This window comes from Sycon ciliatum, chromosome 1 (genome assembly GCF_964019385.1).
Source record: "Sycon ciliatum chromosome 1, ocSycCili1.1, whole genome shotgun sequence".
NCBI lineage: Eukaryota > Metazoa > Porifera > Calcarea > Leucosolenida > Sycettidae > Sycon > Sycon ciliatum.
This window is the reverse complement of record NC_088643.1, coordinates 2,939,213-3,006,103: the sequence shown is the minus strand read 5'-3', so window position 1 is coordinate 3,006,103 and position 66,891 is coordinate 2,939,213. Positions and strand designations below refer to the sequence as shown.

The 66,891-nt window shown below is 47.0% G+C and overlaps 2 long non-coding RNA genes across 2 annotated transcripts in view; both read left to right on the top strand.

Moving 5' to 3' along the window:
• The first annotated feature begins 26,902 nt into the window (after window positions 1-26,902).
• On the top strand, window positions 26,903-54,935 carry LOC135806794 (uncharacterized). Its single transcript, XR_010551278.1, has 3 exons — window positions 26,903-26,948; window positions 41,254-41,366; window positions 54,890-54,935. It is a non-coding gene; the product is annotated as an uncharacterized LOC135806794 (long non-coding RNA).
• Window positions 54,936-65,454: 10,519 nt separating this feature from the next.
• The window catches only part of LOC135806793 (uncharacterized), a 4,088-nt gene continuing 2,651 nt past the window's right edge, over window positions 65,455-66,891 (top strand). The window contains exons 1-2 of the long non-coding RNA XR_010551277.1: window positions 65,455-65,494; window positions 66,864-66,891. The exon at window positions 66,864-66,891 is cut by the window's right edge and continues 5 nt beyond it. This is a non-coding gene — a long non-coding RNA (uncharacterized LOC135806793). The remainder of the gene's footprint in view (window positions 65,495-66,863) is intronic.

Below are 66,891 nucleotides of genomic sequence, written 5' to 3'. Positions count from 1 at the left end.
CTCTCTTCTCTCTCTATGCGGTCTGCTCTGTCTCTCTTCTCTGCTCTCTCTCTCTGCTCTCTCTCTCTCTCTCTCTCTCTCTCTCTCTCTCTCTCTCTCTCTCTCTCTCTCTCTCTCTCTCTCTCTCTCTCTCTCTCTCTCTCTCTCTCTCTCTCTCTCTCTCTCTCTCTCTCTCTCTCTCTCTCTCTCTCTCTCTCTCTCTCTCTCTCTCTCTCTCTCTCTCTCTCTCTCTCTCTCTCTCTTCTCTCTCTCTCTCTCTCTTCTCTCTCTCTCTCTCTCTCTCTCTCTCTCTCTCTCTCTCTCTCTCTCTCTCTCTCTCTCTCTCTCTCTCGTTGCTGCTGATCGTGATAGGTATAGGCACTACTGTAAATATACAAAATTTCAGCGCTGCTAAATTTCGGCACTTCACGATTTTTGACATTTCGGCGGCGATTTATTTTCGGCGTGGGGTAGAGGGCATGGTATAGTGCGACAGATGCTGTGAAAAATTTCATCAGCGTTTTAATTTAGGCGTTTTGGGTCGGTGCCGAATATAGCCGAAATTAAATAGCTGCCGAAAATTTGTATATTTACAGTATTAGGCAGCTTGTTAATCAGTGTAGTTAGGTTTTTTATTTATTTAAACAATCGACGAGGAGACAATAGTCGTAAAATGGCAATAAATAAGATAAATTGTGCACTCATAACAACAGCAAAAATGAAGAAAGTCAAGTTCCATAACGTTTTCTTGTGACTGTCATCAGTGGAACGCCGTCACATAAAAATGTAATAACTAAAACACACACTTATATACATGTAGCTAATATGGTTTCAGGTAGAAATACAGCAGCTAACAAGTACAAAAAGCGAAGTTTGCACCTTTGCAATGTGTGAATATGGTGTATGTGAGAAAGGTAGTGGCAGATGAATGTGATACTGTGTGAATGAATGTAATGGTGCGTGTGTATTACTTGAAGAGTGTGAGTGATACAACGTTTTCTTTCTGTTTACATAGCACAGGGTCACGAGTACGAATATACACAGCTTCCAACACCTGCAATTGCTTGAAGAAACGTGCGCAACGAATAACACTAAACCAGGAATCGTCAAACACCTTACGACATTCTGGACTGGACACCAAATGCTTGTACACTGCAGACTTCCTCTTGTCAACATCAAACTCCTCCTCATCACTACTCTCACCCTCCACCTCCATTCCAATGCCGCCGTCCATCCCATCGCACTCGTATTCGTCGTCATCAGTCTCCATCTCCTCGCGACACCGCTTCCCTCTCCTTGATTCGTTCTGTGCCGTGCCTGTGCTTCCTCCTGCGTCTCCTTGCCTTGTGTTCTCCACTTGTTTCAGTCGTGCCTCTGCTAGTCTCTTGCTTCTCCTCGGTTCTGCTCTGTTTTCAAGTTGTTCCCCTTCCGCTCTTACCGTTGTAGCAACATGGTTTGTCGAGGAGCGACCGTCCGGCGGCCTCCCTTGCCGTGGTCCGGTTTCCGAGGGGGGAACCAGATTAGTCTGCTCGTTCTCCATGGAAGTAGTCGGTGTTTCTGTTTCCGAATTGTGAGCCGTGCTAGGTGTAGAAATAGGCAGCGGATGTTTTCGTGGTCTCCCACCCTTCGGCCTGCTTAACCTGGCAGCCTGGGACAACAATGATAATGGGACGTGCTGCTTGATGCGTTCGGACAAGTGTTGAAGCGTCCTGCCAACATACCGACTACCACATTGTCGGCATTCAAATTGATAAATGAGATGGCTCAAATGGTGGGTTGGCAGGACGTCCTTCAACACTGTGAACGAACGCACCGTTGTAAAGACAGTAACTACATTCACTGCATAGTATGTCTTTTGCACGATTGATTTCACTGCACAACTGACTTTTGTTGATTCAGAGCCTTTCCAAGGCAGGCATCAAGGCAGGTATCACATTCATCTGCCACTACCTTTCTCACATACACTATATTATTCACACATTGCAAAGGTGCAAACTTCGCTTTTTGTACTTGTTAGCTGCTGTATTTCTACCTGAAACCATATTAGCTACATGTATATAAGTGTGTGTTTTAGTTATTACATTTTTATGTGACGGCGTTCCACTGATGACAGTCACAAGAAAACGTTATGGAACTTGACTTTCTTCATTTTTGCTGTTGTTATGAGTGCACAATTTATCTTATTTATTGCCATTTTTTATTTTTAGAATTGCGATCAACAGAACAAGCTGAACCGACATTTCACAAAGGCTTTTATTGTTTTCAAAAAACGAGTGGATACGAAGGCAGTGAAGAACATGGAAGAAAGAAAAAATGTGATATGGAAAAAAATGATGAACAAAAAATTTTGTACTTCGAACTAGTTTTCGCACAACACTCCTCAGGAAGCTACGTTGTACTAATGAAAAACAATCCAGAAAGATACTAATAAAGAGAAATGGAGTGAGAAGAAACAACACCTATGAAAATGATAATCCTAGCACTAAGGTAATAACAGGAACAACTGCGAAAGCACTTAACGAACTTGTAAGGACTAAGTACTAGTATACTGTGACCCAAGATATGACACCATGGCCAACCAGAGCCAAACCGACAGAACAAGCTGCCACTAAAACAATTTCAAACGAATAATGCTGTCCTTCTGGACACACAGATTAGGCTTATGAATACGTTGACAAACAGCTTCTAACACACTCAACTGCAACTTATAACCATGACGAGCACGGCACAAAACAGAAAAAGAAGAATCAGAATACACCTTGCAACAATCAGGACGAGATGCAAGATGCTTATACACTGATGACTTCCTACTAGCAACACACGCTCGCACCCACTCTTACTCACACAATCATTCTCGCTCTCACACTCACCGGAATCACTGGACTCACTGGCCGAATCCTCCTCAACGACGTCCTGCCTCGGAGCAATCAGGTCCCGTCTCCTCCCATCCCTCGTCTCACGTTTCTGTTGTGTATTACGTTGGCTCGGTACTTCCGTACTGAAATAGGTCATGGTGTAATTAGCAGTTGTTCTTCTGGGTCTCGTTGATATTTATTTTATTTTTATTAAGGCGATAAATAGTATAAGCGAAGCGAACATTACGAAATGATCAATGAGAATACATGATTGTATGTTAAAATTGATGTTCCTTGAAGAAAATGTCACAAAACTGAAGCTCTTCACCTAGCATTCACACACGTATTCATTCGCATACACCTACACCTCACAGTTCCTCACTCTATCACATTCACCTGCTTCCACGCCTTCATTTCACTCACCTTTTGTAGTAGCTCACACCGTTCGAACCCTCTCAGATCTTTTATTCTTCTTTCTTTTGTCTTCTCTCCCACTTTAGTGTTTTTTCACACCTCACCTTGTATACTTCCCACTATCCTATAGACATCTAAGTAGTTTGTTTCTCCGCATAGCTTCTATTGTGAGAGGATTTTTCCCTGCTGACATTCTCAAGAAAATCGATTAGGAACATCGATTTTAACATACATGTATTTTCATTGATCATTAATTTTCGTAATGTCCGCTTCGCTTATTCCGTAAAATCCCGCCAGAGCGCCCCTACCTCCTCGACGCTTCAGGTGAGGAGGGGCGGATGGGCGAGTCCTACTTGCTGCATTCAGTGCTACATGGAAAAGTACTCACCCTACGAAAACTGTTCGTGCATCTCGTACACCGACCAAAGGTCAAGAGCCACGAGTCGTACAGACCCGTCAAAACGCGGGTTTGTGCGATCCCTGGTCAAGAGGGTGGGCACTGACTGTTGCGTACACTTCCAAAGGGGTTGAGCACCCGTCTGGAGTACAGTACGGCATCACAGACTGCGACCGAGATACGAGAAATCACGTCCCTGACAAGAAGTCAGGGAGGGGCGGATAGGAGAGACAGGGCGCTCTGGCGGGATTTTACGGTACTATTTATCGCCTTAAAAAGTTATTGTCTCCTCGCCGCCTATATATTTTACTTTTTTTATTATGAAGAAAGGAAAAGGACAAAATGTTATGAGTTATGACAAACTGTCCACCAACGTAACCAGATCTTATACAGTCAGCGAGTGCGACAAAATGGCACAAAACTGACAAGGAGTACTGAGACATTCGGTTAGTCCCGATTGTTTGAGTGTGTACGATGATTCCCACTTCTCTGTACTGTGTCGTGCCCGTTATGGCCAGCAGTTGATGGTCCTTGAAGCTGTTTGTATTCGTACACATAAGCCCGATTTGTGTAAGCAAACATGTTGGTACGTCACCAAGCACATGCTCATGACGTAAATGATTAAAATATGTTAACACAGAAGGCGCATGCTCTGTTCCCAACAAACTCTCACGCGCTCATTGTTCTCCGAAGTCCACTGTTCCTGACTTCAGTTCTTGCTTTGTCCGCATTGGCAGTGGATTTCTTTCTCAACCTCAATCTCAAGGTTTACCACAGCTCACGGAGATGCCCCGTGCACGTAAGCAGTCGGCACCCGGGCCCAGGCGTTCCAGTCGCAGGCGCGCCTCGTCGTCCCCGTATGCCGACACTCCAAATCGAGCCCCTGCGGACCATGCGGCCGATCGTTCCGGCAATGCCCGTGCGGAGCAGGACGATATCCCGTCCGCCGTTCCCCAGCCGGCCAGCTTACTCACACCTGGCCTAAATCCACGTTCCGTTACGGCGGCCATGTCGACGGCCCTGCACCCCCTGCTGGCTCGAGTCGAGCGCCTTGAGGAGCGAATTTCAGCTCGCCAGGATCCGGACGGCCATGCTCAGGCGGCGGTCCCCTCGGTGGCAGATGTGGTCCAAACCGCGTCCAACACCGTCACTCATCACCCGCCGCAGGTCGACTCCGGCCCCATGGACATTTCACTCATGCAACCCGCGCTGCCTCCGATCGCAGCGCCCATGGCGAACACTCGTGAGTCCAGCTCTATTGTTCCCACGGTCCCGCGTAAGTTGCTTGACAAAATCACACGCGGCGAATATATTGAGCTGGAGGATCTCCTCCCGGAGAATGTGGGCGCAGGGTCCGAGCCCTTGGAGCTCAGTACCGCCAACGGAGAGGGCCGGCGTGTGTCCCTCAATTTATGTGTGACTAAGAAGCGCTCCATTGTCGACTTCACTGGCTGGCTGGAAGCCTACACAATCTACATGGTCTGCGCACTGAAACATGTGCCATTCCGAGCACTGGAGCTGGTGACGTACCAGCACATTATCTGTACTGCCAACCAGCAGTTTGCGCCCCCAGCTGTACTGGGGTAGGACCGTGCCTTGTATCTTGTATCTTTACAATTAGTTTGTTCTAAGTTCATCCTGTTCCAAATATAACATGTTTTAAAACTCTGTTTGGTTTGGTTTAGTTGCAGGGGTTTCTGCTCAAAGAATTTCTGATGTCGCCTCTATTGTTTAATTTCTCCCACTGGCACCATGGCCATGTTGAGGTAGACAAACGACAATCGAAAACTTGCTCCAGATTCGTCATACTTATCTCCATGGTGCTACACTTGTTAACATGTACTGTACAGGCAGAAAATTTCGTCGGTGAATAATTTCGTCCAACTCCAAAGAAAGGGAGTTCGTCCGGCTGTAAATTTCGTCCATGGATCATTAGAGTGTATTGAAAGGCTGGACAAATCGACATTCGTCCGCCATTTAATTTAGTCCAAAAGCTCTTTGGACGAAAAAGACGAAATTAAGTTCCAGACGAATATTTGTGCTTATACAGTATGTGTAATTGTGTGCTTAAATGCATACAACAAAGATTGTTACCTACCAAATACGCACCAGCGTCTTGTTCGGCAAACACGAGTCCAATGAATCCAGTCAAGTCCACTCCAGGGGCAGGGTTGCTCAGGATTCGACCAATCAATCACTACAGATCGAGTGAATACTGTGGATCTGGATCTAGATCCGACCAAACGATCACGGCCTAATTCTTCCCATCATAATCTGTTTGATTTGGTTTGCTTGCAGAGGTTTCAGCTCAAAGAATTTTGATGTGACATCTCTTGCTATTTTCTCAGCCACTCAAATCTTCTATCTGGTATTCCTGGTTTGTGCTCTATTTCAACCTGCAGAGACCTGGCCAAAAATAGAATCGCAGAGCTACCCACTGGCAAACCAGTATTTCGCCATATGAAAAGTTTGACACAGCTGTGAGTTGTACACGGTTTTCTTGGGGAATGTAAACTGGCAAATTGTGCATTCTAGTTGTGCATAGGCTGGAAATTTGCCTAGGGGCCACCGTACAAACCATTCCTCTAGAAACATGCCACCTGAGTAATGTGCTACTTCAGTATGTTAATAGAATATGATATTAGTTGAGGGAATGGAAAAGTCTGGAGAAAAGAATGACTGTCACCACCAGGACTCGAACCAGAGAACTTCCCTTGAGGCCTGCAATGCTCTATCCATTGAGCTATGGTCGGCAGCTGTCATCCAAGCAGAGACTGCTCAACATTTATCTTCAGACTTCGAAACTCACTCATAGAATGCCGGTGATACTATCAGTACATGTAGAGTCATTGCTACGAGGTGATTGAATGGTCAGCAGGATTATTTCTATGCTGTTACAATGCGGAATTCCATTTCAAAACACAGTGCAGCCATTTCATAACATTAACACGGAAAACACTATACCATCTGACATGGGCGTCGGAAGGTATTCTAGTGTAGTACGTTCAGACATTGGAATTAAAATTTACTTGCATGTGGGGAGGGGTTGCTGAGCCGACATTTTTGGAAATTTAGAGCCCAGATCAGTGTATTTTATTGATTTACAGGGTACCTGGGGCAAAACATGCTATGGTCAATATCGTAGTAACCGTACCGTGTCCGACACCCCTGCATGATGATCATCACCGCAAGTAGTCTCATGTCTCACAGTTCATCGCCTTTGCCACATTCACTGTATTATTTACTACCATACCAATTTAAATAAACCAGTGCACAGAACAGAACAACAAGGACAATCAAGGCTTGTTTGCTGCGACTTGAAGTTTCATGCTCTCTCAATCATCTGGCAACAGATGTTTGCCTGATGATTGCGAGAGCATGAAACTTCAAGTCGCTGCAAAAAAGCCTTGATTGTCCTTGTTGTTCTGTTCTGCATTACGCTCTGCCTCCGCGGTGTTGAGCACTGTCAGCACACTGGGTACACCCTCCGGCAAACCAGTGCACACGTAATGTCAACAACAAATTTGGTATTCATTTGAACAGCTAATGTTTCTAGTGTGTTCGGGTTCACTTTTCGTACTCGCAAACTGCATCCATTTACACATTAGGTAGTTACACATTGTACATCCGTGCTCGCTAGGAGAAACTGACAAATGCAAAACATAATTATACATGTACTTGTATAAATGTACTCAGATGGAGAGCCAAGGTTTAATTTATACAAAAGAGACCAAGGAACTACAAGTTACGCTATACTGTCCACTAACACCACCAGTTACTAAACAATCATCTCACGTGATAACATTGCACGACACTGACCGACGGTACTGACGTTCTACAACTAACTGGCTAACAGCTCTAGCACATCTTGGATGCGCCCTCCAACAGCCTTCCAACTTGGAAGGTTCTAAGTTATAGTAGTTCCTTGGTCTTTCTCTTTTGTATACATGTAGAATGATGTATTTTACCAAGAGTACGTACCCTCCAAGAATGTGCAACTGCCTGCACAATCTCTATACAGAGCTGCGACGGCAAAACTTCACATCACGTTATAATGGTTTAGAAGGATACGCTGGAAAGCAGTTCAAAGTGATCACGAGAGAGTTGTACCTAGAAGCTACCTATCCCATAGTACGGTGCGGAATCCCTGTTTCAGCCAATCAGCAGCCTTGCTGACCGGGAAACAATAGCCAATACAATACCACGCCGGATGGTATTGGCTATAATTACCTGGGTTCACTTTACCGTACCTACCGTGCACCCTGCATTGGCATGCACCGACCCACTCTCGATTCGATGCAATGCATCTTGTCACTGGAGTCCTTTCGGATAGAAACCCAGTGACAAAATGCACTACACAGAACCGTGAGAGGGTGGGAGCGTGGGAAACTTCAGTAAGCATGCAGATTCCTCACATACAACACCACATGACACAGCAAGCCAGGGGCACCAGAATTGCATGACTACATGGGACTTTCACTAAAGACCTACGCCCACCGCTGTGACTGGAAGCTTCCGCTGTACCTCCCGATCTCACACTGGCTGGGTCACCATCACCCTCATACGCCCTGGCGATGAGCTTGTTCATCTCCTTGAGCTTTTCGTCAACCTCGGTCCGGAGCGCATCCTCTTGCCGTCTGGCACTGCGCTCCTCACGCTCCTCGCAGTCGGAGCCATGTTCTATCAACTTCTCGCCTTCCAGTCCTAACCGAAGTCCATTGGCGATAAAGTTGGCTTCTAAATTACATAGTTCCTCTGCCATGCTCGCTTGTATCCTGGTGTGGTCACCAAATGTTATAAACCCTCTCATTCTCTAAATTGTCAGGAAAGAACGACCACACAGCACGAGGACAACTATTGACTGTTGAGCAGTATATTGTCGCCGATCGAATATAAAAACTATGCCTAAGACCGGCAACTATGTATAGCATGAACAGGGCGTATATCAAAAGCATACACATGACATATAATGACACCGTATACAGTAATACTGAAATCGCACATAACCAAGCTCATCCGTGAATGGTCCAGAGCAGCCGGCGTTGGAGGAGCCGCCCATGTTTTGGCGATAGATATAGCAGGCGCGTTTGATAAAGTCTGCCATGCTAGCCTGCTGCACAAGGCTTCTGCGTACGGTCTAGACGGCCCCTTCTTGGATGGCTGGAAAGCTACCTGCATAACTGGCGCCTGCAGGCAGTTGTGGGCGGCCAAGAGTCCTCCCTGCACCATATCCAAGCAGGGGTACCACAAGGTAACATCCTTGGACCTACGTTATTCCTCCCATACGTAAATGACTGTGAGGACACATTGCCTGCTGGTGCTGAGCTTGTCACCTATGCAGATGACACGACACTGTAACAGTGCATCTCTGCCACCGCCAGCATATCTGACTCTGCAGCAAAACTCCAGGAAGCAGTGAACAATGAAAATCAATCACAGACAGGAAGCTGTCTCTGTGCACGTTTATATTATAACATCAGGAGGATGGTACGACGGCAAATTTGAAGCTGAGAGATGACAGTAATCTGACTGCATCCGGTAGGACATTCCAAAGGGAAGCAGAGATCGTCCGGCGCGGGTTCGTGTAGCTGGCAGACGGAGCCCCAGGGCGAGATCCAGGCGCGTCCTACGATCCGCGCAGCGTACGAAGACCTCCTGGTGGGATGGACTCGCACTGGCGCGTATTCACCGCCAGACAAAGACCAGGACCTTCTGCTGATGTACTTCTCCAATCCTGAACACTTTCATGCTCTCCAGGAGATCACTGGCACGGGAGCACCCTGGCCGGCCATAAACTGCTCCTGCCCCACAGTTTTGTGCTATTTGGAGCCGATCGGTCTGGGCATGAGTGAGTCCTGGGCTAAATGCAACGGACCCATGCAGGAGATCCGGCATGATAGCTGCCTTGAAGAACAGCCGCGACACGGCTAGCAAGTGTTAGTGACTTTCGTGTCCGCCACAGAGTTCCAATTTTCTTATTGGCTTTCGTGATGCTAGCATTGACCTGGGGCTGCCATGACATGCGTACATCCATGATGATGCAAAGGTAGCAGGCACTGGTGACGCTTGGCACGGGTGTGCCATAGCACTTTACCACAACGTCAGGACTCTGGCCATGGAATCCTGCAAAGACAAGGAGCTGACTCTTGGTGGCGTTGAGGATGAGACCACGGGAGGCTAGCCAGCAGGCTAGGCTAGAGATGGCTGTTGTGAGCTCAGACGAAACGAGGTCAGCGCTGCGGTGCCTGGAAGTCAAGGCGGTATCGTCTGCAAACTGGATTGACATAGTCGGGGAGGTAACCGTCGGTACGTCTCTAGTGTATATGCTGAAGAGCAGCGGCGCCAGGACCGAACCCTGCGGAACACCGCAGGTGCATGTAACAACCCTGCCGAGTCTGGTACCAGTGCACACTTCCTGTTGACGACTTGACAGGATGTCATAAGTGAGATGGCCTTTCCCACTTGTGAACTGTGGGTTTGCAACAAGTGGAGTCCGAACAGGCTACTGCCTTTTTACTGGAAACCCTAGGTGACGTTTTACCATGTTAATGAAGAGAGCAAGAGAGTGGGGCGGTCGACAGTCAGCTAGAAGAGAGTTCCATCTGCCTGCCGCCAGAAAAGAAATAGAGCGCATGCCATACTGCGTATAAACAAGTGGGAGAACTAAGGCTCTCTGTGCCTTGCCCCGGGTGCATGCCTGGTGAACAAGTGCAGTTGCCCAAAGCTGGTACAAAGACTGAAGAAGAGGACTAGCAAGATGCGTGTGTGTGGTGTGTGTGTCTGTGTGTATGACAGATAATCTGCAAACCACTGAAATACAGTGCCCCATAACCCAACATTAGCCAGCTCAGGGACAAACTGCTGATGTTGAACGCGGTCAAATGCCTTCCTCATGTCTGCAAACACTATGGCACATCGTTGACCATCGCCCCCCCCCCCCCCCATACGCCATAATGAAGTCATTAGAGAGGTTCTGGAGTACGATTTTTCGTGCCAAAATCCGTAGAGGCGCTATGGATTTTTTATAGGTCGTTTTCGAGCAGTGAAATGTTCCAGAGTACGGAACTTATTTCTTTGCCTTTATTGAGTAAGGCCACACTTTGTTTTTTTCTATGTTTCTCGTCGGCAAATTTTAACAAAAGGTACGCGGGCGGGCGGAAAAAAAACAAAAGCCAAGGAAAAAACAAGAACAATTTCTACTGAAAACTGTATGCATTGTACAATCATGTACATGTAGTCCCATACATGATTGCACTACATTATCACATCAGCCCACGAATATCAGGCAAACTGCAACAATGTCAATGAGAGCATAAAGTTTGATTACGAGATGGCGAAGAGAACATACATTTATCTGCTATCACATCAACAAACGTTTCCCACTCGTCATTAATTTTTGGTTTTGTTACTTCAACGTTCTTGTGTCCGCTTATCAAACTCTTGTCTCCGCTTATCAAACTCTTGTCTCCGCTTATCAAACTCTTGTCTCCATGCTGCTCATCTTTTCCTTGCCATGCGTCTATTGCTTGGATTTTCTGCCTACGACATCGTTCCACAGACGCCAGTTGCCGCGGAACTCGTCCGACTTACTGTTCCTGGGACACACGAGGCTCAGCTCAGCCAGTGAACGACTGAAAGCTTCGTCATGACAGCCTTCATCGCAGAGAACGGACGAGGAGCGCTCCTTTGCTGCATGCTGTGGTGCAAACGTTTACGATTATTGATTGACGCATCTAGCTGCTGCAGCATGTGCAGCGTACATACATGTACACATGTACGTAGTATGAACTTGTTTTTTCTTCCGGAATTTCTGAAAACCTACGCGGGCGATGACGAGAAACATAGAAAAAACAAAGTGTGGCCTAAGTTACGATCACAAACACGTCACATTCCCGAGCTATGCCTTTTCACTTTGAAAATTTGTACCGAAATCAAAACTTCCCGCGGAAAATCGATATTTCTCGTACCAAATTTGTACGCGAAAAATCTTTCTGCACCCGATGACGCAAAATCATACGAAACATGGTTCGTATGAAAGCCAGTCCACACAGATTCTCCGTGCCGAAAAATCGTATGGAGCACACCTCGAAAAAATCCGTAGCGCCCACACGAATTTTGGAACGGAAAATCGTACCCCGGAACCTCTCTAATTCCTCGAACTGATGCCAATTGTAGGCTTTTCAAGACCTGCTTAGAAACAGTTGACTATATTGTCAGTGCCTGCCCAGTTCTTGCTTGGACCAGTTACATTGAACGTCATGACCGGATAGTGAAGTATTTGCACTTCGAAATGGATAGAGCACGGGATCTACCCACGATTCGACCACCAGGTAAAGGCACTGGTCAAAAGTGATCGGTATCGGCTCTATTGGGAGTATTTGGTCCCAACTGACCTTAAACTATCAGCAAACAGGCCCGATCTACTCCTTGTTGATGACAAGGAGTGCACCGCATACATCATCGATGTCAGCGTCCCTGGTGAGAATGACATTAATAAGAAAATGGCTGAAAAGCGCTCGAAATATTATGACTTGAAGCGGGAGATTTCCAGAATTTGGTCCCTCACCCAGGTTGACGTGGTCCCTGTGGTTGTCGGTGCCCTGGGAGGCTTGGTGAGAGTGACTCCTCAATGCCTTCGGACTGTGCAGGGAGGAGACCTGGCTATTGTGCAACAGGAGGCTATCCAAGGTTCGGTTAAAATTTTAAGAACTGTCTTTAGCATGTAGATGCACATCTGCTGCGTTTCACGTTCAATAGCCAAGAGACTTGAATAACGACTGATAAAGACTGATATTTCCTTTGTTACTCTCTTCATTGGTTGATGTACTTTGCCTGTCGCTGCAAATTCTTTATTATTCTTTTGATGTTGGAGGTCGGATTGAGTTTCTTTCCTTTCTTCCTCTTCCTTCCCCTATTTCTTGTCCCTTTGGTTTTAGCTTTTTATTTTTTCACTTTCTTTTTGCTGTCCCACCCATGGAAATATTCAGTCCCGGTGGGTCTGGCTTATCCCCTTCGAAAGAAGTGAATAAAGGAGACATAATACTGATGTAAACTGAGCTCCAGACTTTGTATGTTCTCTGCCCTCATTTTGCCTATCCTGTTGTATAACTGCGGACTGTGGGCCCTGACACAGCAACTCAGTAATCGGCTGGACGCATGGCACCGCAGAAAATTGCGGTACCTGCTTGGTGTGGTGTACCCTCACCACATGTCGAATGCCAAGGTGTACGCCTCAACGCGACAAGGCCCAGTCAGCACTACCTGTCGCAGACGTCGGCTGCTCTGGCTGGGCCATGTTGTTCGCGAAGGACGTAACTCAGCGTCCTACCAAGCACTGGAGATGGCAATTAATACCCGGGACATCAAGCGCCCACGTGGCCGACCCCATCTCAGATGGATTGACAATATTAAAAGTGATCTAAAGCACGCCAATATTGATATTTCTGACTGTTTTGAACTGGCTCTAGACAAGAAAGAATGGCTGATGCTTGTGGAAAATGTGCTGCGCTTGCGTAGTTGTTCTTACTGCGATACGTTCTAACAATAATGAGATGCCTTTTGTCGGCTCTTCTGCCTGGATTTCGTTGACAGATGCGTTAAGCCCATGGATCCTTCCATGAGTGACATGCGAACTGTAACTATTATTATTAATACTGATGGTACATGCGCCTTTCTCCCTCCCTCTCTCTCTACCTTACTTTTTCCCCATTATTATTCCGTGCTGCTTACCTTTGGCTATGATAAGTCCGATGAGCTAGTGTACTCCCTCCAATTATTTATTTATTTTCAGTTTGGAGTCACGGGAATAAAGATCCATAATAATAATAATGTGGAAATTTGGAAACATTCTGTAGCATCTAAATTGATTCTGAGTGTAATCATGGATGGGTAGGTGCTGCCATTCAAGTGCTGTCTAGCTACTTAGCAGTTCTGTCGCATCCCTGGTTCTCAGTGACCGGACCTCAAAATCACTACGAGCGGCGACTGAATATACGTGTGGCCTCATGACAAGCACAGCACAACCCAAGGGCCAAGACATGGAGAAAAGAAAGAATAAATTGGGACGTGGGGAGCCCGCTCACCCACGTCAGAGTACAATGTGCGTATATAAAGGGTCACGCTGGGGAGCCCGCTCACCCAATGTGCCATTGCTCAGCGGCTTCTTATGGGTAAGTTCTGCGGTGTTCTTCGCTCTTCTTGCGTGATACCCTTGACCTGGCGCGGTGACAGTTTTTGGCTCTTGCCCCCATCTTGGCTCTGCACTCTTTGCACTTAGCTCTGTTTGTCTTGGCTCTTTGCACAAAGCTCCAAGGCATCGTGTATACCTGTAGAGCGTCGCAGTAACGTGGTTTTGCACAAAGCCTGGAGTCACATTTCCAGGAAGTGAATCACTTCCAGGAAACGTACAACGCGAGAACCTACCTGACCAGGTTCCGGCGTTGGGTCACATGATGTGCCATGCCAAGAAGGCATGTCATCTATGTGGGAAAGCGTGTGTCGCTCAACCTACATGCTAAGCACGTGGGACAAGACAATGGCCAGACAACGTTGTACTAAAAGGGTGTGACAGCTCAGCACAGACCTGCTCAATTGACAATAGGTAGATCCTGCTGTCACAGGACTATCAGGCAGCAGTTGTCACATCAAGGGGCGTGACAGTTCTTTTTTTTTGTCTTGCAATATGGCTGCAGCTAACCCTGCACTAGTTAGGAGTGATGTGAGGTGTGAGAAAGAACACATTAGTCAGTATTGTGCTAGCTGTTACACCTTCTGACTACACAACATCTTGCTTATAACTGTTAGTGCTGGACACCAACTACAGATAACATGTACTGACATTTTGGTTCTTTCTTTTTAAATAACATCCTTGGTTCTCCACCCTAGTCTTACTGACAAAAGTGTGAGAAGAAAGATGAGCACTCAGCTCTATGACGAAATGAGTATTGTATTTGTTCTATACTTGCCATCATGTGTGTGCTTCCCATTTCAGGTACCTTGAAAAAAATTTAATAAGCTCTCTGCCGTCCGGGATATTTGATGGGCTCCATAATCTTATCGATTTGTAAGTTTGTCATTTCAGACAGCTGCTAGGGTTTTGTACTTGAAGTACTTGTATTTGCATCTAAAGTATGTACATGTATAGTCCTCTCTGAGTTAAGTCCTCTCTGTGCACTAAGTGCTTAAAATTCACTGGCGCTAGCCACTGCATCCATGACGTCTGCAACTGGCCACTGGTTGGAGTCACGTGGCTTCTCGGCCGCAGCTGCTGCTACCATCTCCTCCTCTGTAACGTAGCCATTGCCGTCACGATCCAAGATCAATAGTAGTCTACGTCTAGCCTGGATAGGGGTTATGCATTACAACATCACATACACCCACACACCCATAGACACCTATACACACCCATACACCCATACACCCATACACAGACATAAACCCATACACAGACATGCACAGACATACACCCATAGATATACCACAGATTTACCCCAATTTACTACATATGTTGGGTTCATGCATTATTCATTTGGCCTGGGTAGCTACTTGCGCGTCCATGTTTGCCATAGCTACCCAGGCCCTATATATTGCGTTGCTGCTCCCTCAACTCGTGTCCAATGTCGTTACCAACCTACTTGTTCCCGTTGTCCGTTGTCCTAATTCACGTTCAACATTGGCGCCCAACGTGGGGCTCGAACCCACGACCCTGAGATTAAGAGTCTCATGCTCTACCGACTGAGCTAATTCACGTTCAAAATTGGCGCCCGGCTTTTGCCGAAGCCCGCGACCCTGGGATTCTCGTGCTCTACCGCCTGGCATTCGTCTCGTCGTCAGTCTCGTCTCTCCTACGCCAACCTCGTCTCGTCTCTGTCCGATTAACCTCGTCTCGTCTATGTCAACCTCGTCTCGTCTATGTCAACCTCGTCTTGTTCAAGCCATGCAGGTCAGCTACCTTTCTCTCTTTTTTTTTTCTATGCGTTCCTTCTTCGTCAAATTTATTTTCGGTATATTTATTTCGTGAATTTATTTGTAGTGTGTGTGTGCCCGTGTGTTCATAAAATATTACCAAATTAGAGGTCCGATCATGGTGAGCCATGCTCTAATTTTTGATGTTTAGCAGAAGTGTAACTACGCTATTTTTAGCCATGCAGACAGTACCAGTAGGTTCCTCGTCACATCTAGTTTCTTATCTTTAGACTTAGAGAAGTACAGGAACAATAACTGTAATGCATGATACTAGTAAACACTTTTGTGAGATCCGTGCGCGAGTGCAATATGTGTGTGCGTGTGTTTTTTTCTCCCTCAGTCATTTTTTTGTCTTTTTCTCTCTTTTTTCTTTCTTTCTTTTTTTCTCTCCGGAAGGACGCAGCATTCTTTTTCATGGAGGGGTGGTATGTTGGGTTCATGCATTATTCCTTTGGCCTGGGTAGCTACTTGCGCGTCCATGTTTGCCATAGCTACCCAGGCCATATATTGCGTTGCTGCTCCCTCAACTCGTGTCTCTTCAAATAATCGCTCTCTTGAGTCGAGCTCTCAATAATCACCATGTAATCGTTTCGTTCGTCTTGTTCTCTTGTCCCGTTTCTAATAAAATGTCGTTACCAACCTAGTTGTTCCCGTTGTCCGTTGTCCTAATTCACATCTTTGTCCTACAGGGTCTTAAAACATAACCAACTAACAACCCTACCTCAAGGGCTTTTTGATGACTTGCCAGCCGCATATTTGTAAGTGTTTGTAGAGTAGAGTGTGACATGAGTTTGAAATATTATTACTAGTATTACTGTAGTATTATTGTAGAAAGGAAAAGGACATATTGATACGAGTTAAGAGTAACTCTGCGTTACTGTAACTGGATACTACATAGTCAGAAAGTGCAATAACTAGGCGCAAAACTGACAGAGTACTGAGGCATTCGACGTCCTTTTCCTTTCTACATTTATTTATGGCTCAACATCCGAGTTTCAAATTGCACACCTGATGAGCCGTCACGAATCATACGGCGAAACGTACGTCGTGTGAAACAACTTGTTTTGTAGTCAACTAGTCCGTCACAATGTCATGCATGAGAGTACTGTAGGAGTTTGGCTTTCGGCTTGCACGATTCGTTTTCGCAAAGCTTCCCCTTTCTTTACTTTTCTTTGATATTTATGACCCGCCCAAGTTGGGTGGTGTGCTGCTTTGCTGCTTTGAATTGTAGTTAGACCGCTTCTATCAAATATCGTACTGGTCTCGCCATCGTCCAGTAACAATCGACATTCTTTGTTTCGTTGGGACTGTTGCTTTTGCTCGTTTTCGTTGCGCTTGCCTTCCCCTCTTTGGTCTTTCCATAACCTTGAACCTTCCAAGTAGGAAGGCTGTCGGTTAGCGCTACAGAGATGTGTTGAAGCTAGGTGTCAGGACGTCGAATGTCTCATTACTTGTCGATGCCTCTTGCGCAAGATATATGTAAAGGCTATTGTCATGCCGGATATCATATATGGTGCCTGCTGCTTCTCTGCAGCCCTCCGCTTGACCCAACTTCAGCGTCTGCAAGCCATGCAAAACGGGGCGGTCCGATGCATTGATGGCAGCCCGCCATGTTCCGCGATGCAGCCCCTCCAACTCGATTTACCGCGTCACTGAACTTGTTAAACAAAAGCTCCTGATCTTCATCTGGCGTTGTCTAAATGACTCCACTAGCCTTGCTCTAGCCCAGCTTCTCAAACCAGCAGCATGCAGCGGCAGAAGTACGCGCCATCAGCATGCCAATGGTCTGCTCAGCCAGCCAGCTCGCAGTCAGTGTGGCCAAGCGAGATTCGCCACCGCAGGAGCATTGCTGTGGAACAGTTTGCCTAGAGAGGTGCGCACCGTATCCAGATTGCAAGATTTTAAGCTAGCCTGCCTTCCTTATGTATGCCTGAAATAGGTTGTGTTTCGTCAGGTTTTGACATGTTCCTTTCTTCTCAGTATTCTCGCTCGCATAGTACTCCACTTCTATGATAATATTGCCTGTGCTGTTGCTCATTAGGATTTTGGCAAATTCTGTCCTTCGCTTTCATATAACTGGGCCAGGAACCCGTTTGAACTTGCGAAGTAAAATAAAATCAATCAATCAATCATGTGCAGCACGGATTAATTCATAAAACCATTTCAACACTTAGTCACAGAGGGTATGCGCCTTAACCTGCAATAGTGCTCAAATGCCCGGAATGGGCAGAGCGTAGTACGCAAGAGGTACACAAAATGAAGTACAGGTCGTCCCCCGTTAATACGAGTCCAATTAGTACATAAACCCCGTTAGTACATAAGAAATCTCAAGTCCTGGACGAAACGTGGTCACTTCCATACAAATTTTGTCGGTTAGTACATAATTCGTTAGTACATAAACCCTGTTAGTACATAACATTTCTCCGTACCCGCATGCCACCTACCTCAATAGTACATAATTTGTTGGTCTTTTGGCCTTCCAGCGGAGGCACATCGTGTTCTAGTTTCTACTTGTGGAGCTCAGAAATCAGAGCGCACATCACAAACCGACAAAGCTCTGTTTTTTCCCGAGTGACTACCGCAGTACCGGCACGCCTGCTGGGCATGTATCATGTGAACTGTAGAATCTTCGCTGACTGTGACCGTTATAACATAATTTTTATGTTAGATCGAGGGAATCAAGAATATCTCCCTGACTAGTCATGGTCGCAAGAAACACTCAGAAAAGTTGAAAAAAGTGAAAATGTCTGGTACACAAGCAAGTTATGTACACTTTCGTTTAGTACATAAACCCCGTGAATACATAACATTTGTCAAGTCCCAGAGATTATGTATTAACGAGGGACGACCTGTATATAGGGCTGTTTTTTGGTTGTAACTCAGAGTTTCATGGCAAAAACCAATCATCAGACAACATAAGGAGATTAGAAAAACGCAGGTATATGAAGGCAAGCAGAGGAGATAGAATAATTCAGTGCAGACGATATGATAATCATTCAACACCTCCCAGAGGCAGTACGCTCTGACGTGCCAGAATCAACATCTCAGGTGCTGGGTGAAACATGAACAGGCACACTCATCCACCCTAACACTTAGTCACAATTTCGTCATGTGTCTTTTTCTGCTCCGCAGAAATTTGGAATACAACAAGCTGAATTACCTACCTTATACAATTCGTGAATACACAAAGTTGCATAAGTATTACACGGATAACCAAATGTAAGTATTTTCATAAGTTTCAAAGAGTGGAGCAGGGAAAGTATTTTTCACGTGCTGTGTTCATAGCAACATGAGTTTGGGCAAAACGTCAATACAGTACTTGAATTGGCACTGCACCCTAGACTTCAAAACTTCAATTTTATAATTGTAGGCAACCAGACTAAGCACGCGGAAAGAATAAACAACCAGCCATTGTGTCTCTCAGACTCTTCATCTGTAAAACCAGCTCAACAGCAGCATATGGCCAAGAGCATTACGCAATGCATTATTACCATGACTGTGCACATCAGTACTACAGCCGTGATGTACAATGCATGACTACCACTATAATGTTTTACAAATTTCAAGGTCTTCACCACCAACGTCAGGTCTCAAACATTTCCATACCTAAATTTTGTGCTTTCTCATTATGTGAAAAGACATGCAGCCAGAATCAATGAAACATACAGATAAATATCTCCACAATGGTGCTTACAACGAAGGGATAAACAAAGCGAAGAAATAACAGGTAAAGTGCGGATGTAGAAGGTGAGAAGTGATAGTAGGAGAGGCATCCACACTGCGAAGAAAACACTCGATGGAAGCTAGCAAATCCAAGGAAGCTATATCCCCCCCCCCATCTCTCTCTCTCTCTCTCTCTCTCTTTCTCCCCTCTCTCTCTCTCTCTCCCCTCTCTCTCTCTCCCTCTCTCTCTCTCTCTCTCTCTCTCTCTCTCTCTCCCCTCTCTCTCTCTCTCTCTCTCTCTCTCTCTCTCTATTTCTCTCTCTCTATTTCTCTCTCTCTCTGTCTCTCTCTCTCTCACTCTCTCTCTCTCTCTCTCTGTCTCTCTCTCTCTCTGTCTCTCTCTCTCCCTCTCTCTCTCTCTCTCTCTCTCTCTCTCTCTCTCTCTCTCTCTCTCTCTCTCTCTCTCTCTCTCTCTCTCTCTCTCTCTCTCTCTCTCTCTCTCTCTCCCTCTCTCTCTCGCAATATGCAAGGTAGTTTAAGTCCTCTCTGCACACAAATTTCTCAGTGCCCGAAAGAGCAGAGCTTCCTAACGAGTAAGGTGAAACAACATTTTATTCCCGAAGCCAGGCAAAAGACTTTACTTAAGGAGCGATGGTCTGGCGCTAGCCAGGGTCCACAGTGCGAACCACGGTAAGTGCCATGCCTGGTGCACTATCCTTACATGTCCTGTACTGAACTGTCAAAGAAAAATGGCCACATATTCAAATAGGGTTTTTCAACGGCAGGATCATAGCATGAAGCAACTTGGTAGGATGTGTTTGTGGAGCATATTGAGGGAATGCATACAGGGCGTTATTGCGGGTTCGAATATATGCTAAGCGCTGTTGCTGTTGTTGCGGCTGAGCCGCTGTGTTTCCTTCTCACATATGGATATGCGTGACCCGGTGCATATGTGACCAGTTTCTGTCAGTTCCTGAGCACTTCTGGAACCTGGGCTAGTTTATTTTTGTGATTTTATTTTGTCTCCCAGCCTTTATGTTATTGGGTCTAGTTCCCGCTTCATATGCATAGTAAAATAAACATAAACGCACAAACAAACAAAGGGTCAATGTCTCTAACGACCCAATATTACCGGACATTACCAAACTGTCAAGCAACTCAGGTTAACGATCATTGACAGATGCATGACCACGTATTGTTTATTCTTTATTTTATTGAAAACCACAAACCTTCAGACATGTGAATGTGCACATGATATACAGTGTACATACGTATGTATCGAGAAGGCAGCACGGAAACGGCAGTGGTGGTGAGGCCTGGGCAGCTCGTCCGACCATGGGTCTCGGAGTCAACACTGGGCAGACGCACCGGGAGGGAGGGAGGGGGGGGGGTAGCTTAGGAGATAAGGAATGGAGCCAGCGCGATCATAGTATGTAATGCATATGCAGAAGTAATATGTAAATCTTAAACAATAGTGCGGTGGACCTTTGCAGAGGAAAGGCATCATGGACATGATCTACATGTATAACTTATAAGTGAGCAAGGGCACATCCTACACACACATATGCGCATGTTCAAATGGGTAGGGCTGCAACGAATATTCTCATAAACGAACGAATACTCACCCATAAGGAACGAATAACGAATATTCTCTCGGAATGCTGAATTATTTCTAAGGGTGAAACCATTGGAACGAAATCGATTTTTTTGTAAACAAATCGAATATTCTATACCAAAAGAATCTTAGAAAGAGTTTGGCTAGTCCCCGGTTGTTCTAGACCAAGTAGGTGTCTAGTGGAGTCATGTGCACTACTCTGGTGAGTCATAGTCCCCTTTCTCAACACATCACTCAAACCGTTCAAGAATTACTACGATAGATCGACACAAGAGCAGAATGTGCGTACGTGTCAAAACGAACAAATATTCTAAAGGGGAAAATATTCCTTCCATCGGGTTCCAAACGAATATCAATCGAATATTCGAATATTCGAATATTCCTTGCAACCCTACAAATAGGAGATCCTTCTGATAGGCGTTCGCCGGCATTGGGTAATCCTGAAATAAAGATATTTAAAATTAATATTGCCAACCACACAACAAGCCGAACTGTTTGGGAGCTATTACGAGTTGTATTACCAGGAGACATACATTATTCAGCCATGGCCATTCGGCCATTCAGCCATGGCCATTATTCGGCCATGTAGTGAGGGAAGGCGAAGAATCGTCCTCTTTCCAAGCCCTCCTAATGTCGATCAACACAACAGACATACGACGACCCCGAGGACGGCCACGTCTGAGATGGATCGACGTTGTCAAGAAAGACTTACAATGCATTAATCTGTCGCTTCTGGATGCTGTGCAATCTGCTTCTGATAGAGCTGCTTGGCTCGAAATTGTTAACAGATGCGTTGACCTCATGCAATGAGTGAAATGCGAACTGTCATTATTATTATTATACATTATTCAATATTCTGGTCCAATGCCAGAGCTAGTATTGCAAGCACCGCTGTGCGTTAGAATGGCCAATGCCGACACCAACTCGTGCAACAATTGCCCGGCGGAAAGGATGATAGGCAACAATTGCCGCATACAATATTCAATATTCTGGTCCAATGCCAGAGCTAATATTGCAAGCACCGCTGTGCGTTAGGATGGCCAATGCCGACACTAACTGGGGCAACAATTGCCCGGCGAGAAGGATGCACTTGTGAGCGAATATAGGTGCACTTGGCTCAATGCCAGCCTGACTCACGATCCCTACTGTTCTCCCAAAAATACAACATGACCCAAACAGGATTTATCGGCATTATTATTAACAGCAATTGATGCGAGTGCCGTCCAATGTGGATGCCCATTAGCATAGTGGGCAATGCGCTCAAAGTACAGGATCTGGAGCAATGCTGCTGGCACTGATCAGTCCCTGCGTGTGGCTTCCCCTGGCTCAGGGCGACAAGCGTTCGGAGCGCTGCAGCGAAGCGCATGTCATGCTGGAGCTGTCCGCCAGGCTCTGGCGGATGAGGTCCATGGTTGCATCGTCAACTGCTGGAGGGTGGACTGTGCTGGGTGTGTCAGCGCTGCGTCGGTAGATGGGCTGAGAGTCCGGAAGCGCTGTCCTCAAAGACGAGTAAGAGAATTATCAGGATCAACAAAAAGACATTTCCCAACCACATATCACCACCAACCGCTAAGTGTGGCAGTGTCTCCAGCGGAGGTGGAAACAGCGATGAAACGACTCAAAAACGGAAAGGCTTGTGGGCCGGACAAAGTCCCTGGAGAATTACTGAAGTATGGAACATCACAGCTATCCATCGTAGCGGCAGACATCATCAACCAAAGCGTAGCAGAGGGTGCCGACATGTCATCGTTCATCGGACTTGGCACACTGATTCCTTTACAAAAACCAAAAAAACCTAGAGGACCCGTGACTAGCCTGCGTCCCATTGTCCTCCTGAACACCATCCGAAAAGTTTTCTCCCTTGTAGTGCTCTGCCGAATCGCAAAGGACGTTGCTCGTTATGTTGGTCCAACTCAATCTGGCTTCAGACAAGGCCGAAGTACAACAGATGTGGTATGGACACAGCGATGGATTGCGGCCAAGGCGACTCGATACAACTGGGAATGCCACATGCTGGGGATTGACATGTCCCGTGCGTTCGACACGACCGATCGCACCAAACTGTTAGACGTCATGGCATTAGTGACTGGCCCCGATGAAGTGCGCATGATCCAGCACCTACTGTTCCACACACAAATATCAGTGAAAGTAGGAAAGGCAACTGCCAATCCGTTTCTCAGCACCATCGGCACCCCCCAGGGAGATGGCTTGAGCCCTGTTCTTTTTATTTGTTACCTGGAGGCAGCACTGCGCCAAGTGAGAGCAAACCTTCCCGAACGCCCTTTCGCCGACCGTCACATACCCGGAGAAACAGGTTACGCCGATGATGTGACATTGTACTCAACCAGTGAGGAGTGGCTGAAGCGAAGCCTCCCCATCATTAGCGCAGAACTCGGGGATTGGTCCCTTACAGTAAACGAGACCAAGACCGAATTCTTGCATCTGACATCAACTTCAGACTCCTGGCGGTCCAGCAGGCAGCTAGGGTCCCTCATTGGCGACAGTGAGGACCTGGAGCGGAGGAAAGACCTCGCTTCGAGTGCATACGGCAGGATGTATAGCCTCTGGCTGAGGCGTGGGAAGGTCAGTGAGCAGAGGCGCATCCGCCTGTATAATGCCCTGGTTCTGCCCGTTCTTTTGTATAACTGCGGCGCATGGGGGCTCACGGCAGCACAAGCAGAATCGCTTAACGTTTTCCACCGGAAGCAGCTCCGACGGCTCATTGGCATAGTCTACCCAGCCAGGATATCAAATACTGAGCTGTATGAGAGGTGCAACACGGAACCACTATCTGACATCGTGGACAGGAGAAGATGGCAGCTAACCGGCCATATTCTCCGTATGGACAGGGATGCGCCGCCATGGATCGCGCTGACGGGCTATTTTGCGGGAGATGCCAAGGCTGGGCGTGGACGTCCAAGGACATCCATTGCGACGCGCACAAGCGACTTACAGAGGAGGAACATCGACTTGAAGCGCAGCAGTCAGCTGGGGAATGTGAGGGCCATCGCTCTGGACAAGCCTACATGGAGAAATCTGGCCGACAATCCATGATCTGGCGTCACAGGTCATCAGTGCGCCGTGTTAATAATTACCTTGATAATGGAATTTGATCATAGGAGATAGGACAGAAGCGGAACGTATAATTATACCCACATAATTATATTATTACGCGTGCTGTGGTATTATTATTATTATTATTATTATTATTATTATTATTATCACCACCAACAGCGACTATAATCGAGGGGAAAGGATGTCCAATGACTCCCATTTTTCTCAATTTTCGTTGGTGTTGGCCACCTTGGCATCCGTCCCTGTCACTCCTGTTTCGATAGAATGTCTCATGACGATATTATTATACTGATGAGCTTCCTAGGAGGGCGATTGCAGTGAGATGAATTTTGAATAGATAAGCACAATTTGTGAATATTCGTATCACCTATGTAGCCAAGATGTGGTCGATTCAAATGCCGTTTGCCGTTGCAACACTCGGAGAACTAGTACCTGTACCTTACCAATGTGTTTCTACAGGTCTGTGAGTGACATTCCTGGGTGTAGACCGTTATTTTACTCAATGTTACATAACAGTACACCTACTTTCATGGCCTCAAAAACGCCCTTGCTGCAGGATAACATGTTGTACCCTTAGAGATAGCCGATCAAGCCAGATTTTTGGTGAGGGACCCACAGAAGACCAAACTTCAACTTGATAGCAACAGTTGACACATTATTATCCCAGAAGGTAGAGAAAAATAGAATATTTACAACCACGTTACATAATTGCAGATGACCTCGTACCCAGGCCCTTCATCTGGCCGCCCTCCTTGATCTCGCTCTCTTGTCGCTCTCTTCCACAATGTAGTCGTTCCGTTCGTCTTTGTCTGAGTCTCTTCGTTTCTCTAATTAATGTCGTCCCATCTAAATGTTCCCGTTGTCTGCCGTGTCTTGGAGAGTATGACTTTTGCCCTCTCAACAAATTAATAAGGATGGCTCTTCAGGTGGGCAAGAATGGACTTGGATGGAGAACCAAGGATTCATTATTAATTATATTTAATTCCCGTAGCTATGCAGAAGACGTTACTTCAGTGACGTCTGGCGCTAGCCAGGGTCCACACAGCTTTAATTTGGTGTTTGTGTGTTTGTTTGTTTGTGTGTTTGTGTGTTTGTGTCACGCCTGGCGCTATCCGTACGGCAAAAAAGCATAGGATGTTATAAATTTTTCAATTCTCCTATTTTTTTTTCAGGCATATCCTGGGATTCGAACCCGCACTATCGCCCTACATGCATTCCCCCATACACTTCGCTTTCATACCCATTCTTCCAAGTTGCTTCACGGTATTATCTTGCGTTTGAAAGCTCTATTTGAATATTGCGGGCAGCTGTATGTGGCCAGCTGTGCTTGATGGTACGGTACGGTACGGGAGACGGTGTCGTATTACCCTCGATCGTACCTGTCCCGTACCTATCCCCTACCGTGCCGTGCCATCAAAAAGACGGCTGGCCACAATGCATCAAATAGGGCTTTCAAATGCAAGATCACAATGTGAAACAACTTGGAAGAATGAGTATGTATGCGAAGTGTATCGGGGGATGCATGCAGGGCGTGCGATAGTGCGGGTTCGCATCCTAGGTTATGTCTTAAAAAAAAGGAATTTTTTAAAGAATTTATAACATCCCTGTACTTTTTTTTGTCTAGGTCATCAAGGCAAAAAAGCATAGCGTAGGGTCCTGAGCTTCCAAGCTCTCTCGTCCTTGGCTCTCCATCTGTGATCAATTTATAGAAATTTCCTGGGTGCTTTCGTTCTTTTCCATAAATTCATACAAAACAAATCGATCACTTCAAGAAGCAAGAATGAAAGGCGAGTAATATGTGACCAGAACCTTACATTTACTCAGCAGGTGAACAAGGAAAAAGTATTAGAACACATCCAGGGGCATTTCTAAGACACTCAGCATTACCAGTGCAAAGACGACACATTCCCTACGTGTTTTGTGCTCTTTCAACTTGTTTCCTCGTTTCCCTCGAAATAATAAATCCAACTTGAAAAAGGTCCAAAAACACGTAGAGATTTTTTTAGAGTCAGGTTGAGAGCCAAGGAATAATTTATAAGAAGAAAAGAGGACCAAAGAGCTGCATATTACGCTATAATTATCCACTAACACCACCAGTTACTTTACAATCAGCTCATGCGATGAACTGTTGTTGTTGTTAAACAGTTATTATTGTTGTTATTGTAGCTGCTGCTGCTGCTGCTGCTGCTGCTGCTACGGCAGCTACTGTCGTGGTTGTAGTTACAGTCCCTCTCGTTGTCAGGAAATGTTTGCTTGCGCTACTCTTCATCCAGTTAAATTCTTATTATGACTTTGTATTCTTTCTTCCATGTTCTTCAATGACTTTGTATGTTATAATTTTCTTGAGCTCTGGTTCTCCCCTTCGTTATAACTTTTAAAGTGCAGTTTAGCACGTATCAACGTAGGATTTCCTTTCTTCGGTTTGCTTTTAGCATTTTATCGTTCCACATGTACCTTCGGTCTCAGGTACTCTCATATTTGCGAAATTGTTAATTTTGCTCCTGAATTCTCCTCCCTGTTGCTTTGCTACCGTCCTCCTCCTTCCGCCACCCTTTTTCTTAATGAACCCCATTATCACATTCGCTTCCATGAAATTGGGCTTGTAGCCCGTGTGCACTTACGAATTCAACAAAAACTATACATGCAACTAGATGTGCTAGAGGTTAGTAGAGCTAATTGCCAGTTTGGTGTAGTATGTCAGTCCAGTTGGTCAATGTCGTGCAATGTGATCGCACGAGCTGATTGTAAAGTAACTGGTGGTGTTAGTGGATAATTATAGCGTAACCTGTAGCTCTTTGGTCCTTTTCTTCATTTTATATAGAGATTTTTGTTTCACTATTTCCTCCAGTCACGAAGCTGCGCTGATAATACTACTCTGCTTCGTGTACATTCTTGAACTTCTCCCTGTTTCGTTATACTTGTCCTATAGATGGCTGGGAGATAATAGTCTGAAGGTGATTCCGTCTTCACTTGGATCTCGTGACAAGTAAGAAGCTGAACTATATCATCAATATTTGAATATTTGAATGTTGTATGTGAGGTTTCAGTTTTACAATTGGACAACATTATCAAAGACAATTATTACAGAAGTTAGGAAGCGAGTTCATCACTTTGTTGACTTCCTCCGCACTTACTGATTCAAACCGACGCGTTGGGGCCGGCTCGCCGGTGTGCTCACACTTAAAGGAGAAGTTAAGGCAAAAATTAAAATTTCACCAGTTGTAGTCTTCGGGGTGCTGAGTCGAATGGTCGTGGTCCGAGGAAGCTGAGACGCTCCCTTCCTACTTGAATCCCAATCGAACTCGCGGACTTCCACCGAAACTGGGTGACTGCGCCCTACTAGATGGGGATTTGTATGCAAAATGTCACTAAAAGCGCCATTTCGTTCTTATAAAAGCATGGATGACCGCGATTGGCCCATATGTTGTAGTCTTTTGGACGCTGAGTCGATTAGTATTGGTCTGAAAAGGCTGCGATGCAGCGTTCCTCCTTTATTCCCAATCGAACGTGGTTGAACAAGCGGTCACGTGCTCCTGCGTACACCAGTCACCTGGCAGTGACCTGGTCGCCGTGCCTGCAGGGTACAACTTACTAGCCTGTTTGACCTTTTTTGGGTGCAGTCCTGTCACTCGAGTTGAACTCGAGTTGAACCTTGGTGTGAAAGTTGTCGCCTGCTGGCGTGGTGACCAGGTGATTTGGGCACCCTGGTGCACGTGACCGCTTCTTCAACCATGTTCGATTGGGAATAAAGGAGGAACGCTGCATCGCAGCCTTTTCGGACCAAAACCAGGCGACTCAGCATCCAAAAGACTACAACATATGGGCCAATCGCGGTCATCCGTGCTTTTATAAGAACGAAATGGCGCTTTTAGTGACATTTTGCATACAAATCCCCATCTAGTAGGGCGCGGTCACCCAGTTTCGGTGGAAGTGCGCGAGTTCGATTGGGATTCAAGTAGGAAGGGAGCGTCTCAGCTTCCTCGGACTACGACCATTCGACTCAGCACCCCGAAGACTACAACTGGTGAAATTTTAATTTTTGCCTTAACTTCCCCTTTAAGGGCCGATTCCCACTACGGTACCGTGAGTGCCGTGCCGTGAGTACCCATGGTGATTTGCTCACGCGAGGGGCAGTTTTGGCGCGAGTTCATTCCGTGGCTCCTGCCGTACCGCGCCGTGGACATTCCGGTGCCGAGGGTCTCTGGGGGGTGGAAATGGCATGCCGTGGTATTCCGTGAGGTCGAATGCAGTGAGTAGTAGGTATTTTACTACTCCCTGAAAGGAAGTTTTTTCTTTCTTTTGTATTTGTGGTACGAAGTTTTTTCTTGGCTTTTGGCTTTTCGATTGGTTGATTCTTGAGCTTTCTCCAGTCATCTCCCCCGCTATTTTCCCTCAGGACCAAAGTCAGAAATTGATAAAAATGGTGATCCGGCCTGCCGACGGAATGCACGGAATGATTGTGCGCAGGTGTAAATCACTCTCAGCTTCAAGCTCGTACCGTGGGGTACACGTGACCTACCCAAATCGTCGGCACGGCACTCACGGTACCGTAGTGGGAATCGGCCCTAAGCGTAACCCATTTCAGCGCGGTTGACACCAGCGCCCCTCTTATGAGCACTCCCCACTTCACACAGGACTCAATTCGGCATGACCCGAATCGAATGCCTCCTATTACAGCGTGACTCAAATAGCTTCAACTGGGCACCATTGCCCGTTTTGCCTTGCGAAGTAAAATAAAAATCAACAACAACAACAATGGAGGCGGGTAAGTTGACCGACTCTTCATCGTAGATTTTTTTTGATTCCCACCTTCCAACCCGGCAAATATTTAAATTTTGATGAAAACTATTCAAAGCCTCTCAATTATTTTGTATTATACCTACCTTAATATACACCCCCATTCATCACACAGATCCCCGGCCAGTGTATATTCAATGTATTTGCTCAAGAATGAAATAAATACTGTTAATATAAACCACTGCAGAGAAATAAATACTGTTAATAACTTAATATATGTTGGACTCAGTAGAGCGTCCAGCCCCTATATGATGTCCAACCCCTATATAGAGTCCATTGGTCCATAATCCACTGTACAGAGTCCAAACTTGGAATCAACTGTGAGCTCAAAGTTTCGATGGACATCACTCCCTGTATAGAGTCCAGCCAATTGGCTTCACCCCTATATAGAGTCCATTGGTCCAAAATCAACTGTACGGAGTCCAAACTTTAAAATCAACTATAAAGAGTCTTTATGTGGACAACACCCCCTGTATAAAGTCCAGCCAATTAGGCATCCCCTATCGAGTTCGAAAATAGACATAGGACCTGCTGTAAGCAGTGAATATTAACCAGAAAACGGCCTCTCCCTTTAATCCTTTACATCATTCACTTCTCAAGATAAAAAATATGTATTGAGGCGCCACTGCAGCCACTTCATTACATGAAAAACCCTACAAACACCATCTTCAAATCAAGTGGTCTCTTCGCAGACGCTGCAAATTACAATATCTCAATCATGTAGTGTTGCCAAATTATTGTGCACGCACACAAACATGCACACACCCACACAACGCCAAGAAAATACCTAGAAAAAAACCAAGAATCGAAAGGGAATAATGGAGAGCCCAGGATCATTTGTTTTCAAAATTATTGTGCGCGCGCGCACACACACACACACACACACACACACACACACACACACACACACACACACAAACTTATACAACGCCAAGAAAACACCAAGAAAAGAGTAGAGACACAATACACATGCAACTCCAACAGCCATGCAAACGTCCACCCATTTACATGTAAAGTCAAGAGGGATAACAAATAATTATACGAAACGAATGCGTACGGGGACGGGTACACGCACGTTTACATACACGTAGTAGTGTAAGAGAGTAACATAGTGCAGTGGTCAGCATAATACTAGCACATGCTGAGAGTGCAATAGCAAGCTTCACCATTGCTCATGGCCATGCAAATGTTCAGCAGCACTCAGTTCCGCAAGCTTCTGAAGATCAGCACACCTGCAACAAATAGATAGCACAAGGATACGCTTATTACCGTAATGATGCATGGGAGCACACAACTTCCAAGTTCTCAACGAATGTGATGCTCAATGAAAATCAATCCACTCAAAGACCTGTGAACAGGTGATGGTGGGGACAATAATCTATTACTATATTAGTAATACGAGGAATAAGATCGTTTGCGCACACTCAAGACGCACAGACACACCAACATACATGTAGTGTACACAGTGTTTCACTTCACTGCAACTAAATTGAAATGAGATGATTTGAACAATCTGTACAGCGTTGCTGTCAGTCAGTCTTCCCCAAGATGGAAATGCAATGATTTGTTGTCACGAGGCAGTTTCACTGACACAATGTCATGTTCGTGACATCAAAACGGTTACTTCAGAGAATACGAGTATTAGCTTGAGAAGCTTTTTCTTGTCATTGGCATACAAGCAATCCTCCTAGTCCTACTACTACTAGTACACTGGCACTGCGTTTGTGGATCCCATTGTATTTGACATCATACTACAGGAAGAGTGTCGTGGAGTTCACATAATTATCACAGGGATAAACTTGAATACATTTCTCATGAAATAAAATAATAATCCGCGATATTCATGTTAAAACAAAATGGCGTCATGATTTATTGAAAGTGGTATAGTTGGTGGTACGAGTGTTCAAAACCATTTGAACTTCATACTGTTCGTCTTCTTTTTGACATGCTCTCTTTCCATCGTCCTTAGCTTTTGTTTGTTGAGAACTGTTTTGGCTTTCTCCTATACCTCTGGGGGATGCCAAGTGATGGTTTTGAGAGGGTGGTGATGGCTGTGAGCGAGAGTTTGCCGATCGGCGTCGTCCTCGGTATAGCGATGAAAATACTAGTTACTGCGCACCTGGCAGATATCACAACACGTCGGAGCGTCCAGGAGCAAAGGAATCTTGGGTTTTCACTGGAATCCAGTTCCTCCAGCATCGTGTAGCCCACCGTCGGTGAATGGCGGTCCAGAAAGGTCGAACCTGGTCTTCTGCAGCATCTCGCAGTCCTGCGAGGCACACTGAATACGCCTGTCATGTATTCTACAAATAAAAATCACGAAGTAGTGGACTTTACAGTGATGAGTCTATCCTGTATGCTGCAAAAGACGCAGGAAATGTGACTGGTGTCTGTACACTCAGTGACTGGACGCCAACACCCCAGTCTTCTCCTGCAGGATCTGTTTGACATTGACATTATGCAGTAGGTCGGCATTGACCTGGTTTGGCAGCTATCGTAATAGTATCTGCCTGGTTGGATGTAGCAGGTTGGTGTTTGCTCGTCGTCCAGTTCGGAATTTTCTTGTAACTCACGGTGGAGTACGCGCAGGGTTTGTGATCATCCCTGTTCACTTCAATATTATCAAACACAACGTTCTCTTTGTCACTCATCTTATCCTGAGTACTGAATTTGCTGACAATATTGCACCACACTTGTCACAACCTACCGCCACTGCTGGCGGTGGCGACGGGTTCGTCAATGGCGGTGACCAGGCTGACTGACTAGCTTCGAGACAGCGGCCTCGTTGTCAACCTCGCGGCAGCCTAAAGGTTGATTTTATCGATCCAGCCTCAGCGCCATGTTGACGATGCCCTAGTGACTGTGTGCCATGGATTGCCTTGCCATCAGCGGTCATTGCCGTCCACCTTGGTGCAGCCCTCAACAACTGGCTCAGCCCATGGGAGTCTCAAGTGGACAAAGTTGTTGCCAAAGTAGCTCAGAAGATTGGTGCATCGTGGTGTAGGTGAGCACATAACTAGGACTTCCCAGCGCCTATTTGTCCAGGCTGCGATACTATGTGACATGCTGTACTGCACATTCTTTTCAGCACTGCAAGTCGGCAGCTGGACCGACTGCAGGGGCCGCGCACATGCAGGCCGCCTGTTGCCAGTGCAGCATTCTGGAACGTTCCTTCCTTCTGAGATCCGTGGAATAATAACTTTCTTTGCTTCAAAGCAAGTTGCTTACCTTTCTGTTGTGCTCCCAGTGTCCTTACAACAATAACCTACAGCAATGTTTTATTTTCCTTTCCATTCCCCAACCAATGAATACTACGATGTCGATTCTATTTCTGAATACTTTAGTGTGTGCCCGCGCACGCACGTGTGTGTGTGTGTGTGTATACCTCACTCGCCACTCGAAGTTCTGTTCCCCATCACTGGAACACTGCCTGTTCTTTCAGGACCTGCCATCATCTGCGGATGGGCATTCAATGATTGTATTGTGTGTGTGTTTCATTCAGAATCAGATCCGCTATTGTTGCTATAAGAGAAAATCTGTGGGTTCACATCCAGTGCATTTGTAGATTTGCGTGATTTTCTCGCCACGGGCGCATACATGGGACATTGTGTGTGTGTGTGTGTGTGTGTGTGCGTCTGTGTGTATGGGGATATTGCCTGTATCGGCTTTTGGTACTAATGTTCAGGTCTGTGCTTGCATGTGTGAACATGAAATTGTTCGGTTCTGTGCATGCTATTGCTATGTTGTATATTATTGCATGTATGTGTGCATTTCCACGAACAGTGTAGATGAGCGTGGAGAGTGCATTCATCCCTCATCAACCACTTCCCCTTGGGCTTACGAGAGTTTTTTCTGCGTACCTCTCATTTTTGTTTGTTTCTCTCTGATACTGTATTGATGCCGGTACCTGTAACTCGATGTGTTCCTCTATCTGCAGTCGCCTTTAACCTTCGGTCAAGTTAACGTTTATTGTGCTCTATTTATCGTGCGAATCAAAATAAACAATAATAACACAAGTCATGCTAGAGTGACGACATGTGCGTGTAGTAGGGTTGATGCGATGGGACGTTATAATTAGGTGGAACAGAACACACATTGGGCAGATTGATTGGGCATCATTGATTGTGCTCAGTCTAAACAGTGAACATAATAATTATCTCCAGTGACAGACTGTAGCGGCTAGCCTCCAATAGGTAGCTGGCACTAGTCGCTACTGCTTGTTTGACAGGAGCCGCCAGAACCCCTGTTGTGTCATGATAGATGCACATGCCCTATTCTGGGGCATACTGAGGTACTTTGATTTTGTTGACTGCATGTAGACAGCATCCAATAGTAGTACTCGTAGACCTTGGCTCTTTGTAGGTCAACCACCATCGCATGGATCGATCGGTGACTATGCACTTGGAGGTTGGAATAGCCCGCGCTGAACAGATCTTGCCATGGCCCAGGGAGTGAACTCGCTTACTCGACTATCCCGGTTTTAGTTAACCAGCATGAGTGGTGCAATTTGTCCATACCATGTTGCGAGCTCACAGTTGTTTGGGCAGGTTTTGAGCTGCACCACGAAACAAAGCGAAATAACGGCGTGACTGTAGAGCAAGGAAGCGGCGAGACGGCACTTCCAGGACGAGACAAGCAGTAGAGATGTGTTCACAGCACGAGCAACCTCTCAAACCCTGCCGGTACTCCACAGTTACAAGAAAATGTCGGACTGGACGACGCGCCAATGCAAACCTGCTACATCCACCCAGGCAGATAGCTGCCAAACCGGGCCAATGTCGACCCACTGCATACCGGTATGTCAATGTCAAACAGATCCTGCAGGAGAAGACTGGGATGATATTGGCGTCCAGTGTACGGACACCAGTCACATTTCCTGCGTCTTTTGCAGCATACAGGATAGACTCATCACTGTAAAGTCCACTACTTCGTGATTTTTATTTGTAGAATACATGACAGGCGTATTCAGTGTGCCTCGCAGGACTGCGAGATGCTGCAAAAGACCAGGTTCGACCTTTCTGGACCGCCATTCACCGACGGTGGGCTACACGATGCTGGAGGAACTGGATTCCAGTGAAAACCCAAGATTCCTTTGCTCCTGGACGCTCCGACGTGTTGTGATATCTGCCAGGTGCGCAGTAACTAGTATTTTCATCGCTATACCGAGGACGACGCCGATCGGCAAACTCTCGCTCACAGCCATCACCACCCTCTCAAAACCATCACTTGGCATCCCCCAGAGGTATAGGAGAAAGCCAAAACAGTTCTCAACAAACAAAAGCTAAGGACGATGGAAAGAGAGCATGTCAAAAAGAAGACGAACAGTATGAAGTTCAAACGGTTTTGAACACTCGTACCACCAACTATACCACTTTCAATAAATCGTGACGCCATTTTGTTTTAACACGCATACGGTCCATTGATGATAGCTAGACGATCATATATGCATATACGATTGATGCAAAGTCCTTGCAGTCCTTGAGGACTATTACGAAGTGGTTGATTACTTTTAGGGCATTCATTCAAGCAACATCAAACAAACGCGATACGCTCCTTGAAAATGGAAAAAAAAATCAAGCATAACGACAGAACAGCAGACCAATCGAAACGAGTAAAAGCTTCCTTACCTCAGTCATCGTCCTGCCATGTAGTTGGACAGCCTTTTGACACGGTGGTACAGGCAGCTCTTGTCCAGTCAAACAGGGGTATCCTTGTGGCGTCGAACGAAAGAGAGTGTCAGTGTATCTGACTCGTCAGATTGCAACTGTGCTGAACTTTTCTCTTCCTCCGCTTTCTGCTTTCATCCCTCGCTCTGATGAAACCGTTCAAACGTCTTACTGGCAGCAATGGCCAGCCAAACAGGGGATCCTTGTGGCGTCGAACGAAAGAGAGCGTCAGTGTACCTGACTCGTCAGATTTGAACTGTGCTGAACTTTTCTCGTTCTGCAATTTCTGCTTTCATCCCGCGCACTGATGAAACGTCTTCAGAGAACCACAAGACGCTTTCCAGATTTGATTTTGAACGTCTCCTTATCCTCCTTGGTTAGCTCGAGACAGATTACTGTCAGCAACTGCACAGCAGAATTGGCAGCCATGGCTGAAGTGAAGAAAGGAATGCGCTGCCACGAGGCAAGCAAAACTGAAAATGTGTTCTCTTTCGGGCACAACACACAGGACGGCGTGACTGGATAAACTGGACTCCTGGACTGTGAATAGGGGACTTGTGGAAAAAGTGTACTCCTTATAGGGGATTGCGCGGCAGGATGAAGCTGATCAAAACTGAGTGGACTCCTGGACTCTGTATAGTGGATTTTGGACCAATGGACTCTATATAGGGTGCTGGACATCATATAGTGCATGGACTCTATACTGAGTCCTACATATATACTCCTTTTTAGGATTCAAAGAAGAGGGACTAAGGTTGCGTTTGGTTGGGCATTTTCAGAATGTAAATGACAACCATTCTGGAATGGGAATCGGCAAGAATCACCTGACCAAACTAACGCGCCAGAATCAATTAGGAATCACTTGACATAACAATTCCATGATGTCGTTGAGGAACGGCGGCTGTCTTTTCTTTTACCCGACTCTAGTTTCCTTGAGAGAGTCATGGTACTTCTGGGTGCATGATACGAGGCACTTGAACCTGTTGCTACATTGTTTGGCTCGTGGCAGCCATTATCATTTTTGATTCCGGAATGAGAATGCTCATTCCAGCATGTGAGGTGGAATGATCATTCTCCAAAAAGAATCATTCTCAGCGATTCCCATTCTGGAATCATGTGGAATGTGACCAACCTAACGCACTTTTTTGACCAACCAAACGGGCGAGAATGATTCCGAGTGATTCCAAATGATTCCCATTTGGGAATGTGACCAACCAAACGTAACCTTAGGCTGCATTCGATTGTAGAAACTGGATCCCGATCTCCGCCGACCAGATCACTTCGATCGGACGGATACAATCGAATGTGCACAACCGATAATCCGTTTCAAGGCCTTAGCGACCGCGTTGCTACAGCTCATCCCGTAGTATCTGTACGAATTGGGGTAAACTCTTGACCTAGTGTACGCATTATTGGGAGTTTTGAGTAGATATGAGTCGTATCATGGAAATGAATCCGTCGAATCCGTCTCTGGGAGGTGGGTTGCTTGGATCCGAATCCGTGCTCTCGGGATCCGGATTCGTGCAATCGAACATGCACAAATTTGGCGAATCCAGGTCCGGGGCTGATGGATTCGTACAATCGAACATACCCTTAGAAATTTTCTCTCCACTTGAAAAAGAAAATTGAAAGAAAGAAGACAAAGGAAGAGAACAAGCGGGATTCGAACCCACAACAGTATGCATCTCAAGCAACCCCTTATACCACCCAGCCAGTGTGCTGCAGATGCTGAACCCTGTTGTTCTTACAATCTTGTACCCAAAATAGGCAACATCCTATGTACACTATAGTACAAATGCTATACTAAAAAGGTTAGTATAGCATTGTGTGATGGATGGGGTGTATATTGAGGTAGGTATAAGTCGGATATACCCTTCGCTGGACTGTATATGGAAAATATAGGCCATCATACAAACCTCGGCCTGCGGCCTCGGTTTGTATTTGGTGTATATTTTCCATATACACTCCAGCTCAGGGTATATCCTATACATACTTACAAGCTCAGTGCAGCACTAATCACCGCAGGGAACCCGACCCTCCACCATCACCAACTCACGAAGCATGTGAACCGGACGGTGGCGGGCCGACCGAGCACCCCGGACACACAATACAGTGGAACGTAGCAGTGCGAAAGACACCCGACAGCGATAGTATCCCATCAACGACGAATAGCTACCTCCCGAAGATTGAGATGTGAGCAGGCAAAGGCGCCTGAGGAAGGTCGTGGATGCCGGCGCATCCAGCTCTTCATCGTAGACGTGTGTTTGTGTGCGTGTGCGCATGTGTTTGTGTGCGTGTGCGCATGTGTTTGTGTGCGTGTGCGCAGGTGTTTGTGTGTGAATGTGACTGAGAGTGTGTTTGTGTATATGCATTCGATTGCCTGCTACTGGGCGTGTGTGGCAATGTGTGGTGTGCCTGCTCTCCTATCCTACATATTATTTATTTCTAATTTGCTCTGTTGTGCTCCTGCTCATTTTTTCTCACTTCGTATTTTTTCTGTTTGGCGCGCATGAGCAGTGCTGAAACCGAGACCCTTGGTCGGTTGAGCTGCTCTTGCCCCGCCTCCACTTCTTCGGCTGCCATCCCTATGTGTATCCCTGTGCGTTTTTGCCGGCGTTTGCACCATGATGGTTTGTGGCTATTTTGTAAAAAAATAAATAAAATGATGTTACGTATGCCCGTACTCTCGGTTCGACAGCGGTGTTTCATACGTTTCACAGAGCGTTGTACATCAACTCGTTCATTTGTAGGTGGATGGTTGCGATCTTTGTAGTTACATTTGCATCAATGTCCTCTCCATCATCGAGAATAGCAGCCGTCGACTCCAACCGCCCTTTAAAACCCGACACAAGACAGCGACACGAAATACGACCCTCCGCCTTCCACTTTTCCATCTGGTACGCAAATCCATTCTAGATTACTGCGCGTCCTCTGCGTTGAGTCACCGTCAAAAACGCCGACTCTATGTCTTCAATGTTCTCAGCAGCCATATTCGACGAATTGAGATCGAGATGTTGGAAATGAGCCGAAATGAGCCGGTTATATTGGGTCTTGTGTGAAATGTTTGCGCTATATTAGGACAAACCTGAAATAGGCGGTGCTATGTTAGGACAAGGGTGAATTGGGGCGCGCTGAAGTAAGAGTGCTGAAAAGATGGTCAGCTGATATTGGTGGTGCTGAACTGGGTGTCAATCGGCTCGCCACCATACGCCGTCATATTTGGAGGAAACTTCCATACAGTAAGGAAAGATCTTCTAACTTCTTGGCTACTTCCTAGTCAAAAGATACTATCATGAAAGTGCGCATGAGCAGTGTTTCATTATGCTTTGATGGTTTTGTCGTACCAGTTGCCCCTGACAGCGGGTTTGCTGGTTTTCTCGTACAGGTTACCCCAGACAGCGGGCTTTGATGGCAAATCAAAGCCCGCTCCGCAAAGCGACTGACTGGTCGTAACCTAGCAAAGGGAACGTGGGTCGTTTGAAATGCTAATACAACCCTCAAACCGAGGAGAAAGCTACTGGCCCATCTACATCCCTGTCCCCCTAGGCATTCTTCTGACATGGTGCCCACGGAGACCCAACACTCAGATGACAGATAACAAAATTACGAAATGGCCGACCTCCGCATGCACTGTGTCAACCAGTGTCTAGGTAAATCAATGCAAACTCGACCACTTCCTGGGCAAACTCTCCTTTACGCCGAGCCTTGGCGTACTGGGCGCTTGCTGAACATCTGCGAGAGGCCTATCCACACCAACCCCTTTTCCGGTCAGAAGAGACATCTGCCGGTGGCAGCCCTTGATCCAACAGTGGAATGGGCTTGAAGTCGATTGCTGACGCTGTGTCCAGTTACACCAAGCAGTCCAACAGCTGCCTCATCACCATAGCAAGCGCCGGATACAGCAAGTGGGCTCCTGCGCCTGGGCCAATGCGAGAGGTAGCCGACTTGGCAGCCAAGGCAATCGCCCCGTAAACACTGCACACCTGCACAGAGATGGCGCAACAACTTTGAACAAGGCCAGGATCTGTCCAAGGTACTGGTGTGTCGCTGAACGCAAGGAGGTGCGAAAGAGCCCGTCATGTTCGCATACAGCTCGCACTGCTGCACATCTGCACACATTTGCCGAACTCAGCTGTCCACGATTTGAGATAGTAAAGCAACTAGCCTTGCTAAGATTGTGCTGCTCATCTTGGCTGGCAAAACAATAATGATTTCATTACTTGCCCAATTTTATTCAATGTCCATCACATATGCAAGAGGGGGCACTATTTGTGCAATGCTGGTACATTTACGCCATCCAGTATACTAGTAAACTATATTATGTTAGGCCCACAAGTAATTAGTTCACATTCACTAGTTCATGCATTATTCATTTAGCGTAGCCTCACTGGCCATGTGCTGAGGATGAGTGAGCAGTCACCCCCTTGCCTTGCGATGTCCTGCTATTTTCAAGCGGGGTCATGTGGACGAAGGGGCCGTCCCGCGGCTACTCTCCCTACCACCATCATGAAGGACCTGGCAGGGCACGACATTCCTTCGAAGAATGCCAGCGACCTAGAAGGAGCACGAGCATTTGCTGCAGACAAGTCGAAATGGAGATCAGACATTGTTTATGGATGAGTTTTTTGTTGACTGGAGACAGAAGCGGACTTGGCTTAATTTCAGTGTATTCTCATGCATTGTTCTTTGCCCTTTGTACGCGTGCTGTGGTATTATTATTATTATCAAAAAGCTTACGTGGAGATAAAAATGTAATCAACGCAATAAATAGAGTAAGCTGCGCACTCAGTACAAACACCATTAGCAAAACTTGTTTTCATGTAAATAACTTTATTTTATTATTCCCGTAGCTATGCAGAAGACGTTACTTCAGTAACGTCTGGCGCTAGCCAGGGTCCACACAGCTTTAATTTGGTGTTTGTTTGTTTGTTTGTTTGTTTGTTTGTTTGTGTCACGCCTGGCGCTATCCCGTATCTGTCCCGTACTGTACCGTACCAGCAAAGACAGCTGGCCACAATATTTTTGTGTTGTGCCATCGACATGCCTGGCGCTATCCCGTACCTGTCCCGTACCATCAAGAGTACGGTACCATCAAGAGAATAAGACATTAGTATATATGCGAAGTGTATCGGGGGAATGCATTCAGTGCAGTAACATTTTGTGTGGATTTGTGTGCGAGGCCGAGATCCCATTAGCAGGCTGGCTGGGCCGCCTGTCGACCTGCCCGGGAATCGCATGTAGGCGGATAGCATAATAACTATAACGTATAATTATACAGTCATGTAGATGTATAGCAGGGAGTCATATTATGTAAACGACTCCCTGCTGTATGGGGAGATTTTCTGGAAAGAAATACGAAGTAGGGAGACGAGTAAATGCAATCAGAATGGATGTTGGTTGCCGCCAGTATAATAATAATAAGAAGATAAACGCCCGTGATCGGCAGAGTCAGCGCCGGTCCCAGGAAACGTCATCAGGACAGACATCCCGTCGACTGCAGAACGCCCGTGATCGGCAAAGTCAGCGCCGGTCCCATAGCTATGCAGAAGACGTTACTTCAGTATCTCATTGAAACGTTTTGGCAATACAATGATGAAGCTAATCAAAGGAAAAAGCATTTTCATCAGTTCTAACAACATGCACGATGAGCTAGGCAACAAAGCATAGCGCAGGGCCCTGAGCTTCCAAGCTCTCTCGTTATTATTATTATTATTATTATTATTATTATTCATTTGGCCTGGGTAACTACTTGCGTGCCCATGTTTACCATAGCTACCCAGGCCCTTTATATTGCGTTTCTTCTCTCTTCAACTCACTCTCTTCAATAAGCTCTCTTCAAAATAATCTCCCTCTTCAATAATCACTATGTAGTCGTTTCGTTCGTACTGGTCTTAGTCTAGTCTCTAATAAATGTCGTTCCACCAACCTACCTGTTCCCATTGTTAGTTGTTTTAGTGAGCAAGAAACCTCTCTTGTTCGGACTCAACATATAGAAGGCAAAGAAAAACAGAGCTTAACTTTTAAATTTACCGGAAAACTATCACGACTCAACAGAAAAGGCAGCAAGAACTGTTATTTTGATCCTGAAGCCACCAGTGCAATGACATCGACAAGAAAATTAAAAAAAAACATGATTCCGTTTCCAATATGATCCACTATGATTCCTTTTCCACCACATGCATATGGTGGTTCAAGCGCGCTGTGCCTTTGCTGGCCTTTTTACTTCTTTTTTAGAGTCTTTGCAAGGATAAATGGTTACGAAAAACAAAATTTAACGGTGTGTTGTCCCATTTGCGTGTTCAGAAAGTGTGCATGTGTGTGTGTATGGAACCGATCTTTAATTCTAGTTGTCTTCTTGCGCGTAACATGGGCACTGCACCTTGTGCGTGGACTATCGCCTACAATCATTATGATTATCACATGCCAGATTTGGTTTACCAACACTCCATGAAACCGGCATATGTTGTGTGTCTGCGATAATGAAGTGCATGAGCGTTAATACAGCATTGGTCAACGACCATGATTGAGATACGAGAGGTACCTGGTTCCAGTCCTGCCTGGGAGCGGTTTTTCTAGCCGTGGTGCTACCCACAGTCAACTGGGAACTTGTGGCCAGGCACAAGGGGTACATGGATGTGGCTAATGAGGTCTTTCTCGGCACTTGTGCCAGCGGTTGCGGCGACTTATCCACTCACCCCCACCGTTAGGCGCTGCATCTGCTGCTTGGGTTTACCGGGTGCTAGCGGCCGTCGTGAGTTCCCTTTGGGAACGGACACGATAATTTACTTTTTTTAACGGTGTCTTTTGTGTTATATCTGGTTTCTACAGTACCTTGCTTAATCCAGTCACATTCAGTCATCGGCTATGCTTCTACCAGATTTACAGTCCAGAAGAAAGAATGTTTGAAGGTCGTGCCGACATCACTAGATACATTCAGACAAGTAAGGCTCACTATGTTCATCCTGATTCGCGTCGTAAAATGTCTGCTATTTGGATGATACTTTCGTAGGGTGGGATAACTACAGTCCATTTTAAAACTATAGACGCGTACCTAGGCAAAAACCGTTACGCCAGCATCTATACCACATAAAATCTGTGATCACTTTGTGCATAAATGTTTCCAAATTGGGCGTCTGTTATCCAATCGTTTAGAAAATATATATTATGAGAGTAGTTGTGGAGCGGACCTGAGCAATATTCCGAAAACTATTCTCATTCAAAAAGTTCCACCTAAATTTGAAATATTTCAAAAACCCTACGCGTCCATAGTTTTGAAATGGACTGTAGGGCTTAAAAAAAATTATACCGATTACTCGTTAATCCAAGACCCCTATCAGTTACAATTTCTTGCAAGCACTAGTAGTGTATTCCTCTGAGCACTTTAGGAGTATCATGTCACTCTATACCTACAAAACTCGGGGTCTAATCAAGTTAGTAGTATTTATTTAACATTGAACAACTCAACAGTGTTGACACACAAATTCAAAGAGCGCCGATGAGGCAAAAAGGATGAAGAAAAGTTAAAAGATGAGGCTATAGCCAATGTGAAGACCCAGTAAAGGTAAAGATAATGAAGATCATACATGGAGTGTGACTTGCACCAAGGAAAAAGAAATCAATAAGGATATACAACGGTCACTCAAGGATATACAACGTTCACTACACATTGGTAACGCGGCCAAAAAGGAAGTTAAGAGAGCGGTTGACCTGCATTGGGTCCTTCAAAAAATTGTTGAATTTCTGCATGAAATGCTGAGTGTGTGAAGAACTGCAGAGTTCAGAGGGTAGTGCAGTAAAGAACAACGCAGCACGGTTAGAAAAAGAATTGACACCATCAGCAGTACGAAATCTGTTCACTGCAATGGATGGGGTGGTTTGGCTCCTCGTACGACGGGCAGCACGAGGCTTAGGGAAGAGGGAGGGGAGTGAAGGTAGAGGATGAGAGACAAAATTGCGATGTAGAAATCTAGCAAAGGACATTACCATAATTATATTGATCAAAAGAAAACAGCGATAATCTGCATAATAATGGGCCAGGGTCATCAAGGTGGTCAGCGCCACATGCTGCGTGAACAGCACGCCGAAACAGTGATTGTAATCTGTTCCTATCCTGAGCAGACAACTTCGTGAGGAAAGAAGGGGAGCAATACACAAGATCCGGGAGAATGACAGCAAGAATGAAGGAACGGTGAGCAGGTATTGACAAACATCTGAAAGGGCGCCGGAGAGCGCCTATCTTCTTTGACACCTTGTGCACAATGCCATCAACATGGAGTGTCCAGGTCAAGCGGCAGTCTATGGTAACGCCTAGGATTCTGGTTGAGTCAACAATGGTCAGAGGGACATGATTTATGGAGATTAGTGGAGGCGGGATTGGGGCTGGGGACGGGGAGAGGAACAAGACACGATGACTTCTTTCGATACTTTAAGGCCTTGACTTCTACGATGGTCGTTGGGTTGGAACTTGAAAGCAACCATATCATTTATGCATCAAACTACAAATATTAAACATGTCCAGTGCGAATTTGTGAGTCCCTGTGGTGGGTAGGAAGTGAGTCCCTGTGGGTAGGAAGTGAGTCCCTGTGGGTAGGAAGTGAGTCCCTGTGGGTAGGAAGTGAGTCCCTGTGGGTAGGAAGTGAGTCCCTGTGGGTAGGAAGTGAGTCCCTGTGGGTAGGAAGTGAGTCCCTGTGGGTAGGAAGTGAGTCCCTGTGGGTAGGAAGTGAGTCCCTGTGGGTAGGAAGTGAGTCCCTGTGGGTAGGAAGTGAGTCCCTGTGGGTAGGAAGTGAGTCCCTGTGGGTAGGAAGTGAGTCCCTGTGGGTAGGAAGTGAGTCCCTGTGGGTAGGAAGTGAGTCCCTGTGGGTAGGAAGTGAGTCCCTGTGGGTAGGAAGTGAGTCCCTGTGGGTAGGAAGTGAGTCCCTGTGGGTAGGAAGTGAGTCCCTGTGGGTAGGAAGTGAGTCCCTGTGGGTAGGAAGTGAGTCCCTGTGGGTAGGAAGTGAGTCCCTGTGGGTAGGAAGTGAGTCCCTGTGGGTAGGAAGTGAGTCCCTGTGGGTAGGAAGTGAGTCCCTGTGGGTAGGAAGTGAGTCCCTGTGGGTAGGAAGTGAGTCCCTGTGGGTAGGAAGTGAGTCCCTGTGGGTAGGAAGTGAGTCCCTGTGGGTAGGAAGTGAGTCCCTGTGGGTAGGAAGTGAGTCCCTGTGGGTAGGAAGTGAGTCCCTGTGGGTAGGAAGTGAGTCCCTGTGGGTAGGAAGTGAGTCCCTGTGGGTAGGAAGTGAGTCCCTGTGGGTAGGAAGTGAGTCCCTGTGGGTAGGAAGTGAGTCCCTGTGGGTAGGAAGTGAGTCCCTGTGGGTAGGAAGTGAGTCCCTGTGGGTAGGAAGTGAGTCCCTGTGGGTAGGAAGTGAGTCCCTGTGGGTAGGAAGTGAGTCCCTGTGGGTAGGAAGTGAGTCCCTGTGGGTAGGAAGTGAGTCCCTGTGGGTAGGAAGTGAGTCCCTGTGGGTAGGAAGTGAGTCCCTGTGGGTAGGAAGTGAGTCCCTGTGGGTAGGAAGTGAGTCCCTGTGGGTAGGAAGTGAGTCCCTGTGGGTAGGAAGTGAGTCCCTGTGGGTAGGAAGTGAGTCCCTGTGGGTAGGAAGTGAGTCCCTGTGGGTAGGAAGTGAGTCCCTGTGGGTAGGAAGTGAGTCCCTGTGGGTAGGAAGTGAGTCCCTGTGGGTAGGAAGTGAGTCCCTGTGGGTAGGAAGTGAGTCCCTGTGGGTAGGAAGTGGGGGAGAAATTCACATTTACGGGTACTGGGTGAGACTGGTTGGAAGGGGAAAGGGCGAGCCTGCGGATTTAAATTACTTTTGAATGGGATCATCTACTTCAAAATTTGACACCCGACCCAGCGCAATTGTCGTTCGCCAATCAGCTTCTATCGTGCTAGGCTTTATGACTACCCTTTTTTTTTGATTAATAGGGAGGTTCCGGAGTACGATTTTTCGTGCCAAAATCCGTGGAGGCGCTACGGATTTTTATACGTCGTTTTCGAGCAGTGAAAAGTTCCGGGGTACGGAACTTATGTGTTTGCCGTCATTGCCTAGGTTACGATCGCAAACACGTCACATTCCCGCGCTATGCCTTTTTATTTTGAAAATTTGTACCGAAATCAAAACTTCCCGCGAAAAATCGATGTTTCTCGTACCAAATTTGTACGCGAAAATCTTTCTGCACCCGATGACGCAAAATCTCCATACGAAGCATGGTTCGTATGAAAGCCAGACCACACGGATTCTCGTGCCGAAAAATCGTATGGAGCACGCCTGGAAAAAATCCGTAGCGCCCATACGGATTTTGGCACGGAAAATCGTACCCCGGAACCTCTCTATTGATCCTATTATTTTGTTGTACCACCCCCCCCCCCCCATCCGTATCCAGCAAGAGCGAACGTGTGGACTAGCCGCATCTATGTGCGAGCTTAGTTGACACTGCCACAGAAGTGTCGGTAATAATAATTATAGAGCTTGAAAGCCCAGGAGCCATTGCTATGCTTTGTTTTTACATCGGCCGTCATGTGTGTTGCTTGAACTGATAGAAATATCTTTGCAATACGATTATCGGGCGCATGGTGTTGTAGTGCAAAGACGTTTCTATCAACTTGAACAACGCATATGACGACCAAGGTAAAAACAAAGCATAGCGAGGGCTCCTGGGCTTAAAAGCCCCCTCGTTCCTTTTTAGAGAGCAAAAAGAAAGTCTAGCTCATGAACACAAAACTAAAGATACATAACTCATAACTCTAACAGGTACATTCTACAACGCTAGTTAATATATTACGCTATGGTGCTAGCTTATATATTGTCATTATCACTCCCCCCTCACGTGACCGCGGACTCCTGCATATACACTCACACAATAATCACACAACTGTTTGGGGATAGCGCGCTTATTGTATTATGCCAAACTTGACACGCTGAGTCCAGCTTGACTCAGCTGAGTCCCTAACTGCAATTTACTGCTCTAACATGAAGCCGTGCCTGGAAGAAGGGAAAGAGCGAAAAAGAAAAAATATCCTGGCCTTCTGCAAGCAATAGCAAGTAATGAGTGACGGCTGTGTAAAGTCCCACAGCCATGCAGTCGACCGGATGATGGTGAGTGTCCGGCACACATCTTGCTCTGCTGCTCCACCTGCGCATACCTGATACGGTGGTGCGCTTACGGGCGGGCTGCCTGGGCCCCAGATGCCTCCTTGATGCGTCACGGAGTGCCGTCGAAGCACCTGTATCACTTCGGTGATCCAAATGCGAATGCAGCCTTGCCGGTCGCCCGCCGGCCTGCCGCCTACGCGACCAGCCTGAGACTGGCCCTGCCGCATTTGGCGCTTCTAAACGCTGCGATCCAGTAGACAGCTCACTGGGCTGCCAAATACGTGACTGGCTTGAGGACAGTTCCATACTGGGCAGGGCGCCCAGCTCAGGTCGCACGCCGTGGCGGCGTGAGCTGGGCGCGGTGAGGGTTGGTGATAACTACAGTTTCCTCCTTCCTCCTCCGGAAACTTCCATTTATCACTCCCCCCTCACGTGACCGCGGACTCCTGCATATACACTCACACAATAACCACACAACTGTTTGGGGATAGCGCGCTTATTGTATTATGCCAAACTTGACACGCTGAGTCCAGCTTGACTCAGCTGAGTCCCTAACTGCAATTTACTGCTCTAACATGAAGCCGTGCCTGGAAGAAGGGAAAGAGCGAAAAAGAAAAAAATATCCTGGCCTTCTGCAAGCAATAGCAAGTAATGAGTGACGGCTGTGTAAAGTCCCACAGCCATGCAGTCGACCGGATGATGGTGAGTGTCCGGCACACATCTTGCTCTGCTGCTCCACCTGCGCATACCTGATACGGTGGTGCGCTTACGGGCGGGCTGCCTGGGCCCCAGATGCCTCCTTGATGCGTCACGGAGTGCCGTCGAAGCACCTGTATCACTTCGGTGATCCAAATGCGAATGCAGCCTTGCCGGTCGCCCGCCGGCCTGCCGCCTACGCGACCAGCCTGAGACTGGCCCTGCCGCATTTGGCGCTTCTAAACGCTGCGATCCAGTAGACAGCTCACTGGGCTGCCAAATACGTGACTGGCTTGAGGACAGTTCCATACTGGGCAGGGCGCCCAGCTCAGGTCGCACGCCGTGGCGGCGTGAGCTGGGCGCGGTGAGGGTTGGTGATAACTACAGTTTCCTCCTTCCTCCTCCGGAAACTTCCATTTATCACTCCCCCCTCACGTGACCGCGGACTCCTGCATATACACTCACACAATAACCACACAACTGTTTGGGGATAGCGCGCTTATTGTATTATGCCAAACTTGACACGCTGAGTCCAGCTTGACTCAGCTGAGTCCCTAACTGCAATTTACTGCTCTAACATGAAGCCGTGCCTGGAAGAAGGGAAAGAGCGAAAAAAGAAAAAAAATCCTGGTCTTCTGGAAGCAATAGCAAGTAATGAGTGACGGCTGTGTAAAGTCCCACAACCATGCAGTCGACCGGATGATGGTGAGTGTCCGGCACACATCTTGCTCTGCTGCTCCACCTGCGCATACCTGATACGGTGGTGCGCTTACGGGCAGGCTGCCTGGGCCCCAGATGCCTCCTTGATGCGTCACGGAGTGCCATCGAAGCACCTGTATCACTTCGGTGATCCAAATGCGAATGCAGCCTTGCCGGTCGCCCGCCGGCCTGCCGCCTACGCGACCAGCCTGAGACTGGCCCTGCCGCATTTGGCGCTTCTAAACGCTGCGATCCAGTAGACAGCTCACTGGGCTGCCAAATACGTGACTGGCTTGAGGACAGTTCCATACTGGGCAGGGCGCCCAGCTCAGGTCGCACGCCGTGGCGGCGTGAGCTGGGCGCGGTGAGGGTTGGTGATAACTACAGTTTCCTCCTTCCTCCTCCGGAAACTTCCATTTATCACTCCCCCCTCACGTGACCGCGGACTCCTGCATATACACTCACACAATAACCACACAACTGTTTGGGGATAGCGCGCTTATTGTATTATGCCAAACTTGACACGCTGAGTCCAGCTTGACTCAGCTGAGTCCCTAACTGCAATTTACTGCTCTAACATGAAGCCGTGCCTCCCAAAAATAATGGGGGTGGCCTCGCCGCACGTTATCCCCTATTCTTTGGTCCCGTCGATCTCTGTGCTGTTCGCTGTAGACCTGTGATGTCATGCCTGATTCGGTATGCAGTGAAACCAGTAGCTAAAGACCACTGTGACCAGCGACCAGTCTGGTACTACCGACCACTTCGCCGGGCACGGACGGTCTCACATTCATATTGGTTGTGCGGTGCAAGCCTGCAGCCAAGGACCACCTGCCACTAAGGACCGCTTTCTCTGGCCCCAAGGGGTGGTCGTTAGCCACAGGCTCAACCGCATCTGTATCTCTTGCGGGTCAACCCTGACCACCTTCCGGCGGCCTGGAGCTGCCGTCCGGGCACCTTCCTGGCCGCCAGATCCTGTGTCAGCTTGAGGGCGTCTACCAAGGGCATTGCCATGAAGGACTGCTAGGCTTTCCCCTGGTTGGTAGCTCCTGCTGGTGCTGGGCACTACTGAATACGCTGACGACTTGTCAGCTTCCGCGGGTAGTGTTCACACGGGGGATACCTGGGCGCCCCAAGCCGGGCAGACAACAGCCGAAGGGCTGTCGTGTTGGATACAAGTGTGACTAGCTACCCGCCTTGTACTATGGACACCTTCGCCGGGCACGGACGGTCTCACATTCATAGTTTGCGGTGCAAGCCTCCAACTAAGGACCACCTGCCCCTCAAGACCGCTTTCTCTGGCCCCAAGGGGTGGCCGTTTAGTCACAGGCTCCACCGCACATGCATCTCTTGCGGGTCAACCCTGACCACCTTCCGGTGACCTGGAGCTGTCGTCCAGGCCCCTTCCTGGTGGCCAGATCCTGTGTCAGCTTGAGGGGGTCTACCAAGGGAATTGCCATGAAGGACTGCTAGGCTTTCCCCTGATTGGTAGGTCCTGCTGGTGCTGGGCACTACTGAATACGCCGTCACAACTTTTCCGCTTCCACGGGTGGTGTTCGCACGAGGGGGATACCTGGGTGCCCCCCGCAGAGCCGACAACAGAGCCAAAGGGTTGGCGCGTTGTATACAATTATAAGTTTCTCAGTTATTCTTGTATTTTGCCTCTTAGGTCGATGACGGCTTCCCGCCCGCCGATCGTCCAAAAAAATATGGGGTGAGGCCCCTTTTCCTGCAACAGGCAATAAATGTGGCCGGGAGTATGCGCGAGAGGCCAGTCAGGACCTGCTGGGTGCCCGAGCTACGGTGCTAACAAGCAAATGCGAACAAGCAAGCTCGAAAGGAGATCTTCGGTTGCACTCCCCATCTCAGCTGCAAACAAACCACGCTCCGAGGGTGAGCTGCCCCTGCATTTTGCAAGCCTAGCTGTAAATATACAAAGCTCCAAGGGGAAATGCCCCTGCATTTTGCAAACATAGCTGTACACATCCAATGCTCCCAGGGGAGCTGCCCCTGCATTTTCCAAACATAGCTGTAAACTTCCAAGGCTCCAAGGGGAGCTGCCCCTGCATTTTGCAAGCATAGCTATAAACATCCAAAGCTCGGTGGTGTTCGCACGAGGGGGATACCTGGGTGCCCCCCGCAGAGCCGACAACAGAGCCAAAGGGTTGGCGCGTTGTATACAATTATAAGTTTCTCAGTTATTCTTGTATTTTGCCTCTTAGGTCGATGACGGCTTCCCGCCCGCCGATCGTCCAAAAAAATATGGGGTGAGGCCCCTTTTCCTGCAACAGGCAATAAATGTGGCCGGGAGTATGCGCGAGAGGCCAGTCAGGACCTGCTGGGTGCCCGAGCTACGGTGCTAACAAGCAAATGCGAACAAGCAAGCTCGAAAGGAGATCTTCGGTTGCACTCCCCATCTCAGCTGCAAACAAACCACGCTCCGAGGGTGAGCTGCCCCTGCATTTTGCAAGCCTAGCTGTAAATATACAAAGCTCCAAGGGGAAATGCCCCTGCATTTTGCAAACATAGCTGTACACATCCAATGCTCCCAGGGGAGCTGCCCCTGCATTTTCCAAACATAGCTGTAAACTTCCAAGGCTCCAAGGGGAGCTGCCCCTGCATTTTGCAAGCATAGCTATAAACATCCAAAGCTCAGGGGAGCTACCCCTGCGTTTTGCAAACCTAGCTGTAAACCAACAAAGCTCAAAGGGAAGCTGTCCCTGCATTTTGCACACATAGCTTTAAGCATCCAAGGCTCCAAGGGGGGCTGACCCTGCATTTGCAAACATAGCTGTAAACATCCAAAGCTCCCAGGGGAGCTGCCACTGCATTTTGCGACCACACCTGTAAGCATCCAACTTCAAAAGCTCCCAGGGGAGCTGCCCCTGCAGTTTGCAAGCATAGCTGTAAACATCCAAAGCTCCAAAGGGGAGCTACCCCTGCGTTTTGCAAACCTAGCAGTAAACCTACGAAGCTCAAAGGGGAGCTGCCCCTGCATTTTGCAAACATAGTTGTAAACGTAGAAGGCTCCAAGGGGAGCTGCCCCTGTATTTGCAAATATAGCTGTAAACATCCAAAGTTCCAAGGGGAGCTGCCCCTGCATTTGGCAAACCTAGCTGTAAACCTACAACGCTCTGAGGGGAGCTACCCCTGCATTTTGCAAACCTGGCTGTAAACATCCAAGCCCCAAGGGGAACTGCCCCTGATTTAGCCAACATAGTGGTAAACATCCAAAGTTTCAAGGAGTGCTGCCCCTGCATTTTGTCCGCACAGCTGTAAACTAGTTAAAGCTCCAAGGGGAGCTGCCCCTACATTTTGCAAACATAGCTGTAAACATCCAAAGCTCCAAGGGGAGCTGTCCCTGCATTTTGTCGCGTAGCTGTCAACTAGCTAAAGCTCCAAGGAGAGCTACCCCTGCATTTTGCAAACGTGGCCGTAAACATACCCAGCTCCAAGCCCTTTTTTTGTTTCTTCCTCGCAAACATAGCTGTAAACATACCACGCACTAAGGGGAGCTGCCTCTGCTTTCTGCAAGCATCGCTGTAAACGATTACATACAAGGCTCGGAGGGGAGTTGCCCCTGCTTTTTGCAAACATAGCTGTACCAGGCCCCAAGGGGAGCTGCCCCTGAATATTGCAAACAAAGCTGTGAACATACAAAGCTCAAAGGGAAGCGGCCCCTGCGTTTTGCAAACATAGCCGCAGCGCTGGGCATAACGCCACCCAGGCGAGGCGCGCTGCCCCTGCCTTGACCAATGCCGCCGCAAACAACACGCGCAAAGGGGCGCTGCCCCTGCATTTGCTCGCATAGCCGCCGTATCAGACCGCTGGGTCAGCCGCCATATCAGACCGCTGGGTCAGCTGCCATATCAGACCGCTGGGTCAGCCGCCATATCAGACCGCTGGGTCAGCCGCCGCCGCCATATCAGACCGCTGGGTCAGCCGCCATATCAGACCGCCGGGTCAGTTGCCATATCGGACCGCTGGGTCAACTGCCATGTCGGGCCGCCGGGTCAACCGCCGCATGGGCTGGGGGCGCTGCCCCTGCCTCTGCCGCCGCCACAAACAGAGCTCAAAAGGGAACCACCCCTGCATTTGCTCGCACCGCCGCCGTATCAGGCCGCCGGGTATTCCGCCGCACGGGCGATTACGAAGGGGAATCGCCCCTGCCTCCGCTAGTACAACTGAATAAGCAGCATGGGCCAATCGCCCTGCCCGCCGGGTGCGCCTAATGTGTGAGTGTGTGTGTGTAACGCACATACGCGTGTCTGCAATATGCCCTGCGCGGTCGTGACGGATTAATCCGTCGCACCTCGAGTACAGTGTTAATTACTGAAAGTAAGACAAGGTCGCCAGCCCGCCAACACCGGCACTTACTGCCGGCTCGCCGTGGTATCTAAACAACAATGGCAACAGCGACGACAGCCGCAAGGAAAAAGATAACAGCTCGCCATGTCCAAACAAAGCCCCAAAACAGCAAAGTAGACCCCACATGCTGAGACTTGGTGTAATGCCGCCTAGTACGAGTAGGAAGGGGAGGGGAGCGACAGCACTTAGAGGCGAAGCAGGGTGCGGGATGGAGGAGAGGAGGATAAAGAGAGAGAGAGAGAGAGAGTATGTGTATGTGTGTGTGTATGTAGGTATGTATGTATGTGTGTATGTATGTATGCGTGTGCGTGGGTGTGTGTGTGCTTGCGTGCTTACCCACGTGTGCTGAGAGAGATAGACAACACAGCGAATGAAAAAGGAGGCACGCATTTGTTGAGAAGAAGTTCAGCCGGTTTGCTGCCATGATTAGTTGCTCCCGCATAGCATGAGTTCGGGACTAAGCCGAGTCCAGCAGCTGGATGAGGGAGCCGATGAGAGGAAATGGACTAATCGTCCGCGTGAAAGAGCGTCCGCAGCGGAGTTGTCCGTGGCCGTAATATGGGTAGTCAGCGAGATAAAGCCTTGTGCTCTGCTACCATGCGGGGGCTGAAGTGGGCTAGTTCCGTCACGGTTGGATTTCGGCAAGTCCCGGATTTCAGACTGCTCCAACTGCCTTTTTGTCGCCGTGCAGTATGAATTTCTTGTCGGACTACTTAGGGCCCCAGAGGGCGTAAGCCCGTGTTGCAAGGCGCGATGGTTCTGAAAGTCTGCCAGGTCTCGACCCAGTAGATTAGAGATTCAGTTTTTCTCTTGCCAGAAGAGGAGCCACCAATGACAATTCCACTCAGTGATTGCCATCGGATTGATCGATTCTAACACGTTTGGCTGCTGGCTGCGTATGCGTGTGGGCAGGACAGGAAGGAAGCATTGTGGCCAGCTCGAAGTATTCCGCACGCCGTATTGTCCTAATCGTCTCCCGTGCGCCAACACATGCGCCGGCCGGCATCATAGCGCCTCCAAGGAACTCGACTAAACTGGTCATGCACAACAGTGTCCATGCCTGCATTTTCGGCCGGCATGCTCATCGCCCGAGGCTTGTTGGTCAGGGCCGACGCTGCCGTCGCCGCGGTCTCAAACGAGGAATACCAGCGATCCGCTGCTGAGTAGGATCCATGCTCAGGTACGGGTATAAACCATGTAAACCAACTAGCTTTAGAGCAAACGAGAGCAAAAAAAAATTCTGGCCTTCTGCAAGCAATAGCAAGTAATGAGTGACGGCTGTGTAAAGTCCCACAACCATGCAGTCGACCGGATGATGGTGAGTGTCCGGCACACATCTTGCTCTGCTGCTCCACCTGCGCATACCTGATACGGTGGTGCGCTTACGGGCGGGCTGCCTGGGCCCCAGATGCCTCCTTGATGCGTCACGGAGTGCCGTCGAAGCACCTGTATCACTTCGGTGATCCAAATGCGAATGCAGCCTTGCCGGTCGCCCGCCGGCCTGCCGCCTACGCGACCAGCCTGAGACTGGCCCTGCCGCATTTGGCGCTTCTAAATGCTGCGATCCAGTAGACAGCTCACTAGGCTGCCAAATACGTGACTGGCTTGAGGACAGTTCCATACTGGGCAGGGCGCCCAGCTCAGGTCGCACGCCGTGGCGGCGTGAGCTGGGCGCGGTGAGGGTTGGTGATAACTACAGTTTCCTCCTTCCTCCTCCGGAAACTTCCATTTTTCCCCTTCTGCAACACATAACATGAGTTTCGAACCCACACTATCGCCCTGCATGCATTCCCTCGACACACTCCGCATACATACACATTCTTCCTCGACATTACACCGGGCCTACACACCGGCAAGTATCGTCCATACCGGAAGCCCAACGACCAGGCACTATAACTATGTCCAACACCAATCCAACCACCCACCAACAATCATCCAGAACTTGCCCTCTTCCATCAGCCTACATCGAGAGACATTCCAGGACACGTCTCAACTGTACAATGGTGCACTCAGAGACAGTGGATATAACGGCACTGTCCCGTTTCTGCAAGAATAGAAGAGTGGAAGGAAGAAGAAACAAAGGACCCACCACAGGAACATTACTTGGCTCAACCCACCATTTAGGACCGGTAAGACTGTGCCCACGAACATCAGTCAGCGATTTCTACAGCTTGGCAACAAGCACTTTCATAAAGGATGCAAACTCAACAAGATATTTAACCAGAACACACTAAAGGTCACGTACAGTTGTATGCCAAATGATGTCCCCATCATCAGGCAACACAACAGTAGTATCCTCCGCAGCGACCACCAGAATAAGACCAAGGATGTGAGAACCTGTAACTGCCGTGTCAAAGAATATTGTCCCTTTGGAAGGAAATTGTGTAACATCGAATATTGTGTGCAAGGTACATGTGACCGGGAGTGACATCAAAGGAGTTCACCGGACTATTGGAAGCGACATCCAAGACGCTACTCAATGGTCATCAACACACCGTTCGTCAACGGCAGTATGAGAGCTCAACGAGACTGTCAAGACATATTTGGAGACTGAAGAGGGGGGGGGGGACTAACCACACAGTATCAAGTCCAGCATGACCTTGGATCCAGCGACTTTCCCTACTGCTAAATGGACGGTTGATATCGGCCAGAAGAACTTGAATACTGCTCTTGATGCTGCTATGCAACGATACTGGTCTCGAATCATCCGCGCCAACACATCTTGATGAAACGTGCGCTCCAGGCTATCGATGCATGTGGACTTCTTGAGCAAAGACCTGGTCTTGGAAGATTTTGCAATGAAATTAGGAATAAGATCCAAACAACGACACACAGTAAGAATTTCCCTGACGAATAACACTTCACAAGGAACTCCGTCTCCTTCACCAACCTCCAGGGAGCAACAAGCGACGAACTTTTGCCAGAACCATTTTTTTACCTTAAAGCTCCATTGCAGTTTGTCCTTTTGATAATGTTTTGGAGTTCTAAATGGATCCCAGCCTACGGTCTTAGTGTCCGTCTGGCCACGGTCAGGCAACGTCTCAGCTATGCTGTCGCTTTGCCCTTGAGTACTGGTAATATTTAAGTAAAAGACACGCATGCATTTACGCGAAGTTCTCACATTCAGTCCAGAACACTTCCGCCGGATAGGGTATCAGAGGTTTTCTGTGCCTTCGCATACAGGACACTACAGGAAATCATGGCTCAAGTTGTCAGAGACGGGAACATATAGGGCATAAAGGGTAATGAGAAATCAATGCTTGTCACAACATAGGAGTTGACTGTCACAGGCCGATGACAAGACGTTGACATTGCGGCCCGGTCAAACTACAATTCTGGCGCAGTTCATTGCATGCGAGGTTGTTTGATCTTGTAACTGTTCTTTTGGTTTTTTGGTCTTTTGTTTTCACGAAAAACACACACCATTTGGCAGTGATGAGAAATATGGAATGGTAGGAGTGGAGGAGAGGCAGGGGCAGCTTGACCGACCCTAGGGTCATGATGTATATTTTAGCCTTATAATGTTAGCACAGCACCTGCTATCTGCTGACAGTGTGTGTTGATAATTATGTTTTTGGTGTGTATACTTCCAGATTTAAATAGCACCTTTTGCAATGCACCTTGTACCATTCTTACGGACCAACAACTTGATTGCCCTGCACGTTATAAATGCAATAGAACGGTCAAGGACTACACTTGTGTCGGTGAGTGCGCGTAATGTCATGATAGTGATCTATAGGTTTATATTTAGTAGAGAAAAAAGGACCAAGAAACTACAAGTTGCGCTATGATGTACACTAACACCACCAGTTACTAAACAATCAGTTCATGCGATAACATTGCACGACACTGACCGATGGTACTGACGTTCTACAACTAACTGGCTATCAGCTCTAGCACGTCTTGGGTGGGCACTCCAACAGCCTTCCAACTTGGAAGGTTCTAAGTTATAGGAAAACATGGGAGGGGAAGGTGAGCGCAACAAAGACAAGCACAAGCTGAAAGCCTCAGCTGTAAAGTACGTTGGAGAGTGTTCATGCATGTCGAAACTGGCAAGGCCATTAGACAATACGGACAAACCACGATTCAAGAACTCATAGCAGCATACATGTACCACACAGCTTGCGTGGCTGTAAAGATGCAAACATCAAATGAAGGGGAAGCTAAGCGAACATGAACTATGAAAAACCAAACGTCTTAGTGAAACAACACTGTACTTCGACTTTGACAATTTAGATGGACGCAGCAGTAACAAGCAGCAGGTTCACACGACGATCGTTTTGCGGTATATATAAGAACAGCGTTTTAGGGTTTGCTGGAAGCAGAGACTCGGATGGAGAGCGAATGATCAATAATAGTTGAGAACTACAAGTTACGCTATAATGTGCACTAACACCACCAATTAGTTGACATTCTCAGCTGAGACGTTCAGCTTCTGCTTGTCCTGGTTCCATTCACCTTCCCCTCCTATGTTTTCATACAACTTAGAACCTTCCACGTTGGAAGGCTGACGGAGACGGCTGGGGTGAGCTGTAAATGCTGTAACTGTGACGATTTTTTTTAACGAGGGAAAATGAAATCTTTTTTACAAGGAAAAAGAAAGTGCCAAACAGAGCTGGAGTGCTGCCGCCCAATAGCGGACTGAAAACTACTACATGCAGTAGCAGGATGAAAAGAGCACAAATGAAACCAACACAGACAAAACCAGAGGCAAATGGTATCAAATACGCATTCCTACCTCAGCAACCGCCAAGGTGGGAGGTGAGTCCAACTGCGCCGGCCGAATATTCAGGGATCCACGCAAACACATCAGGCTGGACCAGAGTAGGGCAAAATACAGGCTCCAGTTGAGCGATGACTCTCTCATACTGGTCCTTTTTTGACATCATTTTCTTCTCAGAAAACGCCTCGCTCTTCCGCCAGGTTCGGAGCAGCCTCGGCCTCGTAGGTCCACGGACTCATCTCGAAAAATAAGAGGGAACAAAACAAACCTTCAAGAGACGAATGTCGAATGACTAGCTCAACTCGAGCAACTGTCTTGAAAGACACTGTTTTTCCGCCAAGCGTCATTCCCGTCAGCGACAACACAGCTGATTTCCCCACGTCAGACGCAGCAGCGTCTGACGCTCAAATTTCCCGCGTTTCCGTCAGTTGTCAAGGAAAAGTTCATGATTCTGACGCAGACGCAGCATTTTTACTGTAGTGTGACCGAGGCCAAAGGCAAGGTCCGTGACGGGGTGACTTTCGGACCTAATTTCCCGTTTGTCGGGACTTCTTTTCAATTATTTCTCTTTGAAAGAGCCGGAATCAAATTCACAATACCAGCTTTTCATGAAGACCAAAAATTAGCCCTAAAAGGTGTGGCATTCAAATACTAGCCCCAGGAAATTGTTACCACGCTCCTGAACTATCTCTAAACACAATAAGTGACGGGAAGGTGAGCGCAACCAAGTCCTTTTTCTTTCTTATCTCTTAATTTGCTGGCCAAAAATCCTATATATAGGATTTGAAAATGTGTGCCTTTTATGCCGTTGTTATTGGTCGTCACGACCAATAATAACGGCATACTGGTTTTCATGGAAGTTGTAAATATGATTGAGGCATGAATGTTTACATTTTAGATTCATAGGGCGATAATATTTCTGATGAATACTCATTTTCAGCACTTATTGGAAATTTGAGCATAATTGTTCAGCTGCTGTCATGGAAAGGACTGAAGCAGTGAATGTGCAGAAGAACATTGCAGGTGTGGCACGGGGTGGTTTCATGACGACATATCGCACATGCCGTCATGAAACTACCAGTTTTAAGGATAAAACAAGGTCCAATAAAATCTCAAATCCTATATATAGGATTCGAAAAATAGGGCACAGGCCTTAGTAATATCGGGCAAGGAGATGAGCCTGAGATGTTAGTGTTTGAAAAATTATCTTATTCTACTCTCGATATCTACTAAGACCTAGCAAGGAAAAATTGGTCACATACTGTTTGCTAGTCTCATGCCACACCCATTTTGAGTTGAAATATATGACCAAAATCCTATATATAGGATTTAGCAAATTAAGAGATAAATTAATCCTTGGCTCTCCATCTGAGTCCATTCCTGCACAGCTGATGAGCCGTCTTTATCTATATCGCGAAACGATCGTCGTGTGAAACTGCTGCTTGTTACCGCTGCTTATTGTCCATCTAAATTGTCATAGTCGAAGTACAGTGCTGTTTTTCTGAGGCGTTCGGTTTTTCATGATTCTTGTTCGCATAGCTTCCCTTTTTATTGATCTTCCCATCTTTTGAGCCACACAAGTTGTGTGGAATGTTGCTTTGCGTGCTTGAATCAAGGTTTGACCGTATTGTCCAATGGTCTTGCCAGTATCGTCATCGACATGCATGAACATCCGCCAACGTCCTTCACAGCTGAGACTTTCAGCTCGTGCTTATCTTGATTGTGCTCACCTTCCCCTCCTTATGTTTTTTCTATAACTTAGAACCTTCCAAGTTGTAAGGCTGTGGGAGTGCGTATCCAAGATTTGCAGGAGCTGTTAGCCAGTTAGTTGTAGAACGTCAGTACCGTCGGTCAGTGTCATGCAATGCTATCGCATGAGCTGATTGTTTAGTAACTGGTGGTGCTAGTGGACATCGTAGCGTAACTTTTAGCTCCTTGGTCCTTTTTCTTTCTTATAACAATTTATCCTCACACATAATCCTGCTGAGATGGCAGCTGCTCTCAACGAGCACCTTGTATGGGTTGGCACACAGGATGATCCTGACTGGCCCGTCCCAGATCTGTCTCATCTCCCTTCTGGGGCCTCGAACCTCTCAAACATTGTCATCTCCTCCGAGGCCGTGATTCGCTATATCAAGAAACTCCCTACAGGCTATGACGGTATAAGCACGACGAGTTTCTGAAGGCCTCGACACTTTCTATCTCCTATCCTCTCTCTCTAATCTTCAATAATTCCCTGTGCAGCAGCGTTTTTCCTACTGCCTGGAAATATGCTGTGGTTGTGCCCATATACAAGAACAAGGGAAGCAGACATGATCCTGGTAACTATCGCCCTATCTCTCTGCTGAATACCTGCTCCAAGATACTTCAGAGAATCATCTATGATCGGCTGTACCATCATCTGGCATCTCTGCTCCATGATATGCAATCTGGGTTCCGCCATGGTGACTCTACCCCTCTACATCTAACCAACCTTGTCCAGAGACTGTGCACCCTCCAAGACCGCCACCATTACCTTGGCCTGTGTTTCTTCGACCTGGCGAAAGCGTGTGACTCAGTTTGCCGGGCATCGGGGGTTACTAGCCAAGCTGCATGCTTATGGGGTCACCGGACGCCTGCAGTCGTGGCTCACCTCCTATCTCAACAATAGGACTCAATCAATCAAGCTTGGTCCAGTCCTATTGGCTTCTATCACTATTTGCTCCGGTGTACCGCAAGGATCCACCCTAGCACCGTTACTTTTCCTGGCCTTCGTCAACGACCTCCCTGTCCTCAACCCTGGCGTGTCTCTGTTTGCAGACGACACTTGTATGCTGCGCAGTAGTCCCTCTATTTCCCGTCTTATATTGGACCTCCAAGCGGGTATCACGGATACCACCTTGTGGATGGCATTTTGGAATGTAAAATCTAACGTCGGGAAGACCAATGTAATGATCAATTCCCCTCTCTCTACTACTCTCCCTCCCCTAGTATTCCATTTCTCGACCACTCCCATAGAATATGTAGATAACCACAGGCAATCTCTCCTGGACTCACCATGTTGCCCACATATGTAAGAAGACTAGTCAAGCCATAGGATGGTATAATATATTCACACGGCGCCCATCTTCCTGACAGCTGTCGCGCTCTTTTTTTATAATGCATATATCTTGCCTCATTTTGACTACTGCTGTACTGCCTGGACAAATCTATCTATTGCCCAACAGCAGAAACCGGAAATTCACAATCGTTCCCTCCTTAAAATTCTTTATCATATGCCCAAGTCCCTTTCTAGTGTCGCTCTCTATGATAACATATTATGTTATCCTCGGCCAGACCTCTCCTAGAAAGACGACGAATCATGATGTGCTGTCTTATCCATCATATTCGACTTTGCAAAATATCCCCGCCATCTTAAACCATTTGACTGGTTCTGACGGGATAGCCCCACTAGGAGCCGACTCTCTCTCTCTCTTCCTCTAGCCCGCTCTTCTGCAATGATACACTCCCGCTTTTCAATGGCTGTTTGTAGTGGCTTTTATCTGTACCAGGAGACACAGGGCCTTTCTACTTTAACAGCATTCTGGAACGCCTTGCTTTACCAGTAGACCACAACTTAAGCCCATATTTGCTTCTTTCTTCTTTTCCTTTTCTTTTTGACTTCTTTCTCTTTTCCTTGTTAGGCGTGGTTGGCTATAAAAACCAGTCGCCATGCAAAGTGGTCATTGGCTACCCCAGCCATGTATTTCTTGGAATAAAATTAAAATAAATAATAAAATAGAATAACTGAACGGCAAAAGAGTAGCACAAGCAAACATTTCCTGACAACGAGAGGGACTGTAACTACAGCCACAGCAGTAGCGGCTGCAGCAGCAGCAGCAGCAGCAGCAACAACAACAACAGCAGCAGCAGCAGCAGCGCCTTGCAGACTACTCCAAGGAGTATGGGACTACGAACATAGATGGCGGGAGAATTCACGAAGTTTGCAGATCTAGCCTGGCAGCCTGAAGGGCAGTGCTGCTATCGAGAATTCACTGAGACGGTTTTAAAAGTAGGCGAACTGGGGAGGGTGTTCCAGAGTACGGCACCACAGTGCGATGGACGGGATGACCCTGCTGCTGACCGGGCTAGCAGGAGGCGCACCCCTGCCCATGCTGGAGGCTAGTGGTGTTTCCAGGAGCACTTTGAAGCTTGTCCTGGATGGCTGCGCTGACGCGATTGCTCTGGCAACGCCACACAAACCTCAGAAACTTCAGCTTGTGCAGCTCCTGAACGCTGTAGCTCATCCCAAGGAATCCTCTCCACCCATTGCTGCTACCGTCCAACCTCATAAATGCATGAATCACATGATATATGGGTCCAAGAACAAGCCACGAGACAGCGGGTAAGGTACAGATGCACGTTTACATGATTAAAGCAAAACTATAACTTACTGATATCGCAACAAGGAGTACGAGCTGAAGTGCCATTGGATTACTTTATTACTTAGTAGAAAACAATGTCAAGCGATAAACAATGTCTAAGGAGCACAACATTCAAGACGACACTACGAAAATGAAACCATGACTTCAGTACATGGTTCAGGATATCTATCTTAGTCAGACAGGAACATTATCTTGACCGGAAGTGTTAAAAAGATCGGCGAGAATAATTTCTTAAAGTGAAGTATAAGTCGCACTTTCCGACAGCTCATTATCGTGTTACAGTCGTGTACAGTTGCTGAATAACTCGTTGCCATGTGTTTTTCTTCTATTGTTAAATAAAGTAGGCAAATTTTCCTGTTTGTTCTTCGACTCTAAGTAAGCAAACAGCAACAACCAATTAATCCAATCGGTCACTTCAGCTCTCGTCTTCCTTGTTGCCTTATTAAAACTGTTGTCTCCTCGCCGATTGTTTACTGAAGTATTATAACTTACTGACTTTGTCATTTCTTTTGTCAAACAGCCCAAGAATCTTTCTTGTGCAATGGACGGAACATCACACTCAAGATAGAAACTGCAAGAGGAGACGAAGCTCTTTCACGTTGCGGCCCTGACCAGTCTCTTTTGACATTGGAAGAACTTAAAAGTAACCCTCAGTGCTATGGCGTAAGTTTGCCAATATCTTTGAATTATGAGATTTTGATTTTATTGTATTGCTAAAACGATTGTACACCACTACCACAAACGGTCTCTCGGCGACAATTCTTCAATTCATTGTTCTGTCCAAATTTTCTCGCCAGGCCCATCTTCAGGAATGGATGTCCAGAACAAAAAACAAAATCACGGTTCACGTGAGACTCGGCCAAAGGCCCAGTTTTCCGCATCCGCAGGAATGCCACCACCCTCTTGGATCAAGGCGCAGATGCAGCTCCTAGGCGGTGGGATGTGAGTAGATCAGACCCACCGCAAGGTGGTCAAAGACCGAAAATTCCATTCACTGCGTCCATCTTTCCCTCGTGCCAGGCCACGAGTTTCCAATTAACTGTGGGTCGCAGCACGGCTGGAAAAAATCCTTCCGGTTCCAACCCAAACAAAGGCTATGGTTGTTAAAAAGAGGACCAAAAAGAGGACCAAAAGTTTACAAGAAATGGAGCCAACTATGTTCCGCCCACATCAGCTAACTTGGGCGCACTGGTGGTACTGAGAATGTAATGTAAATGAAAACGTAGACATACGGCGGGAAGGCATTCCTAATGTATTAAGGTATTTTGATATTCTGAAGGCCAGTATAACACCCCCCCCCCCTTCCCAATCTGTACTCTCTTGTACCATCATCCTTCAATGCGACGGACCCCACGATAGGCGGTCAGCCTTTGGGTCATCCTAATAAAGTTATTATTATTATTATTATTTTCACTACATGTATGTATTTTGGCACCAGGTGTGTAGGAGACAAGAATTCGGCGAAATGTTCTGTAGTTGAAAAGACACTCTTCTCGCCTAAACAGCAATTCAGCGAAGTGTGCCTGTCGAGAATTGTTCAAGCATCGACGCGGTTTTCGACCAGTCGACGACAATGAAATGTCACTCATCAAAATGGTTTACGGCGTACTGACCTAGAACCGAACCAGGAATCGTCAAGTAGCTAAGTGCGTGCTATTTGAAGAGTGTGAGAGCTATTACATTTTACTTCTTCTTACACAGAACAGGATCACGTAGACGTATTTAGACAGCTTTTTACATCTGCAACTGCCTGAATCGATTTACACACCGAATAACACTGAATCAGAAATCGTCAAATAAAATGTAATAGCTCTCACACTCTTCAAATAGCACGCACTCACCGCACCGTATCCATCCACACATCCCCACATTTCCTACACTCTCATATCCACTTATCACTACCTTTCACTAGCTACATTGTGCTTTTGGTTGGCTGTGACTTGTTGCTGTTTTTAGGTTAGTTTTGGTTATTTTGAATTTAGTGACGACTTTCCACTGATGAGTGTCACCCGAAAACGCTTTGGAAATCAATAAATTTATCTTTTGCATTATTATGACTGCACATTTTGAGTTATTCATTGCCATTTTACGCTTACTGTCTCCTCGACGAGTGTTGTTGTAATTTTTTTCACTCTACAAATCTCCCGAAATGGGTTTATTCAAACAATACGACATGGAAAGAAGGAAGAAAACCAAAGATAGAAGGGATGAAACTCGACGATGAAATCAAAATGAAAATTTGAAAAAAGTCTAAAGCCTAGTTCACATTCGACGGGGCGTGACGGGACACGACGTAAGGATCGACGGGAAGCGACGGAAAGGTCTGACGGCATCCAATGAGAACATCAGGAACGGGAATTCAACCGTACTACCATACAGATTGGGAAGCGACGGGAAGAGTTGGATCGATCCAACTTTTCATACCGTAGACGGGCGTAGACGGAGACGCAAGCGTACAAAAAACGAGAAATTAGGGCCGAAAGTCACCCCCTCACGGGTGTGCATTATGTCTCGCGCCGTTCGACGTTGAACATCGCAACGACTGCTGCATGTCGTGTCGTACAAATCGTACGAGGTGAATAGCAATTTCTGGACATGAAAATAAAATAGAGCCCCACAGGCTGTGTGTTTTTACATTTTTCATATCTTTTTGTATCTATTGTATGGCCTAATCCTTCATCTTTTCAAATATGTGACAATTGCTCATGCTGTGATCCCAGAGACTTTATAGCAGGACGTTTTCGACAGGCCAATTTTTTGGCCTAAATTTCAGTGTATGGAATTCTGGACATGAGAGTAAAATAGCGTCAAAAGGCATCCTATACTGCACCATTTTTGTTATTTTTTCTATTGCTGGACTGCAGTTGGCCTCTTCACACTTCCAGCCAACAGGTCCAAGACTATACAGCGTCTGAAGTGGAGTGCACATGGGGAAGCCAACGATTCGTCCATTACTTTTTATTTTACTCAAAATTCAAAATTCTCATGCGACATAGTACCACAAAACTCGTTGAAATGCCTCACAAGCAAAGGCTATCAACAAGGCATCGACACGAGGAGAAACTACAACAACCCAGCTGTCAACTACGGCAAGAAAAAACTTCATCAACCTGACTGACTTGACTCTACACGCGACGAAAAATTATTTTACTCGAAATGTCCAGAAATGTACAATGTCCAGAAATAGCAATTCACCTCGTACAGGATTTTAATTACAGCTCACCCCAGCCTTCCCGACAGGCCCTTACGTCCCGTACCGTCAGCGTTGCGTCGCATCGCATCTGAACTAGGCTTAATCCAATGAAACTAAAGGCAAATGTAACAAGGTTGTGTAAAAGATTCAACTCAATCCCTAGATGAGTGCTTTGAAAAGATGTGAAGTGTGCATGAATGAAAATAAATAGAAAAAAGGAAAACAATAGAAAACGCAACAGTAATCCAGAAAAACAAGAGCAGCTACACACTGTCACAATCCGACGAACAGCAACAACAAATCGGAGGAATTGTTGTTGTTATGGTTAATATGGTGGTAAACACACACCTGGCAATATGGCGGTAAATACACACCTGCCCACTCACGCTCTCTAGGCTGCAAAGTTATTCTGGCACAGAGCTCTACTTCTCACCACCATCAGTTCGCGTCTGGCGCCTGGTCGATGGGTGTGTGGGCAGGCGTGTATTTACCGTCCTATTGCCACTTGTGTGTGTTTCCACTATATTAATCAACCATTAGTATAGCTGCAGTGGTGTCTTTTCCCAAGTTGTTGTTGACTTTCATTTTACTTCGCAAGGCCAAATGGGAAATGATGCCCAATTCTATGGAAGCGAATTTCAAAGTGGGAGAGACAGAGGGAGAGAGAGAGAGAGAGAGAGAGAGAGAGAGAGAGAGAGTGAGTGAGAAAGAGGAAGAGAGAGAGAATTGATTTGCAGTTAGAAGAAGCCTATTGGTAGGAGTGACTAGGGATCACCATTCACCCTTGATATTGATTCCTCCACTGGACCTATTGTATGATGAGCGGCTCTGAAGAGCTCACAATGTCCCACACTGAGTAGTTATCAACCTGTTAGGGGTACCTCCTCCCGTACGTTCTACAACCTTATCCACCTGCCTGCATGCAGGCCAGCTTGGATAAGGTTGTAGAACGTATGGGGGGAGGTACCTAACAAACCCTTTACTGTTCGACCATACATCTATCGAACACGGGTGTTCGATTGATTGAACTTTTTCGATATAATTATCGTGACTTGGTCAAAATGAAACATGTAGATCGAAGAGAAAGCTCTCCTCTGTCTTCTTGAGGCAATAAGGTGTGATGAGCGGTTCTTGAGGCAAGGTGTGATGAGCGGGTTTTGGGTTATGACGGTCGTAACATACGTCACAGCCAATTGCCGCTTTGGGTGCGATCCATGATTCAACGGCTGGGATTTATTTTCCCTGCACATGTCATTTTTTTGCAAGGATGCACTCTTTCAAATTCTAACATAGACTTCAGTGAGTGACTACAAGACAATTGAGCTTCATACGAGCAAGGAGAGAGTGAAATAGCAGAGGGAGATCGATCGAGCGCGCAAGCCGCATACTGAAAGTCTGGAACGGCTTCGCTGGTGCAGTGCTGGTAGAGCGCATGAAATGGGATTGCGGTTGCGTTGTTATGGTTCCACTACTAGTCACGTGCTTTCCAGGATGCCCAAGATGATGCTGACTTTCCAAGGCAAACAAATGCTGCCTCCAATTAATTAAAGGTTAAAATTTAGGAGATGCAATTCTCTGTATACATGGAGTGTGCACGGTTAAGATATGTCTGTTGATGAATGTATTTCTATGCGGATTGCACTCTTCTGGGTCCAGGATGCTATCGAGAATCTAATCGGCCAGAGACACGAGGAGGTTTGGTTAATGGGAAATGGTTCGTACTTACGGTACAATCTCTTCACGCAGAAAGTTGTCGGGAGTTATGCTATCAATTCCAGCCGAACTGCTCCTATTCAGTTACACGTAAAGAAAACCAACTACACCTACACACCCAAGCCTACACCCCGGGCGGATGGTTACATCTGTATTGATAGAGAAGGTGAGACTAGTTGAATTACTCTTTAAAAGGAAATTAAGTATAGGGATTGTTGAGGGCACATCCACGCAAGAGTAAAATCATGAAACCCAAATCTGAAGCTCCTAACTTGTTTTTGGCTATAAGGGGCGACATTCCTAGAACACATTATAGTAGACAAGCGTTTTGAATACTGCAGTTTTAATATAGGCACAAGGATGACTAATTGCCCGTAAACAATTCCTAAATGTCGACATGTATGTGTAACATGTTATACGAAGATCGCAAGGCACACAAAGAAAGGGTCCTGTCTCTTCAGGTTTTGCTTTGTTTTGCTCATGCTGACGATTCACACATCATGTATGTGGTTACCTGCTGAAATCTTCCTCGCTGAATACATGTAGTACAATCACCTGTTTGTTTCACTCTTTTTCCCCTTCTTTCACTTTTATTTGTCCGTACAAGACTAGTTTCGAGTAGTCCCCCATTCCATTCTTATGTAGATTCAATGATGAATGTAACAATAAAACAGTTCTGAACAAATCCGCTCTTTGACTTTGGTTGTGTGCCTTGCGATCATCGTCTAACATTTTACACCTACATGTAGACATTTAGGAAATGCTTACAGTGCAACTAGTCGTCCTTGTAGCTACATTATAGCTCTTGTACTACCACTATGACTGTGAGCAGTATTTGAGTGGACTGTGAGCAGTATTTGAGTGGACTGTGAGCAGTATTTGAGTGGACTGTGAGCAGTATTTGAGTGAGACAAGACCCCCGCAATTCCCCAAGTATCGCTGTCTCACGCTGCTATCTGGTGTTCACGAGGTGTTTATCGCGCTGGAAACGGAACGTCTCCGCAAGTTTGTAGCCCTGGGGATGTTTGTGCCTGGAGAACACTATATAAGTGGTGCTCTTCAGGCACAATCTTCCTCAGCCTACTCTAGCTCAACTGATGAGGGGTGCATTCCCCGAAACACTGTGTATTGAGCAGGGAATGGTGCTTTCTTGAAGGGTTGCCGAGTGGAAGGTTCGATGGACTTCTCGTGTGCTCTGGATGGCAGTCGTGAGTCAGTCAAGTTAGAAGTCAAGTCGGCAAGAATAGCGCAAGCTCCCACGTAGGGAGCAACACAATTCCCTAAGTATGGCTGAAGTCGTACCAACCTCTTCTATACACAATGACATAATTATGAGTGTGAGACCGTCCGTGCCAGGCAAAGTGGTCTGTAGTACCAGGCTGGTCGCTAGTCACGGTGGTCTTTAGTTACAGGTCTGACTGTACAGTAAGTACTAACCCATGTGGGATAGCTACACGATGATTTAGCGCTTGTCCTAGCTACCTGGGCTACCATTCTGGAACCGTCTCCTTTTTTTGTCTTCTCCTTGTATTTAGTGGAGACTCCACAAACGCAAAATGTTGA